The sequence below is a fragment of the Plecotus auritus genome (genome assembly GCF_963455305.1).
Source record: "Plecotus auritus genome assembly, chromosome: 2".
NCBI lineage: Eukaryota > Metazoa > Chordata > Mammalia > Chiroptera > Vespertilionidae > Plecotus > Plecotus auritus.
Window position 1 is genome coordinate 175,439,505 of NC_137771.1, and position 67,617 is coordinate 175,507,121.

Genomic DNA, 67,617 nt, shown 5'->3' on the forward strand with positions numbered 1-67,617 from the left:
AGTAACATGCTGTGTGTACAGTCCTGTAGCCTAGAAGCACTAGGTTATACCACACAGCTTAGGCGGGTAGTGGGCTATACCATCTAGGTTTGTGTAAGTGCACTCTGTGATGTTCACATGATGATAGGATCACCTAATGACGATACAGGTCAGAACATATCCCTGTCATTAAGTGACACACAACCGTAATTATGTGAGGACACTGGGCATAAATGAGGACTGTCCTGAGAAAACCAGAATCTACGGCCATTCTAGCAGCGGGCTACTTTGAATCACGGCCTCCAGCAATATAGAGCATTCCTAAAGGACACTAGTGATTTCTATTAGTTTAAGAACCTTTTAAGATTAAAAACAAACAAAAGAGAAAACTCAGAGTACCATGGGAAGGAAAGGGTGATGTGATTTGAAGCTTTCCTTGGCAGGAATCTGGGCGGATCAGCATAGCTCTCTCATTGCACTATGAGTTTTCACTGATCATTTCACACTAATGCCAACAACAACAACTTGAGTTTACAATACAGCTCATATTCACCCTTAAGCACAGTCCCAGTCATACCCACAAGAACACACACACCACAATTTCATCAGGACAAGGGGATCCTAAGTATTCTTGCATGTACTCTACATAGAATGTTCCCACAGAAAACCTCAGAACCTCCATTTCTAGAAAACAGTCTAACGGGTTACTTTAGGAGGATCATGTCCATTTCAGGAACATCTATTTGAGAGGTAAATGAAATTATAATTGCAAATATGTATGGAAAGTATTGGGAAGTTGTATGTGTGTGTGTGCCTGTCTGTCTGAGTATAGAATACTAATCACACTAGTGATATTGATGTGGGCTGATAATCACATGCTGACAAAATGAATCCCATTTCAGGGAACAAATAAAAATCCAGTCATAGAGTACAGGCAGCTGCCTCGCTCTCCTGCATTCTCTCAATACTGTACACATAAACTGACCGATGGAAGCGATTGGGCTGGAGATGGAGGCACATAGTACATGTGGATATCTAGAGCTTCAGACAGAAAATTAGTCCATAATCTTTCCACATGAAGCCTGCCGTCTAAATACCCACCTACTGCTTCCTATATTTAATAGATGACTTCCTCGTTTTTGTCTGTTTTCCCTCCTTGGGCCCTGGAATATGTTTCATGGAAAATGTCCCAGCCCGTGTACACATTCGCCCTGTGGGGGAGCCGTAGGGAGGCTCACTCATCCCAACTGTGTTATTTCAATCTGAATATTCCAGCAGCAGCCGCTCCTTTCCGGTACTGACTTTACAAAGCACTTACTCGTCCAATATTTAGATTTTGAGCCTCCAAACCAGCTGAGCGGTAGTTTGGTTAAATATTACTACAGTATCTCCATTTCACAGAAAGAACTATCCCCAAAGGGAAACTTTCCCAAGGTCACAGAGCTAATGTTTGAGAAAACCAGGGCTAGACCCGGATCTCAAGTCCAGTTTCCTTTCAGTTATGCCTTGTAGCCTTGCCCATGAGAACACTGCTCCCCACCCTACCTTAGCCCCTCAATCCCATATTTGACAGTTAATATTGGTAATTTGCTAAGATCTGGGTCAAAGGAATGAAAAGGCAGAGATATAGTATAAGATTGAAACCTGTTTTGACTTTGTCAATGTGAACACATCCATAGGGTCTGACTAGCCATGGACTCTGCGAGGTTCCTTCATCTGTAATAGCTGCTACATATGTAAGAGGAAAGGTCCCACACACCTTGATGTGTCTGTACATCTCATTCAGACAAGCAGCATGGTTTGGTCCAGGCACAAACAGGAACACCTGATCACGTGGTGCTGTTTTACAGAGATGAGCTTCTCTACTGGAAATCAGTGGGTGAGCAGTTTTCCCTGGGAATCAGGGACACTGAGGGCAAGATGGCATGCAAAGGCCGAGACGAGTTTATCTGCACAGGAAGCCTTGGAAGAGCACAGACAGCAGCTGTGGGTAAGGAACTGGTGATGGTTTTGTAGATCTGCAGATGGTGCCTGGGATTCATTTGCAAGCCCTGAACTGCAGCATAGAACTGAGAGTGTGCTGATACAGGATCCAGTGGCCCTACCCACCCCCCACCCATTCCCATCCCCATGAACTCGTCACCTTAAAAACATCACTCTCTCTTTCTCTGTGTAAGAGTTCAGCTGCAAGAGTGAACCTATAGGAATATGGATTATGATGCTAGAAGAGGTGCTCCTTGCACCAAAATATTTCTTCTTGCCTACTCTAGCTTCTTCCCATCATGTTGCTTGAAATACCTTTTTTATTTGGCCTTTTATACCTCAAAGCCTTTTAATATTTAAGAGTCCCTTATAAGATGTCGATTCTAGGCCTCAGTTTCCTCATCTGTAAAAAGAAGGGACTAGACTGGAGAAGCACTGAGCTTCTGTCTAGCTCTCAGGCTCTTGGGGTAAGAAAGAGTCAAAGATCTTAGAGTGAGCTGGTGACCTCTTGAGCCATTGTTGGGTAATCCTGGAACCAAGAGAAGGAACAAGCAGCTAAGAACAAATTCTACTAGGAGAAGAATCCAAAATTGGAGTGGCTCCCAGCCTGCTGCAAGGGTTGATGGGGAAGCTTCCCCAGGTTATCAACTCCCTCTTATTCTCTGACTTGGTAAAGGTGGGTTCTGGCCTCTGTTGTTAGGAAAACAAAACACCTGCTGCCAGGTGCCCACATGGCCTTTGATCAGACACTTGGGCTCTTCCACATTTCCTTGGATAGATCTGGGTTGCTTCTAAACTAAGTTATCCCAACCCAAAGATACAAGGGGAAAAGTATAGGACTTGGAGTCAGGAGACCTGAGTTCTGGCCCCAACTTGCTGAATGATCTTAGGTAAGTCATGTTATGGGCCCTAACCTGGCCCTTAATTTCAGTGTCAGTCCCCATGTTAAGATCTACCATGGTCTCAAAGTTTTGAGGTAGTGAAAGAGGTGCCTCACAGGCAACTACTGCTCTGGGTTGGCCAAAGGAACGTCACCTCCAAATTAGACTCTGGTGATTAGTTCAGGCCACAGCAGGTCCTAAAGATGAACTCTGTCCCCAGAGCCCCAGATAGTTTCTAGCCCAGGGTCAGAGGTTTCTTCTATTCTGCCCCACTAGGGGATGAAAGAAGGCAGAAATACATTTGACCTTAACCTTTGCTCCTTCTTCAATTCAAAACATGTGTGCTAATGCCCATTTGGTGTGGCTCAGTTGGTTGAGCATCATCCCATGCACTGAAAGGTCACCCATTCAATTCCCAGTCAGGGTGCATGCCTGGGTTTCAGGGTTGATCCAGAGTAGGGGGCATGCAGGAGGCAACCCATCAATGTTTCTCAGCGATGTTTCTATATCTCTTTCCCTCATCCTTCCTCTCTCTGAAATCAATAAAAACATATTTTTAAAACTATTTGTGCTGACTGTCTTGCTATTATCTAATCCAACCCACCCATTTTACCTATGAGAACCCTGAGGCCAGCGGAGAGAAGTGACTTGACTGAGTCAATACAGAGCGATCCAAGTCACTTCAAGGCCTTGAACCAAGGTTCTCCCGGCAGGCTTTCTCCCTTCATTGGGCTCAAATTAGAGAGCTTTGGCAAAAACCTTGGAACTGAAATGAGCAGGGATGGGACTCCAATGCCATTCAAAGCCAATTCCAAGTAAATCTTCCTTCTCCAAACTAGAACCACCCCTCCCTCAGAAGGTCAAAGAAATTCCAAGGAAAACCTTGGGAATTAAATCTACCTTATGTAGAGTTGAGGAGTCAATTGAATCCCAATCTTCTCTGCTCTCTAAAATCTTGGCTCCTCCATTTGGGTGATGAGCTTGAGCTTTATCAGACCTATTCTCCTAGCCTGAAGTGGAACCACTTCTTTATTCCTTTCTTAGCATTTCCTGAGCCCCTACTAAACACCAGCCTCTATGTTAAGTTTGCTGAATCAGAGATGCCTAAAAACATATGCCTGTCCTTGGGTAACTCAGCCAACCAGGAAGGATAGAGATGATTAATAATATTGATGATGCAATGGGGAGAGCTCCCTCAACCTTAAAATAGACCTGCTCTTCTAGGGCAAGGTCTTGCCAGACTAGATCTCAGGGGTGGAAGCAAGAAGAGACCATGTTCCTCTGGGGGCTGCCACCCACCCATCAGGAGCATTCTTCCCAAGAAGACAGACACCTGACTTTTCTGCCTCTAGCATGGTGCAGCTAGTAGATACTCATTCACACTGGGTGGTGGGAGTGGCACATTGATGAGTGGCATCACAAATATTTATCATCAAGCATTTACCATATGTGAAGTGGGAAAATAAAGAAAAATTTATCTTCAGTGTGGTGTCAATTTCTGCCATCACAAAGCTAAAAATCTGGCTATATGTCATAAAAACTGGAGGAATGTGGAAAGAGCATGGGTTTAAGAGTTTGGACCCCTGGGTCTTGATCCATTTTTCAGCAGAACATCATCCTTCTTTGCTTCAGTTTGTTCATCTCTACGTCCAGGCAGGGCCAGAGTATGCCCTGGAATTGCGAGAGTGGTGCTGCCTGATAAATGTTTACTTGGTTTGTTTTTCCCTTAAAGTTTGGGTTTTCTTTTCTTTGAGGTGATTTAAGGTCTGAGCTAGGAAGGAAGAGAAGTGAAGCCAGGATCAGGTGGGAAGCTGGGTAATAAAAGCCAGAGGAGAATGATGTGCTAAGGGAGGGAGTGGCCTGGGAGAGAGATGAAGAGGAGATGCAGGAGAGGAAGCTGTCAGAAGGGCCACTCTCCATGGAGGTTAGAAACAAGGACCTTTGCTGATGCCACTGAGCAGCCCTAGAGAGGGGAAGGAACCTGTACCAACCTGCAGGCCCACGTAGCCATTGAAACCACCAAAATAAAATGGTGGGAGTCATTAAGGCTGCTCAAATTGGTTCCCCTAAGAGCTGGTAGTGAGGGTTTGTCCAAGGCACATTGTGGCCTGTGAACATGGATGAGCCAGCAGGAGCAGGAAGGGCCCCAGCTAAGAGTAAAGCAGATCCAGACATGGCCATGTTGCAAAGGGGCTGTTACCTACAGTACAGAGCACCCTGGCCCCAGCGCACCCTGGCCTCCTGGAGCCCTGAGTAGTTCCCCACATGTCAACATGGCTCCTCGCCCCAGCAGTCCACACACACTTCTAGCTCTGTCATGCATCACTTACCAGCAGATGCTGGGGCTACTGATGCACACCACACAGAGGAAAGAGTTCTGCTTATTAAATTACTAAATTCTGTTAGAAACGAGGGCAACTTGCTCCTAATAGAATTTTTATGTTTCTCGTGATCCTTGGTGACTCCCATGAGATTCTCTATTCTCCGGTGTGGTGCCAGGAGTGGATTCCACAGCCAGTTCTCTCTTTCACAAGCAGAACCATTAAAAGCAACTCTGTCCCTCGGAGGAAATCATGCTTTCTTAGTACAACAGAGTCTTTCTAATTTGTTTAAAATCTACTGTTCAGCTTAAATTGTATGTGTAAATGAAAGGTGAACTTTCCACCTTTGTTCATTTCCTCAAGGAAAGGACGAAATTGAAATCCATTCTGTGAATGCAGCCATTTAAAACAACACTGGCTTTAAAGCTAACACAGGTGATCCTAAAAAGGCAGGACTGGGCTCAAACTAACAGGTCAGGTAGTCCATTCCCCTTATTTCTAGAGAAAATGTGCTTAGTCCACACCAGAAAGGCAAGACTCCATAAAATAATTTCAAAATCTGGAAGTAACAAAGATTCCACAAATTCTACAAAGAGCCCCCTTTCTCAATTCTTTATGCAAATACTAATATGAGCATGGGTTTAAGAGTTTGGACCCCTGGGTCTTGATCAGTTTGTTCAAGACCTACCCCTTTGCTTCAGTCTGTTCATCTCTACGTTGATGGTAGGGCAGTGAGAGGGATGTTTTCTTTAAGGAGGAGTGTGTGTGTGTGTGTGTGTGTGTGTGTGTGTGTGTGTGTGTGGAACGGGTGCTCTTTGAAACTGTAATAGTTGAGAGGGTAATACTATTGTTTATTTTACAGTCTTACTCTTCCCTCTTTCCCCCTGAACAAGCAACAAACTGTACAAATGAACAAGAGAAGTGGCTGCGTAGACTCACGCTGCCACCCTGCAGCAGTTGCAGAAAGCACTCCTGTTCCAGGCAGTCGGAGCTGCATTGTTGGGCTTGGAGGACTGCTTAGGCTGGGGGAGACTGTGGAAAGTGTCTCGCTGCATGTAAAGAACCATCAGGTTACTTAAAGGAGAAACACAAGTCTCACCTTGCAAGGAGGAAAAGCTGACTTTGATGAGCAAACGAGACAGACCTCAGGTGCTTTCTGGCACGTGTATTTCATCCGACTGTACTTAGTTTTGCTTTTGTCAGTCACTCTTTTTCCTCTGATTATCAGGAGCAAATTAGTTTTCAGTTTTGTTTTGTGTTTCTTTTTTCTTTTAAAACATCTCTTCTTACGCTGGTGATATCATCCCTGGAAGACTGAGACGTAAGAAGAGTGAATCATGTATCACCCTCACATCTCTTCTAGAATTACATCAGCAGAGCCCTAGGGTGCAGTGAGGATACAAGCCAAAAGTAGAGGGGAGGGCGGAGAAAAGAAGAGGGCACCAGGAGTGGGGAGGAAGGGAGCTGGTTCTTTTGCAGTCGGCTTATTTTCTTCTTCCTCCTTCCTCAGCCCCTACACCCCCTTCCTTATTTATAAATCAGACAATAGGAAAAACCAGACAGTTGCCTTATATTTATTGATAGTGTTGGTTTAAATGTCATTTGTCTGAACTTTTGACCAATCACCATGTCTCCCCATCAGTCACAGATGAAAGCCAGCCTTAGCATTCTCACTGGACACATAAATTGGTTAAGAATTAAGACATGCAGACCCTGCCCCACCTCCAAGTATTATCCATATGACCCCCACCCTCCTTAATGTTCTCATCAATTTTAAACAGCAAAGGAACTTGGCAATGTGTGGAGATTATTGGAAATATGAAATCTAGTCATGCAAGAGAGTGATGGCCCACACAGCTGTCTGCTGGACAGGTGAGAACAGAGTGGAGGGCACACGATGTGGGTGTCTAGGTAGGATGGGATTTGACTTTCCTGACCTGTCTGGAGCTGGGGGTTTTAAAATGTCATTCAATGATGTGTATCAGAGGTATTCAAGGAGAGGGACAGGGACTCTCAACCAAACCAAAACATGGTGAGTGATAGGTTCGAAGGCCTGGACCTTGTCTTAATGCCCTTAAGAAATGACTCTGAATATTTTACTATTATTTCCCACCCACGCTTTGCTTTGCTTTGCTTTCTAAAGATAGTCTTATGCCTGAACCACTCCCGTAAATTAGGGAGAAAAATCTTTCGTCCTCCATTCCTCAGTGGTTCCAGTGAATTCCAGACTCCTTAAAATCTCTGGGTCTAGTTGCTCAGAACATGTTTATGATGAAAACAAAGCAAAGTGGCCTCAGGACACCAGGGAAGGCATGGAGTGCAATCCATTTCTGCAATACAAAAGGGGCCCAAAGGGGCAAAGGGAAAAAACAATTTGCAGAGGCACAGCTTTGGCAGCATCTTACTACAAATTCTAGCTGACCGGGGTGTAGCCACATTAGAGACATCTGTTTGGAATTTACAACAGAAACAAACAGAAAGCATGAAAGCCCTAAAACACACACACACACACCAAGTTCTAACAACTCTTCTCTGCCTTGACCTCCACACCATCCCCCCACTGGGTCATGCTAGGTTGTAGAAGGGTCTTCCACCTGCCTCCCCACCCACCCCACCTTCATCTCTACTCACTCGTGCCATCTTCGGAACTTAACAACTAACTTTCCTCTATCCTTGCTTTTCCTCCCAGAAAAAAAAAAGGTTCTTCCCACTTCTCAGAAATCTCCTTCTTTGGGTCTCTAGTTCATCTTTAAAACTCCCTGAGCTGCTTGTAAAGGAAAAGATTATATCCTATTCTTACACTTGATCATTAGCATGAACCTCAAAAGGAGGTGGTAAACCTCACAAGATGTCGTAAGTCACTCCTCCCTAAATAACCTTGCAGGTCTGAGAGTGAGGAACAGAACTCACCCTGAATCTCCAAGAATTAACTCAAAGAGACCAGAGAAAACCCACACTCGCAGAAGTTAATTAATGAAGAAAATGGGATATACTTGAGAAGGCTGTCCCCAGCTGCAGTACCCAGAGTGGCAAAGGGCCAGAGAGGCCCCAGGCTTCTTATAAAGTGGGTTTCCCTCCCCTATTCACCTTCAAGCAAGGCAGAGGCCAAACACTGTCTGACCATACCATCCCGTTGATGGACACACCCTCTCCTCCCCCTCCCCCCAAGCATTCTAACCAGCAGTTCCAGACTCTCACCTGTTCTGTTCAGTTTTCCTCTTTATTCTCTTCCCACTGGCGGGCAAACAGAACCAGAGCAGTGCTACTCTTCAAAAATAACAAAATGTTTTATACACATTTCTGTATATACAACTGAACAACATTTTACATGTCCCTTTTGCACAGCAAAAGATATAAACATCCAGCTCTGAGAACAGTTATGTACATAAAAAGATGTCAAAAATACTTCACAACAGTGCAAAAATATTTTACACAGTATCATGGAGTGAGATCTTTTGAGCAGGATGAAGGTGTGTGTGTTTCTAAAGGAAAACTCCTTTTTTTAGATATTAGATGTCTTTAACTGTAAACAAAATGCAACTTTCTTTCATTTTCCTCTCCCCTCCCCCCCCCAAACAAATATTTGAGGAATTTGGCAGAATTTCAAGGGTCTTAGTCTGAGGTAAACAACCCAAGCTCTCCACCAAGACTGGAGGCAAAGAGGCGGCACAAAAGCAGCCTCAAACATTGTGAGAGTAAATTCCTTTTCTTTTAAATGATATGCCAATGACAATGCTAGGCTGCTCCCAGTTGAGGGGTGGGGAGGAAGTTAACCCCTCCTCCAGAGGCCCCAACTGCCCCACAAACAGGAAACTGGCCGGCGGGCACCTGACGCCTGCGGGACTTTTGCTAACTTCAGCGGGCATTTCCCTCACCCCTGACCCCAAGGGGCTGCCTCTCTCCTTCCTTTTAGGGTTTCACCTCCCCATCCCCACACATCCAGCCATATCTCCATAGGCAACCTGAGCTCCACTTAAAACAGAGCCAGATGTGTTCAGGGAGAGAAGCAGGAACTCTGGGCCTTAAATGTCCCATTTTCCCTTTCCTGGGCATAAGCGGGGGTCAGGGCTAGGTAAGGAAGCTGTCGAGGAGGCTGTTTAGGGAGTCACAGTGGGGCGCCAGGGCGCGCGCAGAAGCTTGCGGGGAGCTCAGCCCGAGCGCGGCTCCTCTGGGCTGGCGCGGTCCGTAGGGCCAGACTGGTCCCCGGCGGTGGCAGAGGTGGCATCTGGGCCGCCGCCTTCTATGGAGCTCTCGCTGCCGGTGCTCTCGCCAGACAGCAGGCGCGTCACCCGCAAGTCAGCCTGCAGGCTTCGCACGTCGTTGCCAAAGCTGAGCTCGCCCAGATCGTTAATAAGCTGCGACAGCTCGGCCTTCACGTCGGAGGAGCTACCCAGCAGCAAAGGCGGCGGCCCAGCCCCGGGTTCCAACGAGACCCCACTGCCCCCCAGCGCCTCCTCCCGGCCACTCTCCAACGTGTCCAGCAAGTCCCCACATTCGAAGTGCATGGCCACCACCAGCTCCTGCTGCGCCTCAGCCTCTTCCTCTGCCGGATCCCTCTCCCTGGCACGATCCTCTTCCTCCTCCTCCTCCAGGCAGTTCTCGGTGTGCTCCTCTTCCTCTTCTTCCTGCAGCTCCTCCTCCTGCTGTTCACCGACCAGGTCCTCGGTGATGGAGCCGAGTTTGGGCGCGCTGCGGCTGCGCTCCACCGGCGGCTTGTAGCAGCAAGGTCCGTGCAGGAGCAGCTTGCGCAGAGGCACTAGCGGGATGGTGTGCGCGCCCACCAGCTCCTGCTGCTGGTGACGCGCGTCGTCCCGCCGCTTGAGCCGTTTAAATTCCGCCAGTGCGTTGGCCGACGTTTGGTAGAGCAGCAGGGCCATGGCCTGCGCCTTCTCGGGCTTGGACACCAGCACCGCGTGACAGCGCAGCATTACCGCCTTGTGCTTGAGCTCGTGCCGGTACACCCAGGCGAAGACCTTGGGCAGCCGCGCGTCCGCCACGCAGTAGGTAACGCGGTGCAGCAGGTAGAGGTGGCCCGGGCGGCGCAACGCGCGCTCTTCGGCGTGCACCATGCGGATACCCTGCGCACTCACAGTCAGCTTCATCTTGGTGCCCTGACGGCCCGCCTCGCTCTTGCTCCAGATCTTGCCCACCGCAAGGTCGGTGCAGCCGTCGCCGCGCGCCTGGATGGTGGTGGCATTGCCCAGGTAGAGCACGGTGTAAGTGGGGTCCTCGCTAGTGATGTGCAGCTTCTTGCGCTTGGAGCGGAACATGCTGCCCACCCGGCTGAGCGCGCCTTCGGGGCACGCCCGCGCCAACGAGCTGAGAGCCGAGTAGTGCAGGCTCACCGCGTAGCCCTTGGGCTTGGACGCCTGCCTTGGCGGCGCCTCGGCTAGCAGCTCGAACTTGTGTTTCTTCCACGGCAGCATCTCCGGAGGGCGCCCCCGCGCAGCTGGGCGGCAGCGGCCGAGAGCTGAGTGCGAGCCCAGCTGAGCCACCCGCCTAGGCCAGGCTCGGCCCGGGCAAGACCGAAAATTAAAACTCTGCTGGGAGTGGTCCGGTGGTAGGGGTTGGGGCGGGATAAGGGTGTAGTGCTAGAGAACCCTGCAGGGGCCAGGGGCAGAATTTTTTTTAAAGGAAAAAAATATTCAGTTGCGAGTGTGGAAAAACGCACACTCCAGCCTGGGCAAAGACCCCAGCCTGGGCAAAGGGAGGCAGTCTTAGGCAAGCAAAATGAGAAAAAGACCGAATGAGAGTGAAACGGAAAATATCTGAGAGAGAGAGAGAGAGAGAGAGAGAGAGAGATGCGCGCCTGCAAATAAATCGAGGGACCCTAAGCAAAAGCAGCCGAGATGGTTCGAGAATAATGCAGGAACTCCTCGGCGAAGGTGGAAAGGGCCCCCTCTCACACAGGCCAGAAACCTCGGAAACTCAGCCGCGAGTAAGGCCAGGGGCCAGTGCTCCCCACCCCCACGGGGTGCTGGAGGCAGACTGCCACTCCGCTGGGCTGGTCCCAGAATCAGTTGCTTGCCCCAACTGCGGTCAGATGGCGGGTCCAGCTGGCCGCGGTGGGCCCGGCGCAGCAGTCCGGTCTTGGCTCACTGCATCTTGGCTCCAACCGGGCGCGGGGGATTCAGGCTCGTCCGGCTCACCGTCCGGGCTGGCTCGGCCGGGGCAGCACGGGGCTCCACAGGCGGGGCGCGCGCATGGTCGGCTCCGGGGACGGTCGCTACCTCATTTCTTCCCTCCGGAGGTGTCCAACTCCGCTCCCGGTCTCCCCTCGGTCTGCTACCCGCCTTTGCAGCGCGACCCCTCGGGTACTGGGAGCGCCGGCCGGCTCGCCAGCCTCACATCCTTGCCGTCCGAGTGGAAGATCTCGGGTAAATATAGGCCGGCGCAAACCATTTGCCGAGCGGGGACAGGGGAGGAGCAGGGAAGACTATCCGCTTGGTCTCCGACGCCCTGCGGGTTCCTAGTCTCTTAAAGGGACCTGGTTGCAGTCATTGGTCGAGGGAATGGGGAGACCAGTCTAATCCAGCAATTACACCCCAAATTTTCCAGCATCTCTTTTATCTACAGGTAGCGCCAAGACCGGGGTTACCCCTCAGGAAAAGCAACTTGATTTCTGACGCTCCACCCCCAGGATGAATTGCAACTCACTGAATCAATTTCTCCATCGAAACTTGAGGAGGTGGTAGAAGGTGGGATTTTATATTATAACCTACTATGCAGCAAGGTTGGGGAAAATAGTGGTTCTTTCATTACATGGCAGCTGAGAATGACTGGATGCTGTTTAATATTTTTTTTCGGAATTTTATTCTACTAAAGAAAATAGAGAGGGGCAAAGAAAACACCAAGACTCGTTTTTCACTATCTTGGAGCCTTTCTCCACAGGTAATAGTTGAGATGATTGAAGTGAACAATATAGTATATAGCCTATAAATAAGGTGCTACCTGCCCCTAACCCCCAGCAGCGCCCCCTGCTGCTGTCATGTTTCAGAGTATCTGTTTTCTGAGATATAGTTTCCAAGAAATGCTTACGTGTGATCAGAACTCAATTTACTTTGACAAGCCAGTCATTCTATTTTATTACATCATTGACACAGTTTGGATGAGAATTCCCAGTAAAAATTCAAATGACGTTTTTATTTGAGTGTCGAATAATGACAGGCCACCCTGCACTGGGAATGATAATCACATGAATCATGCTTTTCTTATGTGCCAACTAGACAATGCAACTTTAATCTGACCAGCTTGACCTTTGGCTGGTAACTCATTTCTGGGCCTTTGAAACAACCTGCTTGCCTCTATGGTCTTCTCAAAGCAAAAAACAAAACAAAAAAACTTCTGGCTGGAATGTGTGATATACACCCAGATGATCCTGCATCAGACTTCCAAATTCATCTTAGAGGAGGACAGTGCGGTCCCCACTCCATGGGCACAGTCCACCAGGGGATTGTGGATGTCTCTGGCTTCCGTGCCAGATTTCAGAACCACATAGTCCTGGATTGTCCTGGCCTTCTACCTTTGCTAACGTTTAACCTTTTTTTAAACTCTAATTCAGTTTTCTCAGAGTCACTGGTGTTGAGTTTCAATTTAGCTCACTTCTGAGTACCTTTTGGTGCCAGTCCCTAACCTAGTCCCTTGCAGACCCAATTCCTGTCTCCAAGAAGCTCCCAGTCCAATGAAGGATGTGAAGTCCACTCAACTCTGGGTTTGTAGGTTCTATGAGAGCACCCGGTATCCCCATGCCTGGCACCAATAGGCACTGCTTAATTGTTGAATTAATGAATGAGACATGCATGTGAATAAGAAGACAGAGTTGGGCCCTGGAGAAAGACCCAAAACTGGAAGAAAAGGTTCATTACGACTAGGAGAATCAGAGAAGGCTCCACAGAGGTGATAATGTATGAAGAATGAAGAGGATTTCTTAATGCAGGTAAGAATTAAAGGGCTTTGGGGGTATAAATGACAGCAAAATTATAGAACATGAAAATGCATGTACATGTGCAGATTAGGATGGAGTTTAACTATTGTAACAAAGAAAGAAGAAGATTTCCTGACCAAAGAAGAAAGTCTCTTGATCATGCTTTTTGGGCCCTCCTTGTCTCTTTGGGAAGGAATGGCTGACTGGCCCCAGGCTATCATTAGACCAGAACTTTGATGTCTTACTGCTCAGTAGCACCAATGGGTTAATTGGAGGGGTATCAGGCATGGTGTGGGAATGAGACAGTTAGGATTATAATAAGCCATTTAAGCCAAAGTTAATTCATTCTTTGGCTCAAATTTCCAGAATATCTTGCAGTGGCAATGACATAGGCACTCCAAACAAAAACTTCCATTTAAAACACACCAAATTAACCTTTAACTGGTCCGTAATCTTGAAGTCTAAACTCTACAAAAACAGATGTCACGTTCAAGCAGTTAACATTTCCAAACTGCTCAGAGGTCCAAGGGTCAGAAGGGTTTGGGGAGGAGGGTGTGGGACAGGTGGTGGGAGCTAAGGTTGGCCTCAGCATCTGCAAGGAGTACCACCATGGGCTTCGTGCAGTGACAGGGAAACCAGTGGCAAGGAAGTTTCCACTGGCCAGCCAGGCTTTCCAGCAGCAGCCAGAGTGTCAGTCCCAGATACACAGGCAAATAGGCCCACAGAGCTGCTCCTGTGGATGGTCTCTGCCACACCTTGACTACCGTCCCTTTTTAATTTTCTTTAATGGGCCATAAATGACTGTCTTGACAAGAGTCATTTAATATTTTTATTGATTTTTAGAGAGAGAGGAAGAAGAGGGAGAGAGAAAAACATCAATCAGCTGCCTCCTACACCCGTGCCCTTCCCCCACCCCCCGGGGACTGAGCCCACAACATGGGCATGTGCCCTGACCAGGAATCGAACTGGCAACCTTTCGGTGCATGGGACAACACCCAAGCAATGAGCCACACCAGTTAGGGCTGGACTACCTTCTTAATCGGCTTATTTTCAACCTCGGGAGGACAGAAAGGTTCTAGACAAATGGGAACACTCCTGTGTGTGAGTCATGCTCTGTGCCTGTGCTCAAAGACCCAGGAGGAGAACCAAGCTGTCTCCTAGGAGCCTGGGCCAGCCTCTGGGGCCCACCTCACCCTTTGGAGAAGCTGGCCCCCCTTCAGAAAGCACAAGTCACAACTGAGGCTTTATTTTGTTGGGAAAGTTGGTGGCACCGTCTATGAGCCCACACCACAGATCTGAGACATAGGGCATTTCCAGAACAGAACTTCAGCAAAGTCAGTTGGGGAAGCAGTCAGACACCCCACTGTAGGGCAGACTGCACTATTTTTTTTTATGACACTGCCCCATCTACTGGTTGCCAGGCAGAAGTACCACTTGGTGAGATGGTTTCTCATAGAACCAGACAAGCCAGTGGTTGAATCAAGACACAGCCAAGTCACAGCTGGAAAGCAGCTCGGCTTCTACCTTGATACCTGAGAGTCAGCCTTTTAGCTCACAGAAAACTTTCAGGCTGGCTTCCTCCCACCTCATACCTTGCATAAGGCTCCTCCCTGTGGCCCCCTTGCCTAACATCTTACTGAATGAACATCGGCTTCAGAGACAACAAATGATGAATCTGGAATCTTCAAAGTCATTCAACAAATATTTGTTGAGAGTCTATTGAGGGTGTGACGTAGTTGCTGGGGATATTGCACTAAGGAAGACAGACAGGGATTTGCCCTAACGGGATTTATAGCCTATGGGGAGGCAGATAATAAGCAAACAAATAACTAATAAGACATCAGATAGCAATAAGTCTCTGAAGAAAAGAAAGCAGTGTTAGGAATGGGAGGTGGCTGGTTTAGACAGCGTGGCCAGGACAGACATCTCTGGGTAGAGACCTGAACGAGATGGAACCAGCCATGCAAAGATGGGGGGAGGGATGATGACATTTCATCTTGTGCTGGAAACTATGATAGCCACATGTCGGTAATGAGCACTTGAAGTGCAGTTGATCCAAACTGAGATGTCAAACAAGTATGAAATACACACTGAATTTTGAAGAGTTAGTAAGACAAAAATGATGTAAAAATAGCTCGACAATTTCATAGTAATTGTATACTGAATAATAGTTTGGTTATGTTAAGTTAAAGAGAATATGTTATTAAAATTAATTTTGTCTGTTTCCTTGTACCTCTTTAATGTGGGAACTAGAACATTTACAACTATATATGGACAGCCTTGTGCTAGGCAAAGGGCATAGCTAATATGAAGACCTCAAGGTGGGAATAAGGTTAGCCAGTTCAAAACTGAGCTCCAGCTTCAAAAATCCCACTGTGTAATCCCAGCCTTTTACTCTGCCAGCCCTCTTAATTCCTGACTCCTAACACATGAGTTCTTCAACCTCAAGACCTCCAGGATCTACATCAACATCCCACACAGAGTGGACTCACCTCTACTAGCTGCATCAGAATTTGCTGGCCCAATTCCTGGATCCCACCCATAAATCAAAATCTCTGCTTAAACTCCTCCTGTGACTGAACACATACTAAAGTTTGGGGAGACCTGCCCTAACTCACTTTATTTCTCCTAGTATTAACTCCTTCCCAACCTCTTTCTTTCTGCTCCTCCCCATCCAAGATCTTCCAGATGAGCACCAGGTCCACAGTTTCTGTACACCATATCCACCCAGCAAAGCCCCAATCTGGACCAATACCATAGTCCATATGCTCTGCTTCTGGAGCTGGACGCTGAGTAGAATCGCTCAGATAGTCTACCCTTGACACATTGTGACCTCTCCTATGGTAAGCAGAATAATGCACACACACACACACACACACACACACACACACACACACACACCGCAAAAAAAAAAAAAAAAAAAAAAAGATGTATCTGTCCTAATCCCCAGAACCTGTGAGAATGGGGGAAGGGGAAGGAAGATTGTAGATTGCCAGAAGCCAATTCCAGCATGTCATAATTACAAGAGTTTCATCAAAAGGTTGATGGAACTTGGGGACTCAACAAGGGCTGAGTCACATATGTTATCACCTGTTGGGAATGGCTAAAGGCATTTCCCCAAACCTGAAAGGATGCATTAAATTGATTGTTTGGCCGAAACCGGTTTGGCTTAGTGGATGGAGCGTCGGCCTGCGGACTGAAGGGTCCCGGGTTCGATTCCGGTCAAGGGCACATGCCTTGGTTGCGGGCACATCCCCGGTGGGAGGTGTGCAGGAGGCAGCTGATCGATGTTTCTCTCTCATCGATGTTTCTGACTCTCTATTCCTCTCCCTTCCTCTCTGTAAAAAATCAATAAAGTATATTAAAAAAATAAAAATAAAAAAAAATAAATTGATTGTTTGCTGCCAGACAGCTCAGGGCATCTTAATGTACATGTTATTGCCTCCTACTGGCCAAACACCTGAACAGCCGTAGACTATTCCCCATTCTGACAATGGACTCTGTAGAGGAAACCCTACCCTTTGAAGTGTATTATCTCCAACTTGCCTTAGGAAAAATTGTGTTAATAAAAAGCAAGGGGTTCTGAGACAAGAAGAACTTAGCTCCTTTAGCTAAAGCTCCTCTGACCCCCAATGCCTTTCAAAATTATCTTTCGTCTCTGGACTCCTACTTAATCTACGCACAGCCTTTCTCCAGATGGCTGAACCCTTCTTAATGCTGGAACAAGAACCCCAGCAGTAGATTAAGTTAAGGTTGCTAACTAGCTGACCTTAAAATAGTGAGAGTACCCATAATTATCCAGATGGGCCAATGAAATCACCAGTCTCCTTCAAAGTGGAAGTGCAAACCTCAAAAACATCAAGTGAAATGAAAGAAGCCAGACACAAAGGTCATGTACTATTGTTGTAAGCTATCTATGTGAACTATCCATAGTAGATGAATCCATAATGACAGAACCAAGATTCTGCCAAGGGCTGGAGGGAGGGAAGAATGGGGAGAAACTACTTCATGAATATGGTTTTCCTTTCGGAGTGATGAAAACGTTTTGGAGCTAGATGTAGTGATTGCACAACATTGTGAATATACTAAATATCAATTGTTCACTTTAAATGATTAATTTTATTTATGCATCTCATCGTGATTTTTTTTTTATTATTGAAAGGAGGAGGAGAGTGTCAGAGTGATGCAATATGAGAAGGTCTCCACCCTCCCTTGCTGGTTTTGAAGATGGAGGAAGGGGGCAACAAGCCAAGGAATGCAGGCAGCCTCTAGATGCTGGGCAAGGCAAGGACTAATTCTCCCCTAGAACTTTCAGAAAGGATATCCTATAACACCTTGATTCTAGCCCAGCGAGACCCATGTTGGACTGCTAACCTGAAGAATTGTAACTCTGTGTTGATTTAAGCCAAGTTTATGTTAATTTGTTACAGCAGCCATTTTCCTCTTATCCTGACTCCATTTCCTCTTCTACTCCCCTCAGTGAGTGCCCTGAATCTTCACCACTTTTCCAAAGCTTCCCACTCCCCATCAGAGCCAAGCAAGGGATTTGGTGCTTCCTTAAGAAAACTGAGGCAGTAGAGTAATGTTAACTGTGTGCCAACCCCAGCTAACCCCCTCATTTAACCACATCCACACCCATTCTCACCTCTCTGTCCCAGGCTCAAAAGTCTCTCTTTCTTTATACCCGTCCACTCAAATCTATCCTTCAAACCACAAATTTGACAGTATGCCTCTTTCTATTATGACCATTCAGTGGCTTCCCACGAATCACAGGTTATGGGCTCAACTTCTCATTATAACACATGAGAATTTTCAGGTCTGGCACCTGCCTACCTCTCCAGCCTCATTCACCACTTCTCCCGGCCTTGTGATTTCTGCTCCAGCGAGGAAGAATGGCCTGTGCTTCTGACCATGCTCATGAGACTTGTTTCTTGTCTTCCAGCCATTCTTATGAGGTTCTGTCTAATTGGAATGACCTTCTTCTGCCACTTCTCCGGGCTGAACCTTACTCATCTTTAAAGAGCCACCTCAGGTACCAACTTCTCCAGAAAAGTGCCTGGCCTCCCTAACTTCTTCTCCACCCTCTCCTGTGGGTATCTGTACTTCTGCTCTTGTCTCACTGATATTATCTTTAACTGCCTGCCTCCCTCACTAAACTGTGAGCTCCTTTAGGAAAGTGACTGTATTTAATTCACCCTTCTGCCCCAGCTACTAGCACCAATGCCTCCCTAGTCAGTACACCACAAATGTTTGTGGGATGAACAATAGCCATGTGTTTATTTTCACAGCAATCAGACTATCATAAACACAGATTGTCAGAACTGAAAAAGGGCTTCCAGACAGCCTATCTCTTCAAACAACCCCTCCCCTCAGGTTTTACGGATGAGGAAACTGAGGCCCTGAGGGTCACGTCAAAACAAGAGTAGGACCCATGTAGCCTGAATCTAAATTCAGGGCACTTTTCTTCAGCTAAACATAAAGCCAGAGGCTATCAAACACATAAATAATGAAGAACAAACGTTCTACACTCTCTCCCCTTCTATGAAGGGCTATGTTTGGGGGGCTTATGAGTTCATTGGGTGGACTGGACCAGAACAGCCCTCATCAACCAAACATCCTTCTCCCTGTGACCTGACTGAGCTGTCACTCTCTGGGCCCTTAATCAAAAGTCCCCTTGTTGCTGGCTCTCACTGCCACCGAAGAGGTTAGAGCAGCCGTGGGCAAACTACGGCCCGCGGGCCAGATCCAGCCCGTTCGGCTGTTCTATCCAGCCCGCGGAGCCGAAAGAGCGGAGGGTTCTCTTGCTCTCCCCTCCGCTCCTTTACTTTGAATTTATATTAGTTCACACACACACTCCATCCATGCTTTTGTTCCGGCCCTCCGGTCCAGTTTAAGAACCCATTGTGGCCCTCAAGTCAAAAAGTTTGCCCACCCCTGGGTTAGAGCAAGCATGTCAAACTCGCAGGCCGCATGCAACCCACAACGAATATTTTTGCGGCCCAGCCAATATAACAGTACATAAGAAATGTTTTAATAAACATTTTGTAACTTAATGTTTGCAATATCCTGTTATACATAATTATGAATAACGAACTACAACGTTCACTAATGACTGATTACTGTAATCGTGTTACATTCATTTCCCTTACGTGCCTTACGTGCAGGCTCACCATTTCTCTCCCCTAATACTAGCAGCAAATATTTTAGCAGCCGATTGCCGTGTCATTAGTTTTGTACTGACTTGTTTGGTGAAGCTTCTGGTTTTTTTGCAGCCCACATAAACTTAAACCTTGTTTATTTGGCCTGTGTTAGCCTTTGAGTTTGACATGCTTGGGTTAGAGTCTAGCATGGCTGTCATGGTCATGCTCAGACTTTGGTCCCCCTAGTGGTCAAGATCATGCTCAGATTCAGGGGAGTCTGGTAGCCCATTGGGTTCCTCTGCTCTGCCCAGTGAACCTTGACCTCTCTGGGGTTTTCACTTCAAAAACAGTAAGAGTTGTAGCAGTTCTCACTTTTCAGGAAATAGTATAAAGAAGTACCAATGAAATTACATGTGCATGGTAAATTGAGAGTAGAGAGGATATTATGCAACCTATGTTTTAGTTTGTCTTTTGTTTTTTAATTCTCCTGGGCATGTGGGCCTGGCACATCATTTAGGCAGGCAATGAACATGAGCTTTTCAATCACAAAATTTTACTATACTGGCCTCTCCCCACTGGGCACTGGGGTTATGCACATGGTCTCACCCTTAAGGTGGTTATAATCCAACTAGGGGCCCAGTGCACAAATTTGTGCACCTTGAAAGAAACTGTGGGCCAAGAGGTTGTGGTAGCACAGGTGCGTGTCTCGGCCCATCCTCCACGGCCCCGCCTGGCCCCTCCCACTGCAGCCCCCGGTCCCCTGTCTGCTGGCAGCCCCGCTCCCGCTGCCCCTGCTCCCACGCACTGATGGTGCTGGCCCCACTAGCACCCGCTGATGGCGTGGAGTGATTGGGGCCGGTGCCATCAGCAGATGCGAGCAGCGGCTGCTGCCCCAATTGCCCCTCAGGAGCAGGGGGAGGTGGAGAAGCCCTCAGGCGCAATCAGGGCCAGCAGCTGCTGCTCACACCCACTGATGGCACCTAGCAATTGGGACCGGTGCTGGGCACCGGCAGTGGGTGCGAGTGGCGGCTCCAGAGCCAGCTGCAGGTGTGAGCAGGGTGGCACCGGCAGCAGGTGCGAGTGCCGGGCGGGACTGTGGCGTGGGAGCAAAGAATATTCAGTAACCACTAGAGGCTCACCCCGATGACAGCGACCGGCGCCCTGCTTTGGTCTGGTGCCCCCCCTCACCTGCTCCAACATCCCATTGCAGCTGACGCCCACCATGTTCTGCACATGCCCCCTGGTGGTCAGCGCACGTCATAGCGACCGGTTGTTCAGTTGTTCCAGTTGTTCTGCCATTCGGTCTATTTGCATATTAGTATTTTATTATATAGGATTAATGTATAGGATACTCACTGATTCAGAGTGGATTCGAGGAGGTGTGTTGGGTATGCTGCAGGGGATGAAACATAGGTGCAATAATGAAGTGTGAGTTATCACAGGTCACTCTGGGGGGTTTAAAGGGAAAAATAACTTCTAGTCAAACAGTGAAGAGATGAGGGTCTCATCAAGGAGGGGATGGGCTTCATGCTTCATGAGGTGCAGGTTGCTATGGACAGCAACAGAAGAAAGACCAGAAGGAGAAAATGGCTCACAAAGACGATGGCTAGTGCTGAACGTTTATGATTGTGGCAAATGCAGGAAACTTAAGCATGCTGAGCATCTACTATGTGTCCGACACTGTGCTAAGTGCTTCAGATACAGCTGGATGTTTCATCCTCATAAGAGTGTTGTGAGGTCCATGATATTCTCTTCATTTTATAGAGGAAATGGACTGAATTTGGGAGAGTTACAAAACTTGCCCAAGATCTCCAAAACCTAAGTTCTTTGTGTTGGAGTCAGGTTGGGGCCTGACTCCCAAGGGCCTTGAATAGCAGGAGGAGGTGTCTCTAGAACTGTGATTAGTCACTGTAGGCATCTGAGCAGGGATGTGCCATGATCAGAACCAGAGCCCAGACACCCACATCCCAGCCTGACTCACTGAGGGTCTCAGAGCAAGATGTTGCCCCTCTCTGTGCCTTCACCTTCTGATTTGTGGGCTGAGCAATTCCCTTTCAGTTCTAAGATCGTAGGAGGCTGTTTTGGTTTCCTAGGGCTGCCATAACAAATTACCATAAACAGTGTGGCTTAAAACAACAGAATTTTTTTCTCTCACAATTCTAGAAGCTGGAAGAAAGGAGCATGCTTCCTTGTCTCTTCTTAACTTCTGGTGGTTGTCTGCAATCCTTGACTTGTAGACATATCACTCTAATCTCTGCCTCTATCCTCACATGGTGTTCCCCCCGTGCCTTCTTTGCATGTGTCCAAAATTGTATCTTCTTATAAGGATACCTATCATTGCATTATGGCCCACTGTAATTTAGTATGACCTCACCTTTATTGGTTACATCGGCAAAGACTCAATTTCCAAATAAGGTCACATCCATGGGTACCTGGGGTTAGGACTGGAACCTATCTTTTTGAGAGACATGATACAACTCAAAACAGAGGCCATGACAAAAAAATTGCAGGAGTGAGAGAGGAACAATAGACAAGTCAGATATCTACAAACTCCAGAGGTCACCCTGTGGCTCACACCTCCAGAAATTTTCTCACAATGACCTTGCTTGCCATGAAGCCATGAGGTCCCTCCTTTCATGGGCTGCTTACTAGGAATGTTTGCCACTTGAATAAGGCCCAGACAGAAATGCAAAGGCATGAGTAGGAAGTCATGAGTAGTGAGATCATGAGCTTTGCAAGGGAGCCTTTCTCATCAGTGCCACCAGAAGCAATGGCCAGTAAAGAAAGACCAGAGTGGTATGTCCCCTCTGAAGGTGGAAGGAGGAGTAATCACTATCCCTGCATGGTTAGCTTTGATATGGAAACCTTGGATCATGACATTTCCATTTGTAATGATATAGTATTGTAACTAATGATGATTAAATTTGCTAGATAGTAGTTCACAGTGCCCTCAACCCTCACATGACAAAGAGGGCAGGATGGAGTCTTCTCCCCAAGTTACATGATGAAGATATTGCCCTACTATTGCCAGTCCAGGCACCCTTTCTGAAACCATCATTGTTGTTGTTTCAGATTTAGGGTAAGGAGACTATTGACCACCTTAATGGTCCTCTATTCCAATACCCACTTTGAAGCATGAACTTGCTTTAGAACACGCTGACACTTGGTTAACTAGCCATTGCTTGAACACCTCTGGTGGCAGGGAGCTCACTACCTTATGAAGCTGTCTATTTCATTTTTGAACCACTCTGACTACAAGAAGGTTCAAACAAATTGAACCTAAAATTGTGACTCTAGTTTCTCCCCATTTGCTCTAGTTCTGCTTGCCTTGTCTCTACTCAGAACAATCTTCTCTCCCTTCTCTATCACAGTCTTCACATAAATAGAAATTGGCCCCCACATACTCTGAGAATCCCCTCTCTGAGGCTAGTCACACTTCTTTTCTTAATTTTAAAAACATATTTTTATTGATTTCAGAGAGGGAGGGAGAGCAAGATAGAAACATCCATGATGAGAGAGAATCATTGATTGGCTGGCTCTTGCAGCCCCACACTGGGGATTGAGCCTGCAACCTAGGCATATGCCCTGACTGGGAATCGAACCATGACCTCTTGGTTCATAGGTGGACACTCAACCACTGAGCCATTGGGTTACACTTTCTTCACTTTTCCCTATCCCCTCACCATCCAAGTTGACACACTAACACTAATAAATTTGCTAGAGTAATTTAAGTGGATGGGTCACATTTAGAGACAAAGAAATAAAATCCCAGTGGTCAGAAGGCCTTTCTGGAAGAGTAGATCTAATTGGTGTATAGTTCATGGATCCACCACTGACCTGAGTATTTAACCTTGGAGGAGTCCTTCTGTCGGGCAAATGACTACCAAACTGTGAGCTCTTGGTGGGTGGGTGGGGGAAGCAAAGAGATTGCCCCATACTGACTCCCAGTGATAAATCAGTGAAAGAATGAATGAATGAAAGAAACCTGGTGTTTTCTATCTGCAGATTTTAGAGTTGGTGATTATTAATTCTACTTCTAGCCTTCTTTGTTTTACTTTGCTTAACTTTATTGGGTCTTAACATTTACAACTAAAAGTTCAGAACAATGATAGTGCCCTTTCCTACTTGACTGTTGTGAGGGGAAGAAATAATTGCAAAATCATCTCTGAATAAAAGACCCTAGATATTCCACATATAACTACATGAATTGGGGGGGGGGGGCGGGGAATTCATAGGTTCAAATATAGTGTGCATAGGATCTTGTAGCCTGTATCACCAAAGCAAGAGGTCCTTTACACTTTTCATTGCACACACAATGACTGCACAAGCATGCAATCAATGTTTGATTGAAGTGACTCAGTGATTTATAATAACCATAAATAAAGGGCTGCTGAATGATTGAAACTCACTCATGTGTGAGAATCCACTCATTCCCAATAGGGATAAATGGAGAATGACAGATAATCAAAGGGAATTTCCTTACTGATTCAGTGGCGCTGCAAAGACTGCCAGACTTCTATTTTCACAACGCTCAGCCTTATGCAAACTGCTTTAATGTCCTTTGGAAGAGAGTGGGCGAAGGGAGGGGTAGGGCTGCAATCTTGCCTTGGAACAATCTGTCTTCCACTGACACATTTTTGGCCAAGGGGTGAAAAGAAAAAACAAAAACCCCACCCATTGTATAGAGCCCAGAGGCACAGCAGTGTGGAGTTGGAGCAGAATGTTACTTCCAGGTGTGTTCTTGGTGTGGGTTTCAGGGCTTGTAACTACGTTTGTTTAGCCACAGTAAATCGAGCATTATACAACATCACGAATGAGGAGCCCTCTCTGTGCTGCTGTTTGGAAGCTGGTAGGAGGCTTCCAGTCCTGAAATCAATGCAACCACCTTCAGGGGTCCGCTGTTTAGAGAATTCTGACTTCAGCGGGGGGGGTCAGCTATATGGGGATGTGGAGGATCTGACCAGTCTTCCAGACACAAGCCAGGTGGATGAGCATTTCCATTGTCATGACAAAGTGATGAGGGGAGTTTAGCTGGGTTGTGTTGTTTCCTGAAGTGTGTAGGTGGAATGACTTCTACAGCTGGAAGGCAGGGACCGAGGCTGATTCATCTTTGCAACTCCCTCACTTGGGCAGCAGCCAGCACTTTGCCTCACACTTCACCATCACCATTATCACTCCCTCCTCATTCTCACTTCGTTCTGTTGAATATGGATCCCATGATCTTATCTCATCAGCACCTCAATTCTCTTCCTCCTTGCTCTTCTCAATGAACTGGCATCATAATCCCTCAACATGGGGCAATTATACATCTGGATTCTCACCTGCAGCATCCAGTTGTTGGGGAAAATTTTGTTCAGCTGTGAAAATTGGTACCCCCCACAAGCTACTAACCAATGACCTGGCAGCATTATCTCGTGAGCTACCTCTGCAGGACAGGAACTGTTTTCCCCATTAACCAGATAAGGTAACAGGCTCAGTTTATTCTTTTTCAATGGAAGATTTGAGGAACATCTTGGGGAAAATATTAAAATTATTTATGCCTTACTTATTTGTCAGTTAAGAATAGTTGCTGCTACCCTACCCAGTTTTGCTCAGTGGTTATAGCGTTGGCCCACAAACTGAAGGGTCCAGGGTTCGATTCCAGTCAGGGGCACATACCTCTGTTGCTAGCTCTATTCCTGGGCCCCAGGGAGCATGCAGGAGGCAATCAATTGATGTGTCTCTCTCACATTGATACGTGTGTCCCTCTTTCCCTCTCCCTTCCATACTCTCGAAAATCAATGAAAAAAAATAATCTCAGGTGAGGATGAACAAAAAAAGAAGAATAGTTGCTGCTATCTTTTTAAAATGTTTTACTGATTTCAGAGAAAGGAAGGGAGAGGGAGAAAGAGATAGAAACATCAATAATGAAATGCCTCCTGCACACCCCACACTGGGGATCAAGCCTGCAACTGAGAATCGAACCATGACCTCCAGGTTCAAAGGTTGATGGTCAACCACTGAGCCATGCTGCTGGCAGGGCAATTTTTACTATTTTAATCTTACAATGTCAGTGTCTTTATGACTCCCCTCTGGTCTTGATTAAATTATCACTGTATTTGGTCAAATATTTTTGGAGTCCATGAGAAGACTAAGCATAGAAACCCAAAATGTTTGCTTTTTCTAAATCTCTCAAGGGGACAAAATCTGGAAGAGGGTGAAGTCCCAAGTTCCTGACTGAGTTCTAGGAATGAGATGGAGGTTTCTTTATATCATCTCACTATTAGTATTGTCATTAGAATGTGAAACTCATTGAAACTTACTTTATGAATTAGCTTTATCTTTAACTGCTATGCTCCAAGCGAATGCCAATAACTGCTTATTCTCTTCCATGGATCTTTTCCATATTTTACTTGTGGAGATTAAGTTCACGTTTTTGGTCGTTGGTTTGTTTTTTAAGATACACTGTTTCTGAGTTGAGAAATGGGAGAAACCATGTTCTGATGCATTCCTTCCTGGGTCTGTGAGCACTGCCTTCCCAAAGCCTATCAGGGGTCCTCAAACTTTTTAAACAGGGGGCCAGTTCACTGTCCCTCAGACCGTTGGAGGCCCGGACTATAGTTTAAAAAAAAAAAAAACTATGAACAAATTCCTATGCGCACTGCGGGCCCGGGACGAGTCGGCTGCTAAGCAGGACAGGCAGCGGCACCCGGTGGGCCAGATAAATGTCCTCGGCGGACCGCATGTGGCCCCTGGGCCGTAGTTTGAGGACCCCTGGGCCCTAGGTACTACACAGTGGCCTTGACAGGAAATGCAGAGATGGGTGGATGATATGGTCCCAGTTCTGCAGGCCCCTAACTTTCTGTGACTGACCTGTAGCCAGTCCACTTCAGTGTCTTCATCTGCATCAGAAGGGAGTGGACTTACCTTGCTGTGGCCCATGGACCAGACCAGCAGCATTAGCACGACCTGGGAGTTTATTAGAAGTAGAGAGTCCCTGGCCCCATCCCAGACCTTATTAATCAGAATCTGCATGTTACAGAGATTTCCAGGATTCATACGCACATTAAAGTTTGAAAAGCACCAGGTTCTGAAAAACATGTTAACAACCCTCATTCTCCCCTTTTCCCTGGAACATGTAAGATAGTTGATGAGACTCAGTCACATATCCCACCTGACTGAGCAAGCTGCTTCCCCTCTAAGCAGAGTCACACTGAGCTGGTCCTCCCGATTAATGAAATGTAGGCAAAATGCCCACGCGATTCTAACCCGACTTTCTATATTCCTAGTACAGGGCATTAACGGTAAAGTGAGGAACAAAAGCCCAGGCCGCAGAGCCTAGCCGCCTCATTGTTTTTACTTTAATTATAGGGAGGTTTTAATACAATTCTAAGTGGAACTTTTAAGGTTGTTTGTTTGTTTGTTTGTTTAATGATAGTTGACCCTTGAACAAGGCTGGGGGAGAGGGGATATTAAGGACGTCGACCTCCCGCGGCGTCGAAACTTCTCCCATAACTACTATTTGAAATAAAGCTTTTAAGCCAGATCCTGTTGGCTTTCCCTGCAATTGGCCAAGCTCTGGAAACATTACTGTATTCATCCTTCCATTCCGAACTCCCAACCAGGTTGGCTTTTTTCTTCCCCAATTCGCAGCCTGGGAAGACTAAGGGGAAAAAAGCGACTTAATTGCTCGGCCTCACAGCGGGGAGGCCACACCTTCGGGCACCGGCTGAGAACAAGAGCCAAGAGGCAACGCCCCCTCGCGCGGGGCTCAGAAATGTCCTTCCCTCGAGTCTCCGCCTCCTCCCGACCGAAACAGCCGGGAGGCGGGGCTCGTACCACTACTACAAAGCGGCCCTGTTTTCTAGCTCTCCTAGTTCCTTGCGGACGCTAAAGACCGACGCACAAATCTGGACGGTACCATTCTTTGATTCCACTACTCTATCAAAATTCGAGATATTATTAGAGGTATCTATAGAAAATTAAGTTATCAAAAAAGTTTTATATTTTTTCTCTATAATAACAACCAACTTGAGAAGGAAGATGGCAGTTTTGAGCAAGTTCTTTCCTTTTTTTGTTCAACGCGGGCCTTGACTACTTGGGCTCACTAACGTCACTTCCGGGGATCTAGTGCTTGAATACCGGAAAACGTGTGCGTTGGACAGAGGAAGTTCGTTTCGCGGCTGTGTTGCAATGGGCCGTAGGAAAGCACCGGCTTCTGGGTCCCTCGGCCGGGCACTTATCCGGCATCAGACTCAGGGGAGCCGTCGACACCGTCACACCGACTCCTGGGTAAGCCAGTTCTTGTCCTCTCTCTCAGCCTTTTTATCTGGTTACGTGAGTGTGAAACTGCGAATCCTTAGGCCAAAGGTCACGAAACTTTCCTAGAAGTGACGTCTAAGTAGGGTTTTCTTTCTTTCTTTTTTTTTTTTTTTAGTGATCATATGGCCAACTGCTTCGTTCTCTCTTTTTAAAAATATTTTGATTTTTTTTTTTTTACAGAGAGGAATAGAGAGAAACATTGATGAGAGAGAAACATCAATCAGCTGCCTCCTGCACACTCCCCACTGGGGATGTGCCCGCATCCAAGGTACATGCCCTTGACCAGAATCGAACCTGGGACCCTCCAGTCCGGAGGCGGATGCTCTATCCACTGAGCCAAACCAATTAGGGCCTAAGTAGGGTTTTCAAGGATGAGTGTAAATTTCTGCCACGCTGATACGCAGGTCCTCCTTCTAGGAGGGACAGAGCACACAAAAAAGTAGGCCTAGTCTAATAAAGCTGGAGTGAGATTTTTGAAGGGTCTTAGGGTCTTAATGTCAGAATAATAGTCTTTGCCTTATAAGCCATGGGAACTTTGGAAGTTATGAGCAGGAAAAACACAAACACTACTTCTCTTAGTATTAATTTGTTCAAAGAACTGACCCTCTAAAAGTGGCTGGTTGCTACTAGAAGTACAACATATCTCTCATTCCTGCTTCATCCTTATTATTTCCTAGTAATGTCGCTCAAAGATGAACATTTCATCTCCAGAATGTGGCCGGCCTAATAGTTCCTTAGACCTAGGAACAATCATAGTTTTAGGACCTTTGAAAAATGGACGAAGTAGTTTGACTTGTGGTTGTTACTTTGACTATTCATAACCCCAGTTATTTGAGACTCACTAAGTTCACAGTAAGAATTTGTGCTAAAGTCAAAGACGTCCCTGTTGCTAACTGTCCATGTGCCACTCTCACACCATCTGATTTCTGTCTATATAATTTGCAGAGTAAGCAGCATTATGGCTCATTAGTATTCATCAAGTCAGAGTTACTCTGGACATTAGATGCTGACAATTTCAATTGGTTTTGAAGCAGCTTGTTGTTAATGTAGCCTTTTAAGAAGTGATAGGAAGATTGAATATAAATTCTAAAGAACTGGATAGTAATCCTTACTCTGATTTTTACTGATTCAGTGACCTTGGGCAAACCTTTCAATCTTCAGTGTTTTCATTTATTTGTACCTGTACTGAACATGTAGCTAGGATGGTGTTTATCAAACTCTGGGTTGTGTCTGGAAGTCAGTTAAGTAGATGGCAACCAGAGGTTTTGTTTTTTTTAAGCCAACAAAAAAGAATTCAAAATATAGAGTGTATTATATGTAGGAAGGTAACTTTGTTTTAGGATTCTCTTGTTTCCATTTTGCTCTAATGGTATATAATTGTATCACTGTGTGTATCACAGCATTTGAGTCACTGTGTAAACCTTACTGTGGGTCTCCATCCAAAAATTTTGACTAACTGTGGCTGCCAGGACCAGAGAGTCTGTGTTCAAATTCTGTCTCTATCACTTATTACTTGCAACTATAGGCAATTTTTTTTAAGATTTTTTTTTTATTATTATTGATTTCAGAGAGGAAGGAAGAGGGAGAGAGAGAGATAGAAACATCAGTGATGAGAGAGAATCATTGATCGGCTGCCTCCTGCACGCTCCCCGCTGGGGATCGGGCTGCAGTGCAACCCAGGCATATGCCCCCACCCATAATCAAACCCAGGACCCCCTGGTTTATAGGTTTGACTCAACCACTGAGCCAAATTGGCCAGGCTAGGCAATTTATTTTTATCTATTTAAGCCTGATTTCTTGTCACAGAAAATAGAGCTAAATTAAAAGATTTTGAAAATGAAATTAAAGCATGAATGGAAAGTGCCTATCATGAGGTAAGAAAATGCTATTTGAATGTTAGTTATTATCAGTTTTGATGCTAAAGATGCTGATAATCTTGCTCAAGACCACAGAATATTAGTTCCTTGTGGGGTTAGAGTTTGTTTGGATGTCAAGAGCAGAAGAGAGTAACTGCGTTTTTACCCTGTTTTATTCATAGTTGCACACAAGTGAACTCAATGATGGCTATGACTGGGGTCGTCTTAATCTTCAGTCGGTGACTGAACAGAGCTCCCTTGATGACTTCCTTGCAACTGCAGAACTTGCTGGAACAGAGTTCGTAGCTGGTAAGTTGTTTATTGCTGAGTGCATATGACACGGGTCACATTTCCGTCTTTGCTTACTAGATACAAACAAATCTACCTGGAACTGTTTTTGCAGACCCTACTAAATTCATAAATGAGCTGTCTTTAATCCAAAGGCAGATATCCCAGGAGCATTGTGGGGTCCAGTTGTACTCAAGTTGTGAGCTACAGGATGTGCCACAGTTTTAAAATTCAGCTCTGAAAAAACACTTCAGATTTTACAGTATCATATTAAATTCAAGAAACTCAATCTTTCCTAGGGAAAAAAAAATAATCAGCATTATGGTGGACAATACTAGTGTTTTCCAGAATGTTTTCTGATATTGTTAGAAGCACAATTCTAGGCTTGCTCCTGTTAACTTAGGCAATTTGAATTGTATTTTAAAGTACTTGTCAGCACATTATAGTGAATTTTTCTATGCATGTAATTTGTTTTAGTCATTTCTCTCCCTGGTTTTTAATATGTGTTTCTGAGCACTTAGAAAAGTACATGGCACAGAGATGGCATTATAAACTATTATTCCTGTTGCTCTTTTATTATTGTAAATGTTATTATGTTGTTTAGCAAATTCATTCATTTGTTCAGAATGTTTTTGTTTAGTCTCAGCCTCTCTCAGGCATTGTACTGGCAACAATGTTGAATAAGACAAATTTTGGTTCTGTATATTTTATTTTAGGTGCTATGAAAGAAGTCTGTAGCAGATATGTGGGGTCATAAAAGATGGAGGTGCTCACAATTGAGTTAATCACCAGTGGCCGATAATCAATCATGCCTATGTGATGAAGCCTCCATAAAAACCATTTAGAGAGTTGGCACCTCTAGTGAAGTTGTGGGACAGAACCCTTCTATCTCTGGAGTCTGACAGAATATAATGGAGTTGTTGGTGTTTGGAGAATTGGTTGTTAGTGTGGGAAAACCCCACATATTTGGTGTCAAAAGTGTTGGTAGTAAACACAGTTCAGAGACAGGTGCTACATTGTTGTATGCTTACTTGCAGCAGCACTCATAGCATCACTACTGAAATGAGGAGAAAGAATAGTTGGCTTTATCTAAGGGTGGAGATTTGGGAGTGGGTGCAGTAAAGTAGTGAATTTTGATGTTCAATCAGAGTGGTCGAATGTATGTACCACATGGCTTTAGCCAAATAGGGAAAGAAGTTGGATGATGGACTGGAGAAAGAGAAAGACTCGAGGGGCTAGAGGTATTTACAGTGGTTGGACATTGGATGGGAGCTCACCATTGGAAGGAGAAATTAAAAGAATTATTAAATATGTAGCTCGAGGGGTGTGTGTTTCGACTGCGAATGGTGCTTGGATTTGACTATACTCTTGGTTACTAGACTTTGCAGCCCAAGCAAGGTATTGGTGGTCTGAGGAGGGTAGCAGACTGCAGTCTTTGCTTAGAGGTCAATAGGAATGTTGCTGAAGATGTCTCGTTACCTTTGAATAGGACCTTCCCTTGACATTTTGATAAGAAGCTTAGCTGACTTCTAAGGAGACTAGGTGGCTGTGTGTGGTGAATTTGAGAGGTCTGGAGCAACTGAGGGGTGGCTGGAGGGAAATAGAGCCCTAGAACAGAGGTCTCTGATTCACACATGGACATGACATTTATTTGATTTTACATAGGGCACTAATCCCAGGTGTTCATCATGCATATCTTATATACAATATAGTGTAGTAGTTCACCATTTCTAACTGGAGTGAGACTGCTGAATCGTTGCTTCCCCACCCATTCCCATTGGCTTACAATTCTCCCTGTATCAGCTGTCGGCAACCAGTGGTCCGAAAGGTTGGCGACTGCTGCCTATATAAAATGAAGAGATTGGTTATAGTAAATCTTCACAGTTTCTTCCCATTCTTAATGCATTTAGCATATGGAGTTTTATAAAATTAATAAAAATCTTTTCCTTTTTGTAGAAAACTTTATGATTTATCCAAGGCTAGAGGAATCTAAATTTTAAAAGCTTAAATTCTGTTTTAGATGCTCATATTTTTAGTTTTGAAGTAATGACCAGTATTCACTCTCTGTATTGCCTTTTAAGTAACAGTTCTTTTCTGTTCTATAAACAGAGAAGCTTAATATTAAGTTTGTGCTTCCTGAGGCTAAAACTGGACTGCTGTCTTTTGAGGAGAGCCAGAGAATTAAGAAGCTCCATGAAGAAAACAAACAATTCTTGTGTATACCAAGGAGGTGAGTTGAACAAGAATGTAGAACATCATGAGGCACAACATGGCCACTGAGTATAAAATTTTTATATGTTCATTCTTTTTCTGCTCTCTTTTCTCAGTTGCCATTATTAAATACAAATCCACTATTTTATTTTGGTAACTCATATGGAGTTTTTCCCCTCTGTGATTATTTCAGACCAAAATGGGACAAAAAAACTAGCTCCGAAGAACTCAAACAGGCAGAAAAAGATAACTTTCTAGAATGGAGACGTCAGCTTGTCCGGTGAGTGTTAAGATTATCTGAAGATTTGCCTTGAATTCTGAGTCAGGCATTTTGATGTGCTTGCATTGCTGTTTGCATTTTGAAAACTTGACTCTTTTAAAAGAAAACTGGTAGATTTCTTTTAAGTGCAAATTGCTGGCCACACATGAATCCTTGCACAAAGATGGTGAGTTGGTTAATGCTGAGTTGGTTACTCTGCTCCATTCCTGGCTGTTTCTCTCGTTTATACCCTTCTCCACCATTAGTCACCCTGGAGTTGATCACCGCTCTCCGCATTCCTCCAGGAAGAAATGCCTTGGAGAAATGTCACTTTGTGTAATAGATAAACTTCCAGGGTTTAAATAGATTAAATATAAAACTTGAATTTGATTTTCTTATTGATTCAGCAGAGAGTATCTTCTATAATAATAAAAGTGTAATATGCTAATTAGACCAAACAGCCAAACGACCTTCCGGACAAAGTCGGAACTGCGAGGGCCCAGGCAAGCTGCTGCGGCTGCGAGGGCCGAGCCCCTTGCACGAATTTCGTGCATCAGGCCTCTAATGTAAAAATAATTTGACAGTTAATATTTATGTACTTATTTTTTAATGCAATGAGTTTGAGTGTTTATGTTACTCAAAACCTTATATATATATATATATATAATCTGGCAAAGGTATAAACTTATCATTTTAAAGCCAGGCTAGAAGAGGAACAAAAGCTGATATTGACTCCATTTGAAAGAAATTTGGACTTTTGGCGCCAACTCTGGAGGGTGATTGAGAGAAGGTAAATGAGCATTTTGGGGAGAAGGGTACTGGCATTGTTGTGGTGGTGTTATATTAGATTTGGATGTTAACACATGTTTATATGCCCAGGGTTGGGGATGGGGGGCAGGATTAAGCTATACAAAGGGCTGTTGTTGAGAATTATTTTAAAAACTGAAAGTATGATACTGTATTTTTAAAAATATATAATGTTTTCTGTTATTAGATGAACACAATAAGCTTGTGAGAATGGTGAGCATTTTCTGTAAGATGAGTTCTGAAGCAACTGTAGTTATTTCAGCCACTATATATTGAATTTCTACTGGTAATATGGAAAATATGGATGTGAAAAGGGATAGGTATCTGCCTGAAAGAGCCAGTATATTATGGGGGGAGGCCAAGCAAAGCCCCAGGCAACAGAGCACACAGATGAATGAAATGCAGTCATTCGTCGCACTCCTACGATGCAGTTCTGGTAAAATGCAAACCAGTGTGATTCCTACTATGTTGCAGATAGAAAGGTAGTGGGCCAAGTCATAGGCGAGGAAGAAGCAGTTGATAAGGAAGGATTGGATGGGGGGAATGATCTGTTTTAATTGGGATTTGAAAAGAGAAACATTTTAATAAATTAAGAATGGGATATTTTCAGTCTTTTTCATGTCTTGATTGTTAGAAATGGATGAATCAACTTTCTCCATTCTAACCTCTTTGATATAGTGCAGCTTTTTTTAACCAGTGTGCTGCAAGAATTTTAAAACATGAAGTACCTGACTTTTTGGTCAGGGGCACTGACCTCTTTTTGCTTAGATTGTCAAATAAAAAAATGACAGCATCCAACACAATAGCTGTCCTGTGTGAATGAATCAAAATTATACCATTTTTTGTTTTTGTTTTTTTTGTCAGATTGTCAAAAAAAATTTTGGGGGGGTGTCACAGAATTTTAGTAATTAGTTTATGTGTGCCATGAGATGAAAAAAATTGAAAATTGTTGGTATAGTTAAAAGGTTTTTGTTTTCCTCAAGGTGTCTGAATTACTTACAAGGACTCCATAAATGAAATTTATATTTGAAATGATTTTTTTTAACAAAAGGAACCTTCAGGTTGTATTTTTTTTTTTTTTTTTTTTTTTTTTTGAAATCCATAAAATGTACCCAGTAAGAGCATTAGGAAACAGGATGCCTGGTTCTTGGAAAAGAATATTAGCGCATTTGCATTGTTATGGAAAAAAAAACAGGAATTGGATTAAACTTGTTAACCGGGTGGGGCATAATTGCCTGGTTGAACGGAACAGGGAATGACCTAAGAACTCCCTGTTCAGATTGGCTTCAGTGTCTCGCCTCCCCCTTGCCTTGAGAGCTAGATCTAATGCTTCTAGTCCCAAGCTGTCTTGGGGCTCCGGGGCAGGCACAGGCTTGCCTCTTACAGGTTTGACATATCTTAATTGCTGTTCTTTCTGTCTTTTCGTCCTAATGAGTTCCAGCCGTTCCTTTTTGTAGGTTTTGACAGGGAACAAAAGTAACCATACGTGTTCTCCCATGTTTAACAGGACGGCTCTTTACACGCTTTTTATGCCCCTAAATAAGCAGTTGGTTTCCCCAGCGTGAGCCTGTCCTTGTTGAAACTTTTAGTTAGATTCAATTGGATTACAGTGTTACTTGTGTTACTGTTGTTATGTGATATTTCTCTTTTTATAAGAACATACTTCTACCTCCACGAATATAGTGTGTTTTACATGGAGGTGTGGATCTGAGTTACATAGAAATATTATTAATAAAGTGACTACCACCACATCTTTTAACAGGAAATGTTTACTAGTGTGTTCTGTACAACCCATGTCTCCTTCCATTAGGTAACAGGCAGCTAAGCCATCTGCCTCTTTAATCTCAAAAATAGTTATCAGAAAAGATTTGATGTATGACATGTCATTGAAATGCAGGAAATTTCGAGGGCAGAACACTGCATTCCAGTAACATAGGCGCCTTCCTGGTACATAGTTGCACTTTTCTCTGCATCCTAATTCAACACACGAAGCAAGCTGTCTTAAATTTGTCTTCTCTTACTGGTGTTTCTAAGCTGATTATTTGTTCTTATTCTTTCTACATGTTTGGTAGGTAGACATAAAGTTTGTAATTTTAGTTCATTAGGCTTTTTTGCAGTCATTCTTGCATTTACTCTTAAATACAGTTTTTAAAGTAGATATTACCTTAAAGAAGAAAATATTAGGGCTTGCTTAATTTGAGAATTTAAAAACAATCTATCATAAATGAGCAAGTCTGTGAGTTCCTTTGTATCACACAATTATGCTGGAAATTGAACTATTTTAAAGGAATTGTACATTGTCAAAAACCCTGCCCTCAATGGCAACTGGGTTTCATGCATTTCCTTGGTGTTCGCCATGGTTGCATAAGAGTTACGTCAGAAAAGGCTAACCAGATACGTGTTTGGAGACTGCTGTAAGGGAATAGGGGGTACATCTGCAACTTATTCCTTTCCAGTGGCAGTCACACTGGCTCTTAAAAAACATCTTTTCTAAACACAGAAGCTGAAGGAAGGGAGGATACTCCCAGTAAAGTGAAATATTTATGCTGCTTGCAATGCTGGGCTGCTATAGTCCCTACCACATTTTGAGGGGCTTGCTATCAACTGCGGTTTTCTTTTCTTTTTTTTAATCCTCACCTGAAGATTTTTTTATTATTATTATTGATTTTGGAGAGAGAAGAAAGGGAAGGGAGGTGGAGAGACTTGATCAATTGCCTCCCATATTCACTCCGACTAGGGATCGAACTCGCAACCTAAGTATATGCCCTGACCAGAAATCCAACTCCAACCTTCCAGTGCACAGGATGATGCTTCAACCAACTGAGCCACCTGGCCAAGGCAGAAAGTTTTTTATACATCTTATATGTGATTGAAGAAGTTGGACTTGTCATTTCTGCTTCAGGGTGGCAACTTAAGTTGATATTTTGCTGTTTTGGATTCTTGCCATCTAAATCCACTCTTGGAGTAGGTGGATGATTATTTGCTAGATGTAGGCTTTGATAGGGCAGCTGTCAGCAGGTGATAAATATATTAGGGTTTTTTTGAGGCGTTAACATGGTTTAGATTAAGTACTAAATATATGGTGGACCTCACTTTATCGCTCCAGAAGGTGAGGTAAAATTTTAGCAGTGAAACAGCATCAGAGCTGTTTGTATAAGAGCAGGACAATATTATGATTATGAGCATGGTCCCTGGTCCATACTACCTTAGTTCCCATTCTGGTTCCATCAGTTGGTAGCTGGCAACCTTGGACAAGTTACTTAATTGTTCTAAGCTTTAGTTTCCTCATATATAAACAGGGAATAATTGTACCTTAAAAAGTTAAATATGTCAAATGCTTAATATATGGAAAATGTTTGCTTCTCTTACTATATGGTCAGTATTTCCTTTCACTTCACAATGATTGGAATATCTCACATTTGTTTTCAGCGATATCGTGGTCCAGATAGTAGATGCTCGAAACCCGCTCCTGTTTAGATGTGAGGATTTGGTAAGTAAAGTGTCATAAGATTCAAATCTAACATCCTTGGAGGAGCACTGGGAGGACAGCATCATTGATAGAAATACGCTAGACAAGCGTTCTGTATTCTCCTCTAGCTTTGTTTAGTTAGGCCTCTCTCTCCTCCGAGGGTTAGGAGCTCTCATAATGTGACTCTTTGTGACAGGTGTTTTCTCTTCTCAAACAGTTGTTTCTATCTGCTGGACGGCACAGACACCGACGTGAACTTTCTAGCTTTTCATTTAGAAGCCGCTTTGTTCATAGACATTTGCCAGTCTCTCATTTTTTGAGACACCAGTCAAAGTAGCATTTTACTTACTTTGACATATTCCTGGTTATTTTACTTCTTATCCATCCCATTAAGTTTTCTCTTCTCACACTTTAGTTATTACCCCCTGTGGTAGTTTACAAATAAACTAAGTTTATAAGCCACTGTAGGGGCTAATAAGGTGTGAGAATCACATGAAATAATGCAATATAGGCTTTGAATTAATAAAACACACGTGAAGTTTTCCTACTGAGGACTATAGTAGTAATAGTATAGATTATTTTAAAATCCACTGGTGAATAACATGAATCTTAATGGTGAAACTCTTAATGCAGAGCCAAACTTGGGAATTCATTTCAGTGACTGAGTCTTGCTTTTCTTTTAGAATTCAAAAATAAATTTTACATTAAATATTGTTGGCTGTTATCATGAGGCTGAAAAATAGTCCCTGCTGGCCAACAAATCTAGTTTACAGGTGTTTCTTTAACTTGTTTAAAAGGAACAATTCAGCACTATTAAGGACAAAAGGACCTGTTTTACAACAGGGTAGGAAAGCATTTTTTACCCCTTCCAATTTCTTAGGTTGAGAGTATTTCTTTATGTGACCTTACTTCTTTTCAAAGCTTACTGAGAGGGTCGGTAGAATGTGCCATGATTAAAATTATTTAAATTAGGAATGATTTAAAACTGAGGGGAGTGAAAACTTTTAGTCATAGCTGGAGGAGGGGTGGTCCTTCAGTATAATTAGCCTAATTTTTACTTGTGGGAAGAGGCCTTCCTAATTATTTTTGTCTTGCCTAGGAATGTTATGTGAAAGAAATAGATGACGATAAGGAGAATGTTATTCTGATAAATAAGGCAGACTTGTTGACTTCTGAGCAGCGGAGCGCCTGGGCCACATACTTTGAAAAAGAAAATGTGAAGGTTATTTTCTGGTCGGCTTTGGCTGAAGCCATCCCACTAATTGGTGACTCTAAGGTAACCTGCGGGACTTTTCCAGGTTGGGTTTTAGGAAGACTTATGGAAATTTGGGGGGTTTGTTTGTTTGTTTTTTCCCTAAGTGCTATGATAGTAGGAGGACCTATAGAAAAATGGGTGACAAGGTGACGTCTCTGCCATTCCAAGGCTCTATGTTACACACTGATACTCATTTTAATATCTTTTAACCCAAATTTTATAGAAACAGTTTGGCATTTATTTCTTTTAAAATATATTTTTATTGATTTCAGAGAGAGAGAGAGAGAGAGAGAGAGAGAGAGAGAGAGAAACATTGATGATGAGAGAGTCATTGATTGGTTGCCTCCTTCATGCCCCACACTGGGAATCGAGGCCATAACCTAAGCATGTGCCCTAACCGGGAATTGAACCATGACCTCCTGGTTCATAGGTCGACACTCAACCACTGAGCCACAGTGACTGGGCTGGGATTTGTTTCTAATAAAAAAAATAACAACTATGAAAAGAAATTAGTGATAAAATCTTGGAACAGGAAGAGACTTAACGTAATATCCTTTCTTCTATCCTCCTCCTTTCCTTTTTTCTTATTTTATCAATCATCTGTTGACTAGTATGTTGAGCTAGGTGCAGTGAATACAACACCCACCCTTTGCTGAGTTCACAAGTTAGAAGGAATTTTGAGTTTTTGTTAATTCACCCCCTTTCAAAGGAGCTATATGATGTTCTTGGCTCATTGAAGCTGTGAACAACCAATTCCCAAAAATCTATATATATAAAAGGCTAATATGCTAAGTGTCCCGACCATCCAACCAGTCGCTATGATGCGCACTGACCACCAGGGGGCAGACGCTCAGCGTAGGAGCTGCTGTGATGCGCACTGGCCATTTACAAAGAAATGGCACCATGAACCTGGCACCGACAAAGCAACACTCGGCTTGCCCCAAGTGGGACACAGGCCCCGCCACCACCCCAGAACAACACCCCACCAAATTGCAGCCGATGCTGCAGAGACCACAGGGCACAAAATGCAGCCCACCACCCAGCCCAGCCTGGAAACGGTCACTGTGGGCGCCAGGTAATGACATCATGTAGCAATACTGGGCTTCCTCTCCCTAGCGACCACTAGCCTCCTTACAGTTTCTTCAGCCCAGAAACACGACTTGCTTTACACTTGACTTGCTTTGCATGACTTGCTTTACAAACATTTTACACTTGAACCTGTCTGTGAAGCATTTTCCGTGCCTCATCTCATTTGAAGTCCTGGAGTAGGTAGATAGGCGACTCTGTGGAATCCTATTTTCTTTTCATTAGCCAGAAAACGGAGATTTAAAAAGCTTAGAAACTTGACCTGACTGAAAAGAAGTAAGAAATGGTGGACCTTGAAAATGACTTCAGGTTTTCTCACTGCGCAGAATATAGTCAAACACTGCTGCAGTTAAATATTTTACCCTTGTTCTTCTTGCATGGTCTACAATAATAATCTGCTTCGTGTTGATATTTACTGCTGTGTTGTTGACAATTACCTGAAAGAGAAGTTGAGGTGCTTCACTGGGCTGGAAAAAGTTTAGCTAAATCAGAAAGGAAGTCTAATTAAGCAAGTTTATTATATATACAGGCAGTCCTTTGGTTACATCGGACTTGACGTATGTCATTTCATGGTTAGGTCGCCATCTCCCATTTATTTATAAAAAATCATTTTGATGTATATACATACATGCTTTATGTTTTTTATTATTTACTGTATTTACCACAAGTAAAGGTCAGGAATTGTTATCTTTTAAATTTTTTTTACTGCTTCACTTCATTACTGCTGTGTATGTGCTCCATGTGAGTGACATAGGTGGGTTCCGACTTATGGCAAAAATCGTGTTACGTTGCACCATAGGAACGGATCTCCGATATAACCCCAGGACCTACTGTGGGTGTGTGTGTGTGGCTAAGTTGACTTGCGCATGCGCAATACATAGAAAGCTCTCGCTGGTGCCATTCGTACATACACTGAGTGGCCAGATTATTATGATCTCTGAATGCATAATAATCTGGCCTGTGTGTGTGTGTGTGTGTGTGTGTGTTAAAGGCCCAGTGCATGAATTCATGCATGGGTGGGGTCCAGCCAGCCTGGCCAGGGGAAGGGAACATGGGTGGTTGGCCACCCTGCCTGCTGGTCGAACTCCTGGTCGAGGGGACAATTTGTATATTAGCCTTTTATTATATAGGATATACACTGAGTGGCCAGATTATTATGCATTCAGAGATCATAATAATCTGGCCACTCAGTGTATGTTTTGATCTGTCATCGTGAATTTGGTTGATAATTCTATTACAGAAAAAGGGCGAATAGCAATATTAAAATATTTCTTTTAATTAATTTCCTTTCAATGTGCACGAATCTGTGCACAGGGCCACTAGTATTTAAAGAATAGACTTAGCAGACCTCATACTAAACTTAGGATATTACTATTCCTTTCAAATATTAGTGATATGGGGTGAAGGTAGACTTCATTTTGGTTGTGCAGTTTGTTTTTCTCTTCTTCCAGCTTTGAATCTTGTGCATATTTTGTATGTTTGTCCTTTTATATATTCTTCCCAGTCATTGGTAACATTGTTAAATAGATTAGGACCAACTGGGACCAAGCATAGAGCTCTGTAACTTTTTGTGGACTTACTGAGCACTCAGTACCAAGCATTTAATACAAATGCCGTTGCAAGGATATAACAATCACAATGTTATTGTTGTTAATAAAAACTAACCCTTAGAAAATTTATGCCAGGTACCACTGTTCTAAGCACTATGTATTTTATTCATTTATTCTTTTCAACAATAATTGTAAGTGCCTGTTGGCATTGGGCAGTCTGGCTTCATAGTTTGTCCTCTTAACCATCATTTCTGTTATTTCAGTAATTGTCTTGCTGGAATCTTAATAGCCCAGCCGGTGGCTCAGAGGTTGAGTGTCAACCTATGAACCAGGGAAGTCATGGTTTGATTTCGGATCAGGGCTCATGCCCGGGTTGTGGGCTCGATCCCCAGTGTGGGGCATGAAGGAGGCAACCAATCAATGATTCTCTATCGTCATTGGTGTTTCTATCTCTCACTCCCTCTCCCTTCTTCTCTGAAATCAATAAAAATGTGTGTGTGTGTGTGTGTGTGTGTGTGTGTGTGTATACAACTATATTGGTTAGCCCTGATGTACCAACCCAATAACCCTGTCAAAAATGGAAAAAGGATTAATTCCTACACCTATGATATTTCCTAAACTGTCAACCAAGTAGTAGATTTCAAAGAGAAATGGAGTTTGTTGGCATGGTCTGTACTCAGGGAACCCCTGTTGCTGAATGTCTCTTTTTATGGCTCACCAGTTAACTGTGGAATTGTTTCCATATCAGATTTGGGTTAATAGTGTGTGGTTTGTGGAAGATACTCGTTTTTCCTTTTTAAAAGTTAGGCTCCATTTACTACTTCTAAGTCTTCTGAAATCTGTTTTTCATGATTTCCTAAGACAAAATGCCAGCTACCTTGTTATTACATACTAGAGGCCCAAAGCACAAAGATTCTTGCAAGATTGGGCCTTCCTTCCCCTGGCTGCCGGCACCGCCTTCGCTCTAGCCGGAGCCACCTTTCCACTCCGGCCCGGAGCCACCTTTCCACCTTCCCACACTGCCCAGAGGCCCGGAGTGTCTGGGGCAGTGCCTGCTTATGCAGATTAACCCACCATCTTTGTTGGTTAATTAGCATACTCCTGATTGGCTAGTGGGTGTTGCAAATGTGCGGTCAATTTGCATCTTACTCTTTTATTAGTGTAGACTAGAGGCCCAGTGCATGAAATTCATGCACTCGGGGGGGCGTGTCCCCCAACCTGGCCTGTGCCCTGTCACAGGGCAGGAGCCCCACGATCCATTGCCCCAAAGAGGTAGGCCCCGCCCACCCATCCGGGGCTCCTCGATGAATTGCCCAAAAGAGGTAGGTTGGAGCCGGAGGTCAGAGCCTGAAGGCAGGACCCCCCAGGCAGGTCTTGCTGCGTGGAGCCAGGGGACCCCCCCCAGGCAGGCCAGGCGGGACTCCCAGGCAGGCTCCGTGCCGTGCACGCAGCGTCAAGCCCAGCCCTGCCCACTTGCATGTGCCTGCTGTGCATGCAGCCATTTTGTGACGGCGTGAGGGCATCATAGCGTGACGACCACTTAGGCTTTTAAGGGAGAGAGGAAGGGAGAAGGATAGAGAGATAGAAATATCAATGAGGAAAAAATATCATCAATTGGATGGTTCCTGGGTCAACACAACCACTGAGCCACACCAGCTGGGCTGCCTCTTTCATATTTTAAAATTACTCAGAAGAGCACACAATGACTTCTTTTTTTTTTTTTTTTTAAATATATTTTATTGATTTTTTACAGAGAGGAAGGAAGAGGGATAGAGAGTTAGAAACATCGATGAGAGAGAAACATCAATCAGCTGCCTCCTGCACACCTCCTATTGGGGATGTGCCCGCAACCAAGTTACGTGCCCTTGACCGGAATCGAACCTGGGACCTTTCAGTCCGCAGGCTGATGCTCTATCCACTGAGCCAAACTGGTTTTGGCACACAATGACTTCTTTACATTGATCATTTATCATAGAAATTGCTTCCAATTCCATGTTTCTGTTTGAGTTGCCAGGCATTATCATGAAATCATACCTATTTTCCCTCACATTTTGTTTACATCGCTTTCCTAAAATCTAAGATACATTTTTAACTGAGTTCATAATGTCCCCATCTGTGATAGCTGCTCATGCTAACACTGTAGACTATTTGAAAATGATGCAAGGTTTATTTACATCACTTCTAAATTCAAACCATTTCACCCTTGTTACAAATTAGTAATACTGTAAATTGCCTTGTTTCTGCTTTGTTATCAGTAGGAATTCAGAAGAATTAATACACCCATGAATAGTACATGATTTTATTTTTCTCCAAAGGAAATCTTTAATTGGTGAATAATTTCCATATACAGAGTTCAGTTTTGTTGCTCCTACATTTTCCACAGGGAGCTATCTCCAAGGGGTTTTGATTTACTAATCCTATCTAATAAAAGAGTAATATGCAAATTGACCATACCTCTGCTACACCCACAAGCCACGCCCACAAGCCAATCAGGAGTGAATATGCAAATAAACCCAACCAAGATGGCTACGGCCACAGAGAGCAGGAGGGAGGCTTGGGTTTTCCCGGCAATGGAGGAAGCCAAGCTTTCTGCCTGCCCTTGCCAGCCTAGGCCTCCACTCAAGGCTACAAAGTTTCAATGATAGAAGATACATAAATCCCAACAGAAAAGGCTGCCGCCACTGAGCAAGCAGAAGGCTTGGCTTTGCTCCAGGCTACAAAATTTCAATTGTAGAAGATAAATAAACCCCAGATACCAGGGCCTCCACTTGGGTCGCCAGGGGGTGTGGCCAGCCTGCAAACCACCACAGGCCCCTCGCCCAGGCCGCCCCACGCCCCAAGGGAACCCACCCCCCCCACCCCCGATCAGGGACACCCTTCAGGGCAAACCAGCTGGCCCCCACCTGTGCACCAGGCCTCTATCCTATCTAATAAAAGAGTAATATGCAGATTGACCATCACTCCAACACACAAGATGGCTGCCCCCATGTGGTCAAAGATCCTGCCCCCATGTGGACACAAGATGGCCACCACAAGATGGCCAGCAAGGGAGGGCAGTTGGGAGGGACCAGGCCTGCAAGGGGGGCAGTTGGGGGCGATCAAGCCTGCAGGGGAGGGCAGTTAGGGGTGACCAAGCCAGCAGAGGAGAGAAGTTGGGGGCGACCGGGCCTGTAGGGAAAGGCAGCTGGGAGGGACCCAGGCCTGCAGGGAGAGCAGTTGGGGGGGACCAGGCCTGCAGGGGAGGGCAGTTAGGGATGACCAGGCCTGCAGGGGAGGGCAGTTGGGGGGGACCCAGGCCTGCAGGGGAGAGCAGTTGGGGGGAACCAGGCCTGCAGGGGAGGGCAGTTAGGGGTGACCAGGCCTGCAGGGGAGGGCAGTTAGGGGCAAACAGGCTGGCAGGGGAGCAGTTAGGCATCAATCAGGCTGGCAGGCAGAAGCGGTTAGGGGCAATCAGGAAGGCAGGCAGGCGAGCAGTTGGGAGCCAGCAGTCCTGGATTGTGAGAGGGATGTCCAACTGCCCGTTTAAGCCTGATCCTTAAACGGGCAGTCGGACATCCCTCGAGGGGTCCCAGATTGGAGAGGTTGCAGGCTGGGCTGAGGGACAACCCCCTCCCCCTGTGCATGAATTTCGTGCACCGGGCCTCTAGTGCCAATTATAAAAGAATAGCAGTTTCCTTAAACATTCAAACCACTGTCTTTAAAAATGCAAATGTAAAATGAAACTCAAATTACACGCTAAACCCTTCTTCCTTTGTATAGAGAAGAAAATGTTTTATTGTTAATGAAAAATGCTTTGTTTTATTCTGCAGCCCATTGCAAAATAATGTACGGCCAAAGAATTCAGCTTGACATGGGCTTTCCTAAACCCGTGCTTTCCTAAACCCATGTTTTCCTAAACCTGTGCTTCTTTAAAGATATACTTATTACAAAAGTAATGCATATTACTGTACAAAGTTCAAGTCCTACAGAAAGGTATAAAGGGAAGGCCCACGGCTCCTCCCCTCCACCAAGGGCACCACTGTTGATAGCATGGACATTGCATATTCACCTTTTCTGGCCTCCTTCATAACTTGTCCTGTGTTCATCTTAGATAACCAACTCGAGTATTTTCACTGGAGTGAAAAAGTGCAGTTACACAGTTTGAACTTTTCTGTTTCCTGTTATTTCATTAGGAACAAGCAAATGCAGATGCTGAAGAAGCCAACAGAACTGACTCTGAAAACTCCAGTTTCGATGAGGCTGAAATTCCACAAGGTGAGACTCGGCATGTAGAGAGGGATCCTCTCTCACTTAGTGAAGTTGTCGCTAGTGATGAAGACGACAGTGAGTATGAGGACTGTCAGGAGGAGGAGGAGGAGGATTGGCAGACATGTTCGGAAGAGGACAGCAACCCTAACGAAGAAGCCTGTGGCCAGGACTGGCAGGAAAGCTGTACTGTGGATGCCAAGGCTCAGAGCAGGAAAACCCCGCAGAATAGGCAAACACGCAATTTTAGCCACCTGGTATCAAAGCAGGAGCTACTGGAGATCTTTAAGCAGCTGCACACTGGGAAGAAGGTGAAAGATCAGCACCTTACTGTTGGACTGGTAAGCTGAAATATGTCATAAATTTGTTACCACATGACAGTCTTTATTCTCCATCCTGGGTAGCTGCACTAGAACCCCAGAGACCAATTAGGCATCATAGGGAATGCCCACTGCCATTGTGGGAGTGACAGGCAAAGCCCAACTCAAAACAGTGAATTTTCTCAAGGCTTGTATTGGTTATGGCCCTGTTCTTATTAGTCTTCACTCTTTCCAGTTCAGCACTGCCTATCATGTGACTTACCAAGCGGTACTAAAATGAGAGCTTTTGAGGTTGTCTTTGGACTTCCAGTCTGATGTTCTTACCTTTAGAAAGATGGGCTTTTTAGGTAAGGTAGGCTTTTGGTATCCTGTGATCCTTGACAACTTATATTCTAAGTGTTTCTGAAGTGTGTTTGGGAGATTCCCATCATCTTGGGGACAGGGAAAATATGATAAATGCTTTAGTTGCATAAACACTACAAATAGGGAAAGGAGATTGCATTACTAACTCCATATACCCTAAATCCCAGATAGCTGTGAAAAGTGCCCAAACCTGAAGAGGTTACAGCCTGGTTCCAGTTGGCCACATCTTTTAGCTAAGGAAATGTACAATGTTAGAGAAGGTATTTATTTTAAAGATCTTCCATCCAGGAAACAAAATAGTGGAGGAAAGTAAATTTTCCACATGTACCAGAAAGCCCAACTTCCCTCATGTTTATGGAAATGTGAAGCAACCTCCCTCCTGTAGAAATCCTAAAATAGGTTAATTGACTCATTCTGCAAACATTTGTTGATCACGTACTACATGCCAGGCATCCTGCCTGGCCGGGTATAGATAGTGTAGACAAGGCAGACACAGTCCCACCCTCATAGATCTTGTAATCCAAATAGAGGGGGGAAGTTCAATGCCCTATAGGAATATACTGTATATATCATGAGGGAACCTGATTGGGCTGGGGGAGGTTGACAGCAACAAAAGTCCTCTCCTCTCACCCCAACAAATAGCACTTACGCATATAATAATATATTAGGTAATGAAGATATAAATACAAAACAGAAGAATATTGAAATTAATAAGCAGTTACCTGAAATCTGTTAAGAGGTTTATCTTAAAGTATGATGTAAGGTTTTGACAAGTGACAGTGGAAGGCATCCAGACAGGCAGGAGGAATGGGAAAGTGTGTTCATTGCATAACATGTGATCGAGTGTGGTTGAAGTTTGAAGAGTAGTGAGAGTTAAGACTGGAATGGTGCAAGTGTGTCCATTTTAAGTTTGTAATAGAGGTGAAAGTTTGGAATTTTATATCAGTGAGATTGGTATTTTCTAACCTTCCAGGCATGTTAACGGAGGATTCTTGGGACCATGTAAGAGAGTGGATTGGGTTTGGAGGCCTGGGAGAAAGCCTGAGAAAAGGCATAGAACAAGGGTGGCTTAATTTGAGCAAAAAGTTTGCTTGTCATTTTGAGAACAACTTTTGTTCCTTTATATGATTCTGCTTGATCTGAGGCAACATGACATTTCCGATTTATTGATATTTGGGAAGAGATAGAGGTGAAAGAATGGATAGTGTTTCACCCAGAACCCGAGTAATTGAAGAATTTTAATAGCTTGATAACCCACCTCAACTCATTGTGTCATTTGAAATTTTTTGGCCAGCAAGACAGAAACTTGTTAATGTTATTAGAAATAATTGGCCTGGCTGGTGTGGCTCAGTGGTTGAGTCTTAGCCTATGAACCAGGAGGTTGAGGTTTGATTCCCAGTCAGGGCACATGCCTGGGTTGCAGGCTCAATAATTTATGTTGTGATAATGAAAATATCTCTGATGCTCAGCTTCACCCAGTATGGAAGATCCAATGGGAACTGAAATGTCTGTAGATGGGAAGTGGGGAGGGAAGAGCTGGGAACAAGGTGGTAAGTTTTACTGGAGCATCTGTTGTGATAGCAAAACTTATAAAAATAAAATGTACTGCCCTGGCTGGTTTGGTTCAGTGGATAGAACGTCGGCCTGCAGACTGAAGAGTCTCATGTTCAATTCCAGCCAAGGGCACATGCCTGGGTTGTGGGCTCAATTCCCAGTAGGGGGCATGTAGGAGGCAGCCGATCAATGATTCTCTCTCATCATTGATGTTTCTATCTCTCTGTCCCTCTCCCTTCCTCTCTGAAATCAATAAAAGGATATTTTAAAAATAAATAAAATGTACTGTTCATCACTGGAGATGAATGTGAACAAATATACCCATACCACGGGTGGGAAAATGTCTGACAACAAACAACGTGTATTTCAAATAACCTTCAGAAACAACCAGAGTCATGCTAGTGTTGCCACTATCTATATCATATTTTTGGTTCTTTGATAGGTGTGCTGTTTGACTATTCAGTAACGTCTGAGTCTCTTTTAGGTGGGCTACCCAAATGTTGGTAAGAGTTCAACAATCAACACTATCATGGGCAACAAGAAAGTATCTGTGTCTGCCACACCTGGTCACACCAAGCATTTTCAGGTATTTATTGCTACAGCATTGGCCTCTGAATTTCCTACTCAGTCAGTTCCTCCATCTGGGTATTTTCTGAAGTTCTGTGTCACTCATGTGCTGCTCTTCCTTCCCTTCCTCTTCTGTATGCCCAACATAAAATCCTCTTACTTGTCTTTCAGACTCTCTTTGTGGAACCTGGCCTCTGCTTATGTGACTGCCCAGGCCTGGTGATGCCATCCTTTGTCTCTACCAAGGCTGAGATGACTTGCAATGGAATCCTCCCAATTGACCAGATGAGAGATCACGTTCCACCTATATCACTGATATCCTTTCTACTTGGTAAAGACCCTGGTTATTATGTGTGAATTGGGGCTTCAAGTTTATTTTGGACATTGTCTTGCATTGATATATTCAGGACTGATAATCTGAGAATGAAAAATCTAAAATATTTACTAGTGCTCTGCCCAGGTTTATATAGTGAGATACATCAGGACTTCAGAATTGGAACCCCACATCCTGGTTGCAGCAGGGTAGACTGGTATAAATGGAGGATCCCAACCTGGGATCACAGCCTCCAATTGCAAACCTACTGGACTCCTGACACTGCCATTTAACTACTTGAGTGACCATAATCATTATGGCTAACATTTATCGAATACTATGTACTTTCCTAAACACTTACCAAGTAATACCTCATTTAATTTTCAAGACAACCCTTGAGGTGGATACTGCATGATTTTTTATTTTTATTTTTCAGAGAGGAAGGGGGAGAGAGAAAGCAAAAAACCAAACATCAATGATGAGAGAGAGTCATTAATTGGCTGCCTCCTCTACGCCTCCCACTGGGGATCCAGCCCACAACCCAGGCATATATTCTGACCAGGAATCGAACTGTAACCTCCTGATTCATAGGTCAATGCTGGTCAGGCCCTGCATGGTTCTTGACAAGACTTTAATGACTACACTTAAGACCACAGCTTTTTTGTTTACCCCCATTTATTTTCTCTTTCTATAAGAAATAAGTACAAATTTATTTACCATGATAAACAAAATATAATACATTTCTAAAATAGAATATAGTTGTTCAAAAGAATGCATGAAGTACAACATAGGGAATATAGTCAATAATATTGCAATAACTACGTATGGTGCCAGGTGGGTACTGGAATTATTGAGGGAGCACTTTGCAAAGTATATGATTGTCTAACCACTATGCTGTACACCTAAAACTCATACGAAATAATATTGAAAGTAAACTGTAATTGAAAAATAAGAGGAAAAAAAAGAATGTACTAAATCTTCTATAGCAACCTGGATGAATCTCAAAAAATGTATTGCAAGCCACATTAGGGTGGGTTCTGTGGAGGATGCTGGCATGAGTCTGATGTGGATCCTGCCCTTTTAGGATTCAGTCTGTCGGGGCTATGCAGCATGTACATAAGTAACTGTGGTACAAGATAGAAAGTCGTAAGTGGGTTAAGAAAAATCTATGGATAGACAAGAGAAAAAAAAATAAATTCTCCTTACATGGTCATAAGAATTAGAAACTAAGACTCTCTGTGCTTTATGTTTGAACTAGGGGCCCGGTGCACGAAATTCGTGCACTGGGCGGGGGGGGGGGGGGGGCGGCCCTCAGCCCAGCCTGCCCCCTCTCACATACTGAGAGCCCTCAGGGGATGTCCTACTGAGGCAACCGGGCTGATCAGGGGAAGTCACCAGCCCCATCACCCCGCTGCTGCAGCCACTGCCAGTCACCGCAGCCACCAAGGTGTTTTCATCAGCACGGACTCCAGTCCCTTCACCATGAAAAAATGACAACTTCCTTTAGGCATTTTCAAGATGTGTCTTTCATAGGATATGACATTTCTTTCTTTTTTTTTTTTTTTTATCCTCACCTGAGGATATGTTTCCATTGATTTTTAGAGAATGTGAAAAAGAAAGGGAAAAACAGAGAGAAACATCAAAGTGAGAGGAACACTTTGATTGGTTGCCTCCTGCATGAGCCCTGACCTGGGCCCCAACCAGGGAGGAGCCTGCAACCTAGGTACATGCCCTTGATCAGAATCGAACCGGACCCTGCGGTCGGCAAGCCTTACTGGCTAGGGCAGGATATGACATTTCTTAGCCCTCAGCAGTGGACCTTCATTTTTTTCTCCAGGAGTGTGGTGGAAAAACCCTAGATCACCTTTTTGGATTCTTATACCCAAGTTACTAAGAATATTACCAGTGGCAAACAGGGAGCTTAGCCAGTGAGCGGTCACAAAAGGTTATTTCCTCTGTAGTTCACACCAATCGCCTCTGATCTCTGGCTCTGCCCCTGCCAAGGCCTAAAGCCTCCAGGCCTGGGCAGGGGCCCCCCCCTGCTCCCTCTGATTGCCCAGCTCCGCCCCTGCCCAGGTCCCAAGCCTCTGGCCAGGGCTTGGGGCCTGGACAGGGGACCCCCAGCTCCCTCCGATCGCCACCTCCACCCCTGCCAGGCCTATAGCCTCGGGGCCTGAGCAGAGGGCCCCCCTCCCCCAGCTCCCTCTGATTGCCAGCTCCACCCCTGCCAAGCCTATAGCCTCGGGGCCTGGGCAGAGGCCCCCCAGTTCCCTCCGATTGCCCGGCTCCGCCCCTGCCCAAGCCCCAAGCCTCTGGCTGGGGCTTGGGGCCTGGACAGGGGACCCCCAGCTCCCTCAGATCGCCCAGCTCCACCCCTGCCCAGGAGCTCCCTTGCTTAGGCCCTTCCCAGGTTGCTCAGGACCCACTGGGGGCCTTACCTCAGAGTGACCTGGGTGCTGAGAAAGTTCCCAGGACCCAGGCTGCTGGGCACCTACGTATGCAAATTAACCTCCATCTTTGTTGGGCTGATTTGCATACTCATTCTGATTGGCTGTGGGCGATAGCGGAGGTATAGTCAATTTACATGTTTGTCTATTATTAGGCATGATTGGGATTATCTCACAAATTGATAGTTTAGGTAAAAATTTGTCAACTTTAAGATGTATTTCAGAAATATTTTAATAATTATTATTTAAAAGGATTCATTGGTGCATAAGGCTTTGTTTAAAAGGAAAAAAATTTTTTAATTAATGAATAACTACTTCTCTTTTGGAGAGGTGAAAAGGTTTTGCTACAAGCATGTGCCAGACACCAGGGGGAGGAAGGGGGCAGTTCAAGGGAATGGTTTCCTTGACAAGCTTACGTTTGCCAGAATATTCCAAGACATGTTTTAGAAGCTACCTATGGCATTAACATCATAAAGCCTAGAGAGGATGAAGATCCCCATCGGCCTCCAACATCAGAAGAACTGCTGTCAGCTTATGGATGTGAGTTGTGGTTTATCTTAAAACATGAACAAAAAAAGTTAATGAGAGAAGTAGTCCTCTGCAAAGATACAAATTCAGAATTTTTCCTTAGCATTTGTCATGTGATCTTCCAGAGTTGATATTTTTGTTTTCTCTGTTGGCCTTGCCTGTGAAGTGGCCTCCAGGTATCTGGTTGGATGGTGGCTTCAGGGTCCACCGGTAGTGGAGGAGAGCAGAGCGCCACCTGAGTGGTATTTTACTTCAGTGTGTTAGGTACTTTCTAGGAGTTAGAGAAGAAGATGCTTTGTATTCTTTGTCACTTTCCCTTCACCTCAGAAATCACTCCCTGGGGAGACACGTCCTCCATGCTGTCCTGGTCTTGGGCCCTTTGCATGTAGAGGCCTCGATGTGGCAGTGTTCAGAGCTTCCATAGGGAGCGCAGGGCCTGTCAGCAGTTACCACACACTTTTAAAGGAAAGGCCCATGGGACATGCACCGCTTTGCTGATACCCAATGTAGGCACTAGTTCTGACCTGAGGCTAGGTTGGCTTTTTCTGGAGACTTCTCCCAAAACAGGGAAGAAAATGTGCTTACCAGAGCAGGATAGAAGAGTAATGCGGGGAACGTCAGAAGGGAAAGCCCTTAGAGCAGGACAGAGCAGTTAAGATAGGGAATAGGGATACAAAACCTCTTCCTTCCCCTTCCATCAGCCCCTGTAAGCCTCGTTCAACATTAAAATGAGTCCATACTCTCCCACCTCCATGTTTTACCTCAATTCCACGTGGGAGTTACCTTAGCCTATGATTTCTCCAGTTGGTTGTAATTTATTTACCTTAAATACAAACTTTAAAGGTTGTCTGGGGGAACCTATGTCTACTTACAGGGGTAGCAATGTTAGAAGCATTTCTGTGCATGTGTGACCTGCCTTTAAAAGAATTGTCACCAGCCTAGGAAGGAGTGCAGTTCATTTTATTTCCTGGCAGACAAAAGTGATTTGATAGGGACAGTGCTTAAGTCAGAACTTGAACTTACCTAAGTTGAGAGACTTTATTTTTTTAATATTTTTTTTATTGATTTCAGAGAGGAAGGAAGAAGGAGAGAGAGATAGAAATATCAATGATGAGAGAGAATCATTGATCAGCTGCTTCCTGCACGCCCCACAGTGGGGATTGAGCCCGCAACCTGGGCATGTGCCCTTGACTAGAATCGAACCCGGAACCTTTCAGTCTGCATGCCAACCCTCTATCCATTGAGCCAAACCAGCTAGGGCTAAGTTGAGAGACTTGAACAAGGATGGATACTAAGCACTTGTGGTAAAACTGGTATAGTCGCAAAATCACAGAACTAGAAGAGACCTTAAAGATCACTTCACCTCTTGTTCCCCTTTTTTACAAGTAATCTGAAATCAAAGCATGAACTCACTTGCCCAAGGTGGTGTCTGGTCAGTGGCACAGCCTGGATGAGAACCCATTTTTCCTAATCAGACTTCTCTCCAGGACACGGAGCAAGTTAGAGAAAGGAAAACGCCAGTTTGTAGGCAGGGATGACCACACCTGTACAGTTTCTAAGATCGCCATGTGCAGGTCCATAAAGAATAGTCTCTGGCAGTTAATTTTAAAAGATGTTGCTAAATAATTCTTGATTTAATTTATTTCTTTAAATAAAAGTGAAATTGAGCATCTGTCCATATGTTTGTTAACCATTTATGTTTCTTTTGGAAATCTCCTTGTTTCTATGCATTATTTGTTTTTATCTTGATTTGTACGAGTTCTTTGTTACATGTGCCACAAGTGTTTTCCCAATGTTTATGGTTTCTTTAACATAGAAGTTAACTATTTTAATAGACTGGATTGTTGGTTGTTTTTTTCCTTTTCGGCATTTTACTTGGGGAAGACCATTTCTATCCCAAAAGGATAAAACTATTTTCCTGTAATATCTTTTCTTATTTAAAACCTTTAGATTTTTAATCTGCCTGAACCTACTTTTTTGTGTGGTGTGAGCTCTAGGATTCTAACTATTCTAAACGGAAAGAGCCAACTCACATCTAGTATGTGAGGGAGCTGTGTCTTGAACCCAACCTGGCTGCCAACACCTATATTCTTATCCGCTGTGCTCTACTCCTCTCTTCTAATTGAGTTAGTATTAAAAGGATCTTCGTTGTCTCTTTGGGAAACTGGAAAAAGTGTGGGGATAACATAAGAAAACTTGCTCTATTGCTTTTGATTTTGCTAATAATGACAACATAGCATTCTACAAGAAGCCGCCTTGAATGTTTAAAATCAATGAGAGAAGTGGAGTAGAAAGAAGTTGTATGTGTCACAATGTGGTGCTGAGATATCAGATAAAACAATATGGTCTATTCTCCTGGGTTGTCAAATGTTTTTATCATGTGAACCAAAATATTTTCCACAATGATAATTGACTTCAAAGTAGAAAGTACGGATGCTAGTGCACTAAGGGAAAGGTCTAAGTTATCACCACAGTTGTTTTGTTGTGATATTCTGTCTTCTAACTTAGGTTTTGCAAAATTCCTTTCTCCTCACAGATATGCGAGGATTCATGACAGCGCATGGGCAGCCAGACCAGCCTCGGTCTGCACGCTACATCCTGAAGGATTATGTCAATGTAAGGGAACCCTGCTTCTTGTTGCTCTTGAATAAACAGGTCTTTCTCCATGGTATGACTTTAGAAAATGACTACCTGTTAAGTTATAAAGGAGATATTTTCTCATTGAGATTGTTTTATAACTAGATTTATAGTTTTGATCAAAGAGAGCTAGCATCATATAAATCAGTAAAGTGACTGACAATTTAATATGAAGGAGACAAAGGTCTCCGAACACCTGTTTTTTCCACTCCTATAACACAATCTTCCCTGTAATATAGTGTTTATGTGTCTTTCTCCTTACATTTACCTAGTAACAACAATAATAACAATAATAGCTAACATTTATTCAAAGCTAAACCCTGCTGGGAATACTTTCAAATATTTTACACTTATTATCTCACTAATAATACATAAGTCTGTTAGGTTATTATTCTCATTATAAATGAGGGCATGCTAAGTTTTGGATTTTCTTCATCAATGGAGGAGGAACTAATAGTATCTATCTCATGAGATTATTATGGAAAATAAAAGTGAGCAGGCATATTCTCTTGCCTTCAGTTCAGGGAGAAAGTAGTTAATGGAATATTTATATCGATAAATTATTTGTTTACAGTTTATAAAACTGGAGGATGGGAAGATGCATTAAAAATAATAGTTTTTAGAGTGTTTACGACGGGAGAGGGAAATCTGCACCCAGTGAACAACTGCAACCAGCCCAGGATCCCATTAGTACAGTCACTGTCCAATTGTGTCCTATTTTTCACTTTGGAAAATATTCATCATAAGTATAGTCATAAGTGTACTGAAAAGTACATACTTAATAGATATGCAAGTGAGGTAAAAAGGAGCACAGAGTCCTAGCCGGTTTGGCTCAGTGGAAAGAGCATCGGCCTGTGGGCTGAAGGGTCCTGGGTTCTATTCCATTCAAGGGCACATACCTCGGTTGCAGGCTCAATCCCAGACCCTGGTTGGAGCAAATGCGGGAGGCAACCAGTGGATGTATCTCTCTCACATCAATGTTTCTTTCCCTCCCTCCCTAAAAAATAATAAAAATAAATGAAAAAAAATCCTCTGGTGAGGATTTTTTTTTAAAAAGGAGCAAAGAAGATTTTATTCTTGTCTGGGGGCTATGGCAGGAGGCTAGGCCTCTAGAACACCAAGGATCATCATCAGTTTATTAGGACTCTTTTGTTGTAGTTAACCAAAACTCAACTCAGCTAACTTAATCAAAAGCAGAAAGCTCCATCAGAGTGTGCCTTGTCTGACAGATGGCACTTGTGATGTGCTGTTACCATTCCTACTGTCTTTATAGGGTAAACTCCTGTACTGTCATCCTCCTCCGGGGAGAGATCCCCTGACCTTTCAGTATCAACACCAGCGACTACTGGAGAACAAATGGGATGGTGGTGAAATGAAAACACAGCCAGGTCGGAATAAAAAAGCAAAACAGATTGAAAATGTTGTTGACAAAGCTTTTTTCCATCAAGTAAGTTTTATAGCTTTTCTTAATTTCTCATCCAACACATTTTGTATAACAGTTTTGTCTGCATATAATTCACACATCATAAAATTCATCCTTTTAGAATATACAATTCAGTAGTTTATATTATATTCACAGAGTTGCACAACCTTAACCACTATCTAATTTTAGAACGTTTTCATCATTCCAAAAAGAAACTCCATACCCATTAATAGTCACTCCGAATTCCCCTTTCCCACTAGGCCCTGCCCACCACTAATTTACTTTCTCTATAGATTTGCCTATTCTGGACATTTTGTATAAATGGATTCATACACTGTGCAGTCTTTGTGACAGGTATCTTTAACTTGGTATAGTGACTTCAAGGTGCATCCATGAATCAGTACTTGATTCCTTTTTATTGCCAAATAATATTTCATTGAAAGGATAGACCACATTTTGTTTATTGATTTATCAGTTGATGGACATCGAGGTTGCTTCCATTTTTTGTTTATTATGAATAATGCTGTTGTGAACATTCATTGGGCAAGTTTTGTGTGGACATATATTTACTGTTCTCTTAGGTATATTTTTAGGAGTGGGACTGCTGGGTCATATGGTAACTCCACATTAACTTCCCACAGTAACTGCACCATATTACATTCTCACCAGCATGTATGAAAGTTCCAATTTCTCCACATCCTTGCCAGTATTTATTTTCTGTCTTTTTTATATTAGCCATCCTGCTGTGTATGAATTGGTACCTTATGATTTTGATTTGTACTTTCCTAATGACTAGTTGTATGAGCATCTTTTCATGTGCTCATTAGCACACGTATATATCTCTTCTCTGGAGGATTCTCTATTGTTGAGTTGTAAAAGTTCTTTGTATAGTCTGGATATGAATCTTTATCCTATTTACTAGGGGGCCAGTGCACGAATTCGTGCACCTTGGAGGAACTGTGAGCCGCGAGGCTGCGGTGGGCACAGCAAGCGGCAGGTCTCAGCCCATCCTCCGTGCCCCTGCCCAGCCCCTCCCGCCACAGCCCCCAGTCCCCTATCTGCTGGCAGCCCTGCTCCCACTGCTGCCACTCCCACGTGCTGATAGCGCTAGCTCCACTCACACCTGCTTACAGCATGGAGTATTTAGGGCCGGCGCCAGCAGCGGGTGTGAGCAATGGTTGCTGCCCCAATCACCCCTCAGGAGCAGGGGGAGGTGGAGAAGCCCTGAGGGGCGATTAGGGCTGGCAGCCACCGCTTGCACCCTCTGAGAGCACCGAGCAATCGGGGCTGGCACCAGGCACCAGCATTGGGTGCAAGCAGGGCTGGCACCGGCAGCAGGTGCAAATGCCAGGTGGGACCCTGGTGTGCAGGAGCAAAAAATTTTCTGTGACCATCAGAGGCTCATCCCGATGACTGCAACCAGCACCCAGCCTTGGTCTGGTGCCCCTGCTCACCTGCTCCACCATCCTGCTGCGGCCAACGCCCGCATGTTCCGCGCTCTGCCGCCTGCTGCTGACGCCCGCCATGTTCTGCGTGCACCCCATGGTGGTCAACGCACGTCATAGTGACTGGTTGTTTGGTTGTTCTGCCGTTAGGTCTATTTGCACATTAGGGTTTTATATATATAGATGATCTGCAAATTTTTCTTTCATTTAGTAGATTGTCTTTTCTCTAAACCAACATATTTTAATCACTAGTTTGTATCACAGGTACAATTTTTTAAATTTAAAGAAGTTTTTCAATTATAGTTGACATATACAATATTACGTTAATTTTATGTGTGCAACATCGTGAATAGACACTTATATAACTTACAAGTGGCCACCCAATAAGTCTAGTATCCTTCAAAGGTACAATTGTATATTGCATTTTAAAGAGGAAATTTATGTGCAGAACAGTTAAATCATGTAACTGTACCTAATATTTATTAATGTTTTTGTATCTACTATAACCAAAAAAATGGGGTGCAGGAGTCAGGTGTATGCAGAGAATGATTTTTTCTGTATTTGTGTGATGCCTTATTTGTGCCTCACACAGTGATCATGGTGAGGCACACCAAGCAGATGTTATTCCCATTTTAGTATTGAAGACATTGAGGCTTAAGGAGGCTAAGTGAACTACCTAAAGACCCTTGTTTGAAATGGCAAAGCTGGACTAGAATTTAGGTTGTTGTGGCTCCTAGTTTGAATTATTTCCCAGTCTACCAATGTTTAGAAGAAAAGTTACTAATATGCAGGAAGATTAGAAGTTCTTTCTTGGGCCTATTACTGTTATACAGGACATTTAAGTTTAAGTTTTAAGTTTTACAAAATGTTTCTAAAGGTCGTGAATAAGAAAGCTGAAAACTTACAGTATAGTTATAATTATCTAAGCTTTAGTTTCTGGAGTAATGTCTATTCTACGATCATGAAATCCTGCTTTATACTCGCAAATCATATTGGATTGAATTTTTTTCTACTAAGTAAACCTAAAATTTTTTTTGTTTATTTTACTTAAATTATAAGTTTACAAAAACTTTTTTGAGCACTTATTATGTGCCAGCTCATACACGAGGACCTGGGATATCAAAATAAGACACAGTTATTGCTTTCAGGGGGGTCACATTCTAGCAAAGGGGAGACAGGCAAGTTAACAATTAACATGACATGTTAAGTCTAGCACAGGGTATAAATCAAGACTCTGTGAACCCAGACTAGAGAACAGTTATCTTAGAGCTGAGAGCAAAGTGGGCAAATGAGAACTCTAGAGAGAAAATTATATTTAAGCTGGACTTTGAGAGACAAATAAAAATGTGCCAGTTGGAAGGAGTGGTGAGGACCATATTTCCAGGCAGGAGTAGCATGAACAAAGGCATAAAGATACAGGAATGTAGGGTTTATCATTAAAAGAGCCCATGTTGTAGGTGGCCTTATGTGTCCTGTGTGAGAATCTGAACATGATTCACCAGGCTACAAGGAGCCATCAGAGATTTGTGAGGACAGGAAAAGAGAATCGTGATTAGAGATCTTGTAGAAATGTGGATGCTGTCAAACAGTCCGTCAATCTTCAGAGGGAAGGCAGGAGAGCGTGGGGATTGGGGTAAGAGATCAAACAAAGGACTTGTATGCATGCATATAAGCATAACCAATGGACACAGACACTAGGGGGGTGAGGGCATGTGCTGGGGGGTGGGGGCGGCCAATGGGAAAAAAAGGAGACATGCAATACTTTAAACAATAGAGAATTAAAAAACAAAAAGAAAGAAATGTGGATGCTGGATTAGAAGAGTCTTGCAGTAAGTGGCCCAGAGAAAGCTAATGAGCACCTGGGTTAGAGCAGTGGGGGTTAGATGGAGAGGAGCGGATAGATGAACAAAATTCTAGAGATGGGATCAACAGAACTTAGTGGCCAGCTGACTGTGTGTGATAGATGAGGAAGACAAAGACAGTGTCCTGTCTTGGCAGCCTGGTGGATTCTTTTTTTTTTTTTTTAATATATTTTATTGATATTTTACAGAGAGAAAGGGAGAGGGATAGAGAGGTAGAAACATCGATGAGAGAGAAACATCGATCAGCTGCCTCCTGCACACCTCCCACCGGGGATGTGCCCACAACCAAGGTATATGCCCTTGACCGGAATCGAACCCGGGACCCTTCAGTCCGCAGGCCGACGCTCTATCCACTGAGCCAAACCGGTTTCGGCCAGCCTGGTGGATTCTTTATACCACTCACTAAAATAAAGAATGGAGAGTCCATTTCTAACTAAATTTAGATTGAGGCAGGTTGAATTTTGATATAAAGATAGAGATTTCCAGGAAGAAGCTAGTATTATGAATCTAGTTATAGATAATATTTGAAGCTATGGAACTAAGGAAAGTTGAGGGGTGGGTGGGAATGAACTGAAGACAGAATGCTGAAAACTTATTTAAGTAACAGGGAGCAAGGACCAGTGAGAGATGGAAGTCCCGCTATCTTGGAGTTTCCATAAATAATACTATACATATCCTCCAAAGGAGACTGCTGATATCCTAAATAAGATTGTCTCTTATTTGCTAGGAAAATGTGAGAGCTTTGACCAAAGGAGTCCAGGCTGTGATGGGCTACAAGCCTGGGAGTGGCCTGGTGACTGCAGCTACTGTGAGCTCTGAGAGCGGGGCTGGGAAGCCCTGGAAAAAACATGGCAACAGAAATAAAAAAGAGAAAAGTCGTCGACTCTACAAGCACCTGGATACATGAACACAACCGAAGCGGCATCTGCATTGTGCATCTGGAAAAGAACAAGCTGCTCCTGGCCTGTGGTGCTACAGAATGGACCTGCTCCGTAGCGCACAGCCACACCCAGCGGTCACTATGGTAGCAAGACCAGGGCTCCTTGGAGCACCAGCTCTAAGGTAGTCATCTCGGAGCCTGAGACCTCCTGTGGGAGGCTGAATTAAGGTGGGGGAAAAACGATGTATATTTGTGTGAATATACACAAATGTATACTAATTTGTACGTTGGGAAATTTTTTAAAAGATAAAATTAAGTTGCCACTAACATTTTATTGGTTTATGTAGATACACTGCTATTTGGACATTCCACATTCTTTAGAAACAATTTTAATTTGTTAAAACCTGACTGGGATTTTATGAGTGCGTTATTTAGATTAATTATTCTCAACTTCACACACCCCTGATACAGCAGAAGGCATATCAGATCTTGGAATTGGGCTGGGGCGGGGCGGGGGAGTGGAGGGTGGCATATAGTTTTTAAAGGCCCGTGGAAAGCAGAACCGACTATTGAAAATCACCATCATATAAGCCATGACTACAGAGGGAAGCATGTAGAAAACGGAATGAGGAAGCAGGTAATCAGCTGGTTTTTATTTTACGCATAGGAATCCCTGTGTCCTCAGTACTTGTGGCCATCAAGGGCGGTTTACCTTATTTAAAATCACAATTGTTCTAATTATCTAATACGTTTATAATACACTGGCTGTTACAGCCTCTGACTTCTTTACTTCTGTCTCCCTTTTTTCTTTCTTTCTCTGAGCCTCATTCCCTTAACTCAGATCATTACCTTGTTTTCGGTCATAGATGTTTTTGGAAATTGAACAAAAGTTATGGATGTTTTCTTAGAAAAATGGACATTCCCATGTACACAATTTTGTAAAATATATCAGAAGACCTACAGATACCACCACTCCCCCCCGCGCAAATTCACCCATGAATTCACAGTTAAGTCTTTCCTTGAAAAGGGGGTGGAGGTTGGAAAAGGGGTGATTTAAATGGGTACAGAAAAAGACTTTGCTTTGGGTGATGGACGCACGATGCAGTATGCAGATGTTTTTTTGAGTTATATACTTGAAACCTGTATGGTTTTGCAAATCAGTGTCATCCCAATAAATTCAATTAAAAAAAGATATATTTGAAAATGTGTTATATCTAGGGAATGACAAATTTACATGTATTTATTTAGTCAATATTTATTAACCACCTACCATGTGGCAGGAAGGACAGTCCAGAAAATGACCACAGTGGGGTAGGGCCTAAAGCAGGACGGAGCACTGCAGGATGGAATGTAGCAAGTCCAGGCCACAGGTGGCCTTAGAGCCTGTGAAGAAATTCTTGATATTTTCTCAAAAGTGGTGATAAGTCAAGGAGGGTTTATACAGGTAATGAATGAGATGTGTTCTAATTCTTCATTAAAATACCAGGTGAAAGGTTATTCAGATCAACCAGACCTAGAAAAAGCAAAGCTAACGGTGTTCTAAAATTGTGTTTGTTTATTGGTGTGTTTTTTAATCCTCTGAGGATCGTACACACAATCTGGGTATGTGCCCTGACCAGGAATCAAACTTGCAACCCTTCAGTGCACAGGGAAGATGCTCCAACCAACTGAGCCACATGGGCCAGGGCTCATTCCCTTTTATCTGAGAGAAGTGAGACCGTCTAAAAATATCATGATAGAAGAGGAACAAGCATTGGCATGTGAAGGCATGCTTGGTTCCATTTATTGAAGAATAGTCACAGGCAGATGGCAGAAACCCATACTGAATGGACAAAGCATGTGCTTATTTAAAGTAGTATTCTAATCCTATCTAATAAAAGAGTAACATGCAAATTAACCATCACTCCATTACACCCACAAGCCACCGCCCACCAGCCAATCAGGAGCGAGTATGCAAATTAACCCAACCAAGATGGCTGCGGCCAGGGAGAGAGCAGGAGGGAGGCTTGGGTTTCCCCGGCGATGGAGGAAGCCAAGCTTTCCGCACACCCTGGCCAGCCCAGGCCTCCACTCCAGGCTACAAAGTTTCAATTATAGAAGATAAATCCCAACAAAAATGGCGGCAGCCATGGAGCTGGAGAGAGCAGGAGGCTAGGGTTGCCCCTGGCAATGTAGGAAGCCAAGCTTCTGCAGCCCTGGCCTGCCTTGGCCTCCGCTTAAGGCTACAAAGTTTCAATTATAGAAGATAAATAAATCCCAGATACCAGGGCCTCCGTTTGGGTTGCCGGGGGGCGTGGCTGGCCTGCAAACCACCACAGGCCCCTCGCCCAGGCCGCCCCACGCCCCAAGGGAACCCCCACCCTGATCTGGGACACCCTTCAGGGCAAACCAGCTGGCCCCCACCCATACACCAGGCCTCTATCCTATCTAATAAAAGAGTAATAATGCAGATTGACCATCAATCAAACACACAGGATGGCTGCCCCATGTGGTCTAAGATCCTGCCCCCATGTGGTCACAAGATGGCCAGCAGGGGAGGGCAGTTGGGAGGGACCAGGCCTGCAAGGGAGGGCAGTTGGGGGCAATCAAGCCTGCAGGGGAGGGCAGTTAGGGGTGACCAGGCTGGCAGAGGAGGGAAGTTGGGGGCGACCGGGCCTGCAGGGAAGGGCAGTTGGGGGGGACCCAGGCCTGCAGGGGAGAGCAGTTGGGGGGGACCAGGCCTGCAGGGGAGGGCAGTTAGGGGTGACCAGGCCTGCAGGAGAGGGCAGTTAGGGGCAAACAGGCTGGCAGGGGAGTGGTTAGGGGGTGATCAGGCTGGCAGGCAGAAGCGGTTAGGGGCAATCAGGAAGGCAGGCAGGTGAGCAGTTGGGAACCAGCAGTCCTGGATTGTGATAGGGATGTCCGACTGCCCGTTTAGGCCCGATCCTAGTAGGATCGGGCCTAAACGGGCAGTCGGACATCCCTCGAGGGTCCCAGATTGGAAAGGGTGCAGGCTGGGCTGAGGGACACCACCCCCCCCCCCGTGCACGAATTTCGTGCACCGGGCCTCTAGTGATAGTATAATAGCTAAAACATGAGACATTTTAGAAAAAAATATTAATATGCTTCCATGCTCCTGATTATTTTTGTAACAAGTTTATTGAGTGGGTATGGAGGGAAGCTGATCCAGTTTCTCTCACATGCCATGCAAAGTCACCAATTTAAAGTGTACAATTTAGTGGTTTTTAGTGTATCCAGAGTTGTTACAACCATCACCACAGTCAACTTTACACTATCACTCAAAAAACAAAGCCCAGTCCCTTTAGTAATCAGCCCCCAATACTCATCCCCCAGTCCTAAGCAACCATTCATCTAATTTACATGTAGTTTTGCCTATTCTACACATTTTATAAATGGAGTCACACTATGTGACCTTTTGTGACTAGCTTTCACTTAACCCAGTGGTCAGCAAACTCATTAGTCAACAGAGCGGCAAACCGCGGCTTGCGAGCTGCATGTGGTTCACGAGCCGCAGTTTGCCCACCACTGACTTAACCCAATCTCTTCAAGGTTTATCCATGTTAAAGCATCTATCAGTACTTTATTCCTTTTTTTTTTTCCTCTATTTTTTCCCCATCACCATTTATCCCCCTTATACCTCCCTCCACCTCCACTTACTCCCCTACGCCCTGCAATCACCACACTGTTGTCCACAATGCTTCATTCCTTTTTATTGCTGAATAATCCACTGAATAGATATACCATATTTTGCATATCCACTTACCAGTTAATAGACATTTGGTTTCCACTTTTTATTTATTTTTTTTTAAATATATTTTATTGATCTTTTACAGAGAGAAAGGGAGAAAGATAGAGAGTTAGAAACATCGATGGGAGAGAAGCATCGATCAGCTGCCTTCTGCACGCTCCCTACTGGGGATGTGCCCGCAACCAAGGTACATGCCCTTGACCGGAATCGAACCCGGGACCCTTCAGTCTGCAGGCCGACGCTTTATCCACTGAGCCAAACCGGTTAGGGCGGTTTCCACTTTTTAGTTATAAATAATGCTGCTGTAAGCATTTGTGTACAAGTTTTTGTGTAGACATGGGTTTTTCGTTCTCTTGGGTATACATCTAGGAATGAAAATGCTGGGTCATTGGAATTGCTATATATTTAACCTTTTAAGCAGCTGCCAGGCTGTTTTCCAAATTGGCTGCACCATTTTATATTTCCCACCAATAATGTATAAAGGTTCTAATTCTCCACATCCTTATCAACACTTGTTACTGTCTTTTGTTTTAGCCATCCTAGTTGGTAGGAAGTGGTACCTCATCATGATTTTGATTTGCATTCCCTTCATGATGAATGATGCTGAGCATCTTTTTATGTGCTTAATGGCCACTTGTACATTTATCTTCTTTGGAGACAGGTCTACTCAGATCCTTTGCCCATTTTTTTAATTGGGTTATTTGTCTTTCTATTATTGAGTTAGAAAAGTTATTTATACATTCTATCTGATATGTAATTTGCAAGTATTTCCTGCTACTCGATGGGTTGTCTTTCATTTTCTTGATAATGTCCTTTGAAGCACATTTTTAATATTGATGAAGTCCAAATTTATCTGTTTTTAATTTGTTTTTTTGTGCTTTTGTTGTTATATTTTAAAAACTATTGCCACATCCAAGGTTACAAAGATTTACTCTACATTTTCTTCTAAGAGTTTTATAGTTTTAGGTATTACATTTAGGTTTTTGGTCCATTTTGAGTTCATTTTTTTTTTTTATGGTGTAAGATAGGGAATGGACCAACTTCAATCTTTTGCTGTGAATATCCAGTAGTACAACACTTTGTTGAAAAGAGTACTCTTTTCTGCCAGAGTGGCTCAGTTGGTTGAGCATCGTCCAATATACCAAAGGGTGGATGGTTCAGTTCAGTTCCCCATATAGGGCACAAAACTGGGTTGCATTTTCAGTGCCTGGTTGGAGCAGGTATGGAGGGCAGCTGATCCAGTTTCTCTCTCTCTCTCTCTCTCTCTCTCTCTCTCTCTCTCTCTCTCTCTCTCTCTCTCTCTCCTTTTACCTCCCTGTCTAAGCATGTCCTTGGGTGCAGGATTAAAAAAACAAAGACTAGTCTTTCCCCATTGAATTGTTTTGGCACCCTTGTTGAAAATCGAATGTAAATGTGAGGCTTATTTCTTTATGCCTGCCTTTGATATTTAACATTCATGAATGTGGAACAATTGTGAAGAGTATCTTTCTAACAACTATTATTGGTAAGATGTCTGTGTAGTCCCACCCAGCGCCATATCTCTTAGCCTACTTCCAGTTCACCTGCAACCCTGTGGACAGTTCCTGTGCAAACTGACAGCTTTCCAACACAAGCTGTGCTTTCCTGCACCACAGAAACTTGCTCAGCGCATGCATAGGACTGTCTACGAGGGCTAGGGATTTAACACCCCCAAAGCAACCCCCAAGTGGTGAGGAATGGGGGACTGGTTAGTAAGTACTCCAGCTTCCCCGTCACTCAGTGCATACGTTCTAGATATTCCTCACTAGATCTTAAGTGGAATTGAGCCCCACTTGCCTTCAGTTAAAATCACTTCATTAACTCATCCTTCATTGCTTTTCTCCCTTCCCTGTCTCACTTCACTCCCTCACTTCTGCTTCATGGAACTGTCCCCCAAATAAACTGAACCAAAGTCCTTTGCTTAGAGTCTGAGGAACCCAGACTAGGACATCCTCAAAGGAAAATTTCTATTTTCACCTTTGCTTCTGCCCAGATTATGTCTTGTTAAGTATCTCTTGCAATGTTTTTTAAGTACTCCCACCCTTGTTGTAGAGCTTAGTACTATTAGACTTACAAAATGCAATCATTATCACTTTATCGTTTTGGTATTTTTCACCAGCATTTGATTACAAGGAAAGTACCTACCACCCATTTGAAGAATATCCTGCTATACATCTGTCATCTGCTTACATTTCAGGAAATTAGAAGGAAGTTGAGGTATTTGTCAAGCCAATAGCAACGTGTTTTCTTGGTGGGGAAAGTGGAAAATTTGGCAGCAAGCCAGAAACCTAGTTTGTGCCACCTTGTTTTCATAGCCCTTCCCCCTCTTCAGTCTTTGTGGAGAAGTAAGGAAATTATTCAAAACTTCCACCATTAATAAAAAACATTCCACCCTTAATAATTTCCACCATTGCCCAGCCACTGTGGCTCAGTGGCTGAGCATCAACCTATGAACCAGGAGGTCACAGTTCAATTCCTGGTCAGGGCATATGCCCAGGTTGCAGGCTCTATCCCCGATCATGCAGGAGGCAGCTGATCAATGATTCTCTTTCATCATTGATGTTTCTATGTCTTTCTCCCTTCCTCTCTGAAATCAATAAAAATATATTTTAAAAAAATAATTTCAAGAAGAAAAACTAATTTCCACCATTTGTTGTCAGTTATGCTCAATTGGTGAATTCCAATTTCACCTTTCCTGTGGTTTTGAAATTTTTCAAAATAAAAAATTTGGGAGTCTGTCATAAGAGAAGAGAGAGAAATACCACAAGGGCTCAGTGCCATTCAGAACAGAATTGTACTGGAATCAAACGGTGACCACAGTGAGCAAACATGTGGCTTCGCTTCACTCTGCCTCGGCCGGCTGGGAAGTAGGGTTGTCCAGCTCCCATGCTGGCATGTAGGAACTTGGTGGGATGCTGGTTTCTTTCTAAATTGGAAGCTGCAGTGAGAACTTACATTTCTTTCAATAATTATTTTACTGCAAATATTCAATATTCTATTTAGTTAACTCTTTATAAGGTGAGTTGCCTTGCTATTAGACAGCATTCATTGAGATTTACCTCTTTTAAAATGTAGGGCTTTTGCCCGGCCAGCATGGCTCAGTGGTTGAGCATTGACCTATGAACCAGGAGGTCACAGTTCGATTCCTGGGCACATGCCTGGGTTGCATGCTCAATCCCCAGTGTGGGGCGTACAGGAGGCAGCTGATCGATGATTCTCTCTCATCATTGTTGTTTCTATCTCTCTCTCCCCCTCCCTTCCTCTCTGAAATCAATAAAAATATATTTTAAAAAATAAAAAGGGTTAAAATGTAGGGCTTTCCTTGATGTAACATCTGTTAGTTCCGTTAGCCCTTGCCTGGCTCTGAGCATCGTGAAATAAGTGACTTTCAGCAACCAGATGTTATTAATGAGGAGCTTGGCGGGGGCGGGGGGGTGGGGGTAGAGAGAAGAAGCCTTCACAAGGCCATGCTCTGTGTTGATGACAGTGTTTTAACTGGAATCCAGGACCTGCTTTAATCATGACACTCTGGCATGTCCACAATGGGACTGATTAAGATTTGGAAATGCCATTATTTCAAAATGCTTTCTCTTGTAATTGATTTCTCTACATTTATAGCAGATAAATCAAACTGACGGGAGGTTTTTAATGTCATTGAGGAGTAGCCATGAGCCCTTCCTCTAAATAATGCATTTTAGCCGAAACCGGTTTGGCTCAGTGAGTGGATAGAACGTCAGCCTGCAGACTGAAAGGTCCCAGGTTCGATTCCGGTCAAGGGCATGTACCTTGGTTGTGGGCACATCCCCAGTAGGAGGTGTGCAGGAGGCAGCTGATCGATGTTACTCTCTCATCGATGTTTCGAACTCTCTATATTTCTCTTTTCCTCTCTGTAAAAAAATCAATAAAATATATAAATAATGCATTTTACAAGAACATTGGCAGGAGGCAATGTGTCCTCAGAGGAGAAAGCTGTTGAGCTCTGGCCTCTGTCCCCCAGGTGGCTGGGATTCATGGCCATGACTGGCTGCCCGCTCCTTGCAGGACGGCCCAGGCTGTGCAGCCTGCCTTTCTTCAGAACAATGCCTGTGGGTGTAGCGCCTCCGCCAACAGGAAATGCCTATTTGGAGGGAGGACATGTGTTATAATCTGCTTATTAGTTTTTCTTTTCGGGGGAACTCAGGACCTTGGCCAAAAAAACACATTAACGTCTAGGCTGGGCGGGGTAGCTGCCTGGAAAGGAACTGATTCACTTCCTGAGGACCGACCCTGTGAAGAGCCCTCTTGAAGGTGCTGGGAGAATTTGAGAGGATCCGAACGGCAGGGAGGGAGTTGGTTAGAATATCTAACCCTAAGTGTTCCCTGCAGGGTGAAGTCCTCGGGTCCTTGTGCTGGGTCTGCAGCCTGCCTCTCTCTCCTCATCTCCTACCCTTGCTTTCAGTACCTCTGCGGTTTGCTGGTGTCCACAGCCATGCTCTTCCCGCCTCCAGGAGGGCATTTGCGGGACTGGTGCTATGGCCTCATTGCCAAAAGCAAACGTTCTCCAAGGCCCAGCTCATGTATTTCTCGAAAGCCTTCCCCACACACACAATGCTAGGCGTCACCAAAGCTGTGCAAACATGCTCCTCCTATAGTACATAACAGATGTGTATGGACTGTTTAAAAATCAACTTAGTCAGTAAATAGCATCTTATGTGCCAGGCACTGAGCTAGGAGCTGGGGGTACAGGTATGAACTAAACAACTGACTGCAAGAGCTCACAGCCTGGTAGAAAAACAGCGCTCATCAGGCTGGAGAGGTGCCCTAGTAGAGGAGTTTGGGCACAGGGCCTCATGCCCATGGGACCAGGACACCCAGTCAGCCTGCGGAGGGAAGGCTGCAGGTGGAGTAGCTTTGGGTCAGAAAAATGACAAGTTTGGTTTTAGATGTGTTCAGTCAGACATGCAAGAGGAAATGCCAA

The 67,617-nt window shown here is 44.2% G+C and overlaps 2 protein-coding genes across 2 annotated transcripts; one reads left to right on the forward strand and one right to left on the reverse strand.

Moving 5' to 3' along the window:
* Positions 1-8,432: 8,432 nt before the first annotated feature.
* On the reverse strand, positions 8,433-11,515 carry FAM43A (family with sequence similarity 43 member A). The gene has a single exon (XM_080654625.1). The coding sequence runs from the start codon at positions 10,588-10,590 to the stop codon at positions 9,313-9,315; it is 1,278 nt and encodes a 425-aa protein (XP_080510751.1). The 5' UTR covers positions 10,591-11,515; the 3' UTR covers positions 8,433-9,312.
* Positions 11,516-27,334: 15,819 nt separating this feature from the next.
* Positions 27,335-60,077, forward strand: LSG1 (large 60S subunit nuclear export GTPase 1). Its single transcript, XM_080657773.1, has 14 exons — positions 27,335-27,499; positions 29,568-29,694; positions 31,783-31,903; positions 32,078-32,164; positions 32,847-32,933; positions 36,380-36,440; positions 37,519-37,695; positions 44,483-44,896; positions 47,277-47,378; positions 47,531-47,674; positions 50,536-50,659; positions 53,184-53,263; positions 54,558-54,731; positions 58,742-60,077. The coding sequence occupies exons 1-14, from the start codon at positions 27,401-27,403 to the stop codon at positions 58,919-58,921; spliced, it is 1,977 nt and encodes a 658-aa protein (XP_080513899.1). The 5' UTR covers positions 27,335-27,400; the 3' UTR covers positions 58,922-60,077.
* Positions 60,078-67,617: the final 7,540 nt, after the last annotated feature.

Bases quoted from the DNA above. Each gene is read 5' to 3' on its own strand.
- LSG1 (XM_080657773.1), top strand. From the start codon at position 27,401: ATGGGCCGTAGGAAAGCACCGGCTTCTGGGTCCCTCGGCCGGGCACTT. The intron at 29,695-31,782 runs GTAAGTTGTTTA...TTCTATAAACAG, and splicing joins TGGAACAGAGTTCGTAGCTG to AGAAGCTTAATATTAAGTTT. The intron at 54,732-58,741 runs GTAAGTTTTATA...CTTATTTGCTAG, and splicing joins ACAAAGCTTTTTTCCATCAA to GAAAATGTGAGAGCTTTGAC.
- FAM43A (XM_080654625.1), bottom strand. From the start codon at position 10,590: ATGCTGCCGTGGAAGAAACACAAGTTCGAGCTGCTAGCCGAGGCGCCG.